Genomic DNA, 70,289 nt, shown 5'->3' with positions numbered 1-70,289 from the left:
CCTAGGTTGGTAAGGATCAGGCTCCCGAATCGCAAGACGGGGACCTCTCTTGCTTGAGGAACCACCATGAAAGTTTCTCCTGGACATCTTTTTTTCTGAAATTTTCAGTGACCCAAAGGAAAGGTGAACAAGGTTCAACTAAACTAGTAGCAACTACTCCAACAAGTGCCTAGAGACCATATTACGCATCAAAACTACTTGGGACCAGCTAGAATTAGCATGCAAAGCTCAAGAACATGGTCACCAAGGTAGCAAAAATACCCGGAGTATAAGGCACTAGAGCAAGAACTAATTGGACCAATGGAGGAGTCACTTACCAAGGAGTAATTTCCCCAAAACGGTTCGGAGAACGGTGGTTTGAGCAAAGATATCAAAAATCCCAGCAAGAGGAGCAAGAACACGGGTTTGAGCTGCGAAACGATTTTTTCTAGAGGCAGGAGAAGCGGATGAGAGCAAGAATGAGTGGAGGGGGTGCCTGTGGGCCCCACAAGCCTGGGTGGCGCGGCCAGGGGGTGCCCGCGCCCCTAGGGCTTGTGGCCCACTGGTGTGGCCCCCAGACAGACTCTTTGTCCCAGAATTTTTCAAAAAATCCAGAAAAAATCATACTTGATTTTCACAACGTTCGGAGAACTTTTGATTTTCGGGGTACTTTTCTACCGGACGCTAAAACAGAAAACAGGGAAAATTAAACTAAACCTATCATTTTTCTTCTAAGCAACCTAAAGTTAAAGCTTGTAATAGAGGTTTGTGACTCCTTGATTCATCCATCTAATGGTCATCGAAAGAAATCCGTCAATGGGGTTGATCAAGTCCCCTCGACAAAACTTTTCTTGAGTCGCAAAAGAAGACGGAGAATTTTCGAATAGTCACTAGGTCACCTCAATGGGGATGTGTATTTCCCCAACAAGCAAATCATACTTCATCTTGACACGAGGAATAGGGCATTCAAATCTCCCAATAAGAATCGATGAAGTCTTTTCGATAGCATTGATGCAATGTACTCGATATTGTTTCTTCGGAAAGTGCATTGTATGCTCATTACCGTTGACATGGAAAGTGACATTGCCTTTGTTGCAATCTATAACAGCCCCTGCAGTGTTTAAAAAGGGTCTTCCGAGGATGACAGCCATGGCATCATCCTCAGGAATATCCAAGATAACAAAGTTTGTTAAGATAGTGGTGTTAGCAACCACCACAGGCACATCCTCGCAAATGCCGATAGGGAAAGCAGTTGATTTGTCGGCCATTTGCAGCGAGATTTCAGTGGGTGTCAACTTATCCAGTTCAAGTCTACGATAAAGAGAGAGAGGCATAACACTAACACCAGCTCCAAGGTCGCATAACGTAGTTCTAACGTAGTTGCCTTTAATGGAGCAAGGTATAGTGGGCACACCAGGATCACCTAGTTTCTTTGGATTTCCACCCTTGAAAGTGTAATTAGCGAGCATGGCGGAGATCTCAAGATCAGGTATCCTCCTCTTATTAGTCACAATATCTTTCATGTACGTAGCATACGGAGACATCTTGAGCATATCAGTCAAACGCATCTGTAGAAAGACAGGTGTGATCATTTCAACGAATCACTCAAAATCCTAATCATTCTTTTTCTTGGACGGTTTGGGAGGAAAGGGCATAGGTTTGTGAACCCATGGCTCCCTTTCTTTATTGTGCTTCCTAGCAGCAAAGTCATTCTTATCGTATCTCTGATTCTTAGGTTGTGGGTTATCAAGATCAACACTAGGTTCAATCTCCACATCCTTTTCATTGCTAGGTTGAGCATCTTCATGAACATCACTATTGATATTATCATTAGGCTCATGTTCATCACCAGATTGTGTTTCAGCATCAGAAACAGAGGCATCGTTTGGACTCTCAGGTGTAGCAGCAACAGGGTTGCTAGCGTGCAAGTTCCTATCATCTTTCTTCTTCTTCCTCGGATGACTAGGTGCATCAGTGCTAACTCCTTGAGAATCTTGTTCAACTCTCTTCGGATGACCCTCAGGATACAAAGGTTCCTGGGTCATTCTACCGCCTCTAGTGACGACTCTGACAGAATTGTCATTCAACTCATTGAGCAAGTCATTTTGAGCTTTAAGTACTTGTTCTACCTGAGTATTAACCATAGAGGCATGTTTGCTCAGAAGCTTAAGATCGTTGACTTTTCAGTTCCAATTGTGTGCTAACATAGTCATTGAAACCTTGTTGCTTGACAACGAAGTTATCAAATTCATCCAAGCATAGGCTAGCAGGTTTATCAAAAGGAATATCACTCTCATCAAACCTACGTAGAGAATTTACTTCTACTACCTGTATCGGGTTATGGAGACCATGGATCTCTTCGATAGGTGGTAGATTTTTGACATCTTGAGATTTAATGCCTTTCTCTCGCATAGATTTCTTGGCTTCTTGCATATCTTCAGGACTGAGGAATAGAATACCTCTTTTCTTCGGAGTTGGCTTAGGAGGTGGTTCGGGAATAGTCCAAGCATTCTCGTTGCACAAGATGTTATTCAGTAGAATCTCAGCTTGTTCTACGGTTCGTTCCCTAAAAACACTACCGGCACAACTATCTAGATGGTCTTTGGAAGCATCGGTAAGTCCATTATAGAAGATAACAAGTATTTCATTCTTCTCAAGAGGGCGATCAGGCAAAGCATTCAGTAGCTGGATAAGCCTCCCCCAAGCTTGTGGGAGACTCTCTTCTTCAGCTTGAGCAAAGTTGTATATTTCCTACAAGGTAGCTTGCTTCTTATTGGCAGGGAAATATTTTTCAGAGAAGTAGTAGACCATATCTTGGGGGCTACGCACACAACCAGGAGCAAGAGAAGTGAACCAGGTCTTAGCATCATCCTTTAGCGAGAAAGGAAACAACTTGAGCCTGTAGTAGTGGCGGATCTTTTCCTCACTAGTGAATAGGGTGGCTATATCATGCAGTTTCGTAAGATGGGCTACAACTGTTTCAGACTCATAACTGTGAAAAGGATCAGATTTGACCAGAGTGATTAAGTCAGGGTCGACAGAGAATTCATAATCCTTATCGGTCACAAAGATAGGTGAAGTGGCAAACTTCGGGTCGTATTTCATCCTAGTGTTCAGAGATTTTTCTTTCCACTTGCGCAGAAGTTTCTCAACATCATAGCTATCCTTACACGCAAGAAAATCCTCAGCTATCTCTCCCTCCATAACATAGCGTGTATCACGCATAACAGGCAGTTCAGGCATAGTAGCAGGCTCTACTTCAATAGTATCAGCAGTCTCAGAAGTATCTTCGCATCTAGCAGGAAGTCTAGCAATATGTGCATCAAGGGCACCTAGTGGCAAAGCAGTATCAGGCATAGCATCATCAGGCATAGTATCAAGCATAGCATCATCAGGCATAGTATCAAGCATAGCATCAGGCATAGTATCTAGCATAGCATCATCAGGCATCGTATCAAGCATAGCATCATCAGGCATAGTATCAAGCATAGCATCATCATAAGCATCATGGACAACAGAAGTAGCATCATCAAGCACAGGCGACATATCAAGATTTCTAGCAGGAGGCGAAGTCGCAAACTTACTCAAAACTGAAGGTGAATCAAGTGCAGAGCTAGATGGCAGTTCCTTACCTCTCCTCGTAGTGGAAGGCAAGATTTTAGTTCTTGGATCTTTCGGATTCCTCATAGTGATCAGCAGACGAAAATCCCAAGTGACTCAGAGAATATAGCTGTGCCTCCTCGGCAACGGCGCCAGAAAAAGCCTTGATGTCCCACAAGCGTATGTGATCGCAGCAGTTTTCGAGGGTAGAGTATTCAACCCAAATTTGTTGGTTCGCACGACGGGAAGCGAAAGAATATTCTCAAGTATTAGCAGCTGAATGTGTCAGATTCAACCACACCTGAAAGATTAGTGTCTGCAAGCAATGTATTAGTAGCAAAGTAGTATGATAGCAACGGTGCCAGAAACGATCTGGTGACAAGGCAGACTATTCCTAACTGTTGTATCAATGGCGCCAGCACGTTGACGGGGATTATTCTTAAGAAGAATGCTTCCCCGGCTACGGCTCCAGAAAATTCTTGCAACAAGTAGCAGAGAAGTAGCAAGTAACAGCAGTACTAGCAGCAGCAAAGTAACAAGTAACAGCAGCAGCGAAGTGGCCTAATCCCTTTTGTAGCAAGGGACAAGCCTAGTCAAAGTAACGTAGTCTGGACCAGTAGTAAAAGACTCGTAGGCAGTGGATCGGTGATGGATGAGTATGACGGATGTGATTCATCATGTAACAGCTATAACACGGAGAGATATGTAACTAGCTCCCGTTCATCAATCTAATGTAGGCATGTATTCCTTATGTAGTCATACATGCTTAGGGAAAAGAACTTGCATGACATCTATTGTCCATCCCTCCCGTGGCAGCGGGGTCCTAATGGAAACTACAGGATATTAAGGTTCTCCTTTTAATAAAGAACCGGACCAACGCATTAACACGCAGTGAATACATGAACTCCTCATACTACAGTCATGTCCCGGAGTGGTTCCGGCTATTGTCACTCCGGGGTTGCTGGGTCATAACACATAGTAGGTGACTACAACTTGCAAGATAGGATCTAAAACACACATATATTGGCGACAACATAATAGGTTCAGATCTGAAATCATGGCACTCGGGCCCTAGTGACAAGCATTAAGCATAGCCAAGTAGTAGCAACATCAATCTAGAACATAGTGGATACTAGGGATCAATCCCCGTCAAAAACTAACTCGGTTACATGATAGATCTCATCCAACTCATCACCGTCCAGCAAGCCTACGATGAGATTACTCACGAACGATGAAGAGCATCATGGAATTGTCGATGGAGAAAGGTTGATGATGACGATGGCGACGATTTCCCCTCTCCGGAGCCGAAACGGACTCCAGATCTGCCCTCCAGATGAAAAACAGGATGTGGCGGCACCTCCGTATCGCAAAACGCGATGAAACCTTCTCTCTAATTTTTTTCTAGGCGAAACGAAAGATGTAGAGCTGAGTTTGGGGGCGGTGGTGCCACGTGGGCCCCACAAGCTTACACGGCGCGGCCATAGGGGGTGGTCGTGGCCTCTGGGCTTGTGGCCCACTCGCACGCCCCCTCAGGTGGATCTTTGCGCAGGTATTTTTCTTTTATTCCAGAAAAAAATCTCCGTAAATTTTCAGGACATTCCGAGAACTTTTATTTCTACACAAAAACAACACCATGGCAATTCTGCTGAAAACAGCGTTAGTCCGGGTTAGTTCCATTCAAATCATGCAAATTAGAGTCCAAAACAAGGGCAGTGGGCCACAAGCCGAGCAGTTTTGGACTCTAATTTGCATGATTTGAATGGAACTAACTCGGACTGACGCTGTTTTCAGCAGAATTGCCATGGTGTTGTTTTTGTGCAGAAATAAAAGTTCTCGGAATGACGTGAAAATTTATGAGAAATTTTATGGAATATATGAAAAATACATGCGCAAAGATCCACCGGAGGAGGTGAGCCAGTGGGCCACAAGCCCGGGAGGCGCGGCCACCCCCCTGGCCACGCCTACCAGGCTTGTGGGGCCCACGTTGCTCCACCGCCTCCAATTCCAGCTCTATTTAGTCCGTCTTGCCCGAAAAAAAAATCAAGGAGAATGGTTCATCACGTTTTACGATACGGAGGCGCCACCACCTCCTGTTCTTCATCTGGAGGGCAGATCCGGAGTCCGTTTTGGGCTCCGGAGAGGGGAGATCGTCGCCATCATCATCATCAACCTTCCTTCATCGCCAATTCCATGATGCTCTTCACCGTTCGTGAGTAATCTCATCGTAGGCTTGTTGGACGGTGATGGGTTGGATGAGATCTATCATGTAATTGAGTTAGTTTTGACGGGGATTGATCCCTAGTATCCACTATGTTCTGAGATTGATGTTGCTACTACTTGGCTATGCGTAATGCTTGTCACTAGGGCCCGAGTGCCATGATTTCAGATCTGAACCTATTATGTTCTCGCCAATATATGTGTTTTCTTGATCCTATAATGCAAGTTATAGTCACCTACTATGTGTTATGACCCGGCAACGCCGGAGTGACAATAGATGGAACCACTCCTGGAGATGACCATAGTATGAGGAGTTCATGTATTCACTAAGTGTTAATGTGTTGGTCCGGTTCTTTATTAAAAGGAGAACCTTAATATCCCGTAGTTTCCATTAGGACCCCGCTGCCACGGGAGGGATGAACAATAGATGTCATGCAAGTTCTTTTCCCTAAGCACGTATGACTACATACGGAATACATGCCTACATTACATTGACGAACTGGAGCTAGTTACTTATCTCTCCGTGTTATAACCGTTGCATGATGAATAGCATCCGGCATAATCATCCATCACCGATCCAATGCCTACGAGTCTTTTACTACTGGTCCTTTCTCCGTTACTTTGCCGCTACTGTTGTCATTGTTGCTACTGTTACTCTATTGCTACTGCTATTACTTTGCTGCTACTGGTTACTGTTGCTACTGCTGCTATCACACTACTCTGCTACTGATACTTTGCTGCAAATACTAAATCTTTCAGGTGTGGTTGAATTGACAACTCAACTCCTAATACTTGGGAATATTCTTTGGCTTCTCCTTGAGTGGAATCAATAAATTTGGGTTGAATACTCTACACTCGAAAACTGTTGTGATCCCCTATACTTGTGGGTTATCAAGACCTCCTCTTCCTTCCCACCTCCCTCTTTTTTTTCTTTTTTTTGGTTTTCTTTTCCTAGCGCCATAGCCCACTTGGGTTGGCTTCACCAGCCCACTAAGGGCTGGTGCGCCACCCTTGGACTATTGGGCTCACTCCCGGGTGGGTGGGCCCCTCCCGGTGAAAATCCGAAACCCATTCGTCACTCCCGGTACACTGCCGGTAATGCCCAAAATCTTTCCGGAGACCAAATGAAACCATCCTATATATCAACCTTCGTTTCCGGACCATTCGGGAAACCCTCGCGACGTTCATGATCTCATCCGGGACTCCGAACAACCTTCGATCACCAACACCTATAACTCAACTATACTGAAACGTCACTGAACCTTAAGTGTGCACACCCTGCGGGTTCGAGAACTATGCAGACATGACCTGAGACACTCCTCGGTCAATATCCAATAGCGAGACCTGGATGTCCAGATTAGATCCTACATATTCTACGAAGATCTTATCGGTTGAACCTATGTGCCAAGGATTCATATAATCTTGTATAACATTCCCTTTGTCCTTCGGTATATTACTTGCCTGAGATTTGATCGTCGGTATCCTTATACCTATTTCAATCTCGTTGCCGACAAGTCTATTTACTCGTTTCGTAATACAAGATCCCGTGACTAACACTTGAGTCACATTGCTTGCAAGGCTTGTATGTGATGTTGTATTACCGAGTGGTCCCCGAGATACCTCTCCGTCACACGGAGTGACAAATCCTAGTCTTGATCCATGCTAACTCAACGGACACCTTCGGAGATACCTGTAGAGCACCTTTATAGTCACCCAGTAACGTTGTGAAGTTTGATATACACAAGGTATTCCTCTGGTGTCAGTGAGTTACATGATCTCATGGTCATAGGAATGAATACTTGACACGCAAAAAACAATAGCAAAAAATTGACACGACCACATCCTACGTTTATAATTTGGGTCTTGTCCATCACATCATTCTCTTAATGATGTGATCCAGTCATCAAGTGACAACACTTGCATATGGTCAGAAAACCTTAACCATCCTTGATCAACTGGCTAGTCAACTAGAGGCTTACTAGGGACATTGTTTTGTCTATCTATCCGCACATGTATCTATGCTTTCATTCAATACAATTATAGCATGGATAATAAACGATTATCTTGAAACATGAAATGTAATAATAACTATTTTATCATTGCTTCTAGGGCATATTTCCAACATAACCTGCACTACGACTACAAGAAGTATCTTTGGGGTAAGAAAGCGCACACGAATCCACATATTCACAACATCAATACACCATTATGGATCCACTCCCATCTCCCTGCGAGAAGGCCATCCGTAGCACTCACACTTCTCTTGCGCATTTTACATTATCCATTGTAAGTTGTTTATGAACCATATAAGCTTTCCAAGTAGTCCATATTCAAGGACACGACTATTCTAATAGATGGGTTAAACCTGACCCAGAGGAACCGGCGTCGTCGTCCCATCAGCAATTTTCATCTTGGAACACTTATCTGCGTCCAGTCCGACCCATATGGCATGTCGTGTGCCACCACTACTACATGATGGTCCAAACGCAACACTACAATGACAGACCCTTCGATGAAACTGTGTACGATGCATTAATCGCAAACGATGCAGTAAAGAACCCCATAAAAAGATGCAAAACAATTGCAATGACAGAGACATCAAACACGATTCAGATTAGAGTTGTGTATGTGATGCATGGCATACTGTTCAATCCAATGAATTGTTTCCGATGAGGTAGAAAAACAGAAATGGGCACTGAGATGAAGGTGTGTGCGAGATACGGCATATAGTTCACTCATATGAACTGTTTGCAATTAGGCAACACAATAGAAACGGTCAGCCAGATCAACGCGTGTTCTCTATACAACATATGGTTCACTAGGACGAACTGTTTTTATTAGGAAACACAACAAAAATGGTTCAGTTTAGCAAGATGTGTGTGATATGTGTCATACAGTTCACATAGATGAACTGTATGCGATGAGCCAAAAGAACACAAATGATTTGCGATGAGAAAATATAAAACATAAGGTTACTACCGTTAATTCGTGTGCGATTCTGTGTGTGGATTTTTTTGCAAAATGCAAACTAGTTAAGCATGAAAATAACAACATGATTGCATAACCTAATTAAGCATTCAAATACATAAGTGACTACACGCATAACATCGACGCATACCTCAATACACTATTACATGCATAATAAACTTAGCCTACTAAAAGTATAAATATTTTGGCACAAAGTGAGTATGGGAAACGATCAACACATCATCTACTTTGTGTGACGCTTGCCGTCACCGCTCTTCTTGTGGCTCGATCCCTCGACGTATTCAGGTAGGAGGCAGTTCATCATGTCAACGATACGTCTGAACATCTCGTAGCATGTCTACGCTTCCTTGGCCACGGTTTGGAGGTGATGTTCATCCATTCTCTTCACCTAGGCCATGTGCCAGACAACCTTGTTCTTCTCGGACTCAGCCTTCATGCCTCCATAGTAGGGGTCGATGATGGCCTCGGCCAGGTCAACATGGGATTCCATGTCCTTCTTGTTGCCCCAGATCTTGTAGTGGCCGCGGATGTCGACAAGCGTCTAGCAGGCCAAGCCCGAAGTCTTGAGCACCTTTCGACCTGTGGTGGTCTCCACCATAGCAAACGTGTAGTCGGGGCTGTTGACAAACATGGTGAAACGCTCGCAAGGCACTGTGGCCAGACAGTAGTGGTAGAGGAGATCACATGGTGCACGCACAACTCTGCGACGTCAACCTTCTGATCACCCCCGGCATGACCGTTGGTGTAACCGAGGTCGAAGCCGACCACTTTGTACTTGTCTTCCTCAGCAAGCAGCCACTCCATAATCTTTATGGAGTCCTCCACTATGACGGAGTCATTGGTGTACACCACCGTGAGGTCCATCTTCCTCATGTGGGTCTCCACAAGATGCACGTCGAACTCCATTGCAGCACCGTTGTATATCCTCTTTCTATTCGTTGTTGAGAGTGTGCTTATTGTGTTGTGGGGCACGATCGAAAGCGTGAAGAGATTATGGTTAATGGTCGTGGGTATAAATAATGGGCGACCGTCCTGGAAAACCGACATAGAGGGACGCTCGTACCTCGTACCTCGGCTGGCCGGAAAGTTGCACATCGACGTCTTGTTTGTTTGGCATTTTCGGCCACCGGCGGCTGCGCCAAGCCATGGATTAGTTGGGGAGCACCCCGCAAAGCCCCGACAAAGCGCCAGCGCCGCATGCAGGTACTTCTTCGGCCTCTAGTCGTCGTTGTCGGTTTACCGACAAGGACTCTTCCGGCGATCGCCCGGGCTCGGTGCTCGTGCAGCGGCTCGCCGGCTTGCCGATGCCGCTCATAGAGTGCGACGACTGCACAGAGACAGTGCTGCAGCTCACATCTAGCACGAGACAAAACCTCAGATGGGTATTCTTTAAATGCAATAACGACGGGGTATGTTCTTCTTTGTGTTTGGCTTTGTCAACTTATTTGGTTAAATTTCGGTAGCTTATTGAGGTTTCATGTGTGTAGAAAGGTGGATGCTCATTTTGGTATTGGGAAAAAGAATACATCGATTTATTGATAGAAAGAAACTTAATAGATGTTCGTGCACTCCTTAGTATAACTGAGGCTAATGATGCGGCTGCATGTGCAATTAGAAAAGGAATTAGATGGGAAGCAACGTCTAATTCTTTAGAATCAAAGCCAAAGAATGAAGAATGTAAGATCAAGAATCCGCAGATCAACAACGAATGCATGGAGAAGATGTTGCTCCAACTAGTGGGAGCAGTTATTGAAGTTGGATATCTTCTAAAATGCCTAATTGTGATTCTTGTTTTCTTTGGTCTTGCTATTTTAACAAAGATTTGATGAATTATTATGTATACAATGCCTTTAAAGAAAATAAATAAACAAATAAATGTGTTTCCATACTCAAAATTGAAATGCAAATAACTGACTTGCAGGCTCAGGCTAGTGTGGACGGCTACCGAGCACACCCCATAAAAATGGACCCATATAAAAGGATATTCATGGAGTATCCTTTTATACGGGTCCATTTTGCGGGATCTGCTCGGCCGTCGTCCAGGTTTTTTCACAAACTGTAAACAAATTTTACGGATCGACAATATACGGGATGAGCTAGAGATGCTCAGTGATGCGGTTTTTCGGGCGCGACATCAAACATGCTCAAGGCGCGTCGTCATTGTGTGCGGAACAAACATGTAGTTGGGTTCTCTAAGGGCAACTCCAACGGGTCGATTCAAACGGACGACAATTTTGTCTGTTTTATTATCCGTTTGGATCGACCTAGTGGACACAAACGTCCGCCTTCGTAAATGGGTCGGCTCGTACGCCCAACGCTGGCCGGACCTATTTTTTGCCGGCGTGAAAAAAAAACATAATGCATAATTAAAATTAAAAGTCGGCTACGAAGGCCGGCGATAGTCCACCCATCTGCATTACATTAAATAAAAATAAGCAAACCCTAAAACTACGTCCACGCAACCCTAGGCGTCGTCGTCGACGTCCTCTGGGCCGGTGAGGTCGACCAGCGTAGGCGCAGGGCCGGCTCAGGGGAACGCCGAGTTCCAGAGCGCAGCTGCGTGCGCCTCCGTCGTCTGCCCCGCCGGTGCAGGCTGTGCTGGTGGCGGTGGCAGCGCAGCAGCACGGGCACACTCCTCCTCCTCCGCCTCCCGTCTCTCCTCCTCCTCCTCCTTGTCCACCTCCATGAGCCGCAGGCCTTCGACGCACTCCAGTCGCAGGTGCTCCGACCTCTAGTGCTCGAGGTAGGCTTGCTCCTGCTGCGGTGTCGCGCCTAGCCAGATGGGCGGCGCCGTCACGAACTCCTGGACGACGACGGTCCACTGGTAGACCTCCCGTGGCTCCGCGGGCTTGGGCTGCGGCGGAGGTGGCACGACTCAGTCGCCGGCGGCCGACAGTGCGATGGCCTCCGCGAGCTGCTACTGGTACGCCGCCTCCTCGTCGGTCATGCGTCGCGCTTCTTTCTCGCTGTCGCGGAGAACACCAGCGAACGCCGCCTGGTAGGCGGCCTCAACCTCCTGGTCCTCGTCGCTGACGACAGGCGGGGGCGGCGGAGGGCCTCCTGGCTACACTTCACGCACGCCACGACGGCGCTGCTCCTCGTGCTCCACCGTGAACCACAATTCCCAGTTAGGGGAGTCGGCCGCGTACGTGGGGTCTCGCCGCTGCTCCGTCGTCAGAAGACGCCGACGGCGGCTCACCTCCTCCGCATGCACCCGCGCCGACCGCGGCACGGTCGGCACCGGAATCCTCTCCGGATCCAGATGCCAGTCATGCGGCAGCGTGACATCGGGGTAAGGGAGTGGCACGCGGTACTCCCAGTGCCACCGCTCTTGGTGCACCGGGACGCTCACGTGCTGGCGAGACCGGTGGGAAGACGATGACGGGGAGATGACGCGGGGGAAGAGTGGGGCCTTGCCCTTGTTTCGGAAGCCGCCGGCCATGGTGTGCTAGGGTTTCTGTCGCTTCGTCGCCGAGAAGGTGGCTGGATGTGGACGGGCAAGCTTCTGGAAGGAGATGGCGGAACCCACCGCACGCCCAGATTAAAAAGGCCGGCCGCGGTCGCCGACGCGTGGGCCCGAGGATGACGACCGTCAAAAATTAGGTTGACCGCGGTGGTTGGGGGCAGACACCGAGGAGGCGCACGCGCGTCCGCACCGACGCATTTCAGTCCCAAATTTGGGCCGGAAATGGGTCGACGCGGACACGTTTTGGCAATGGGTCGATGCCGTTAGGCCATCATTTTTATCCGCGCCGACCCAAACGGACGGCAACGGACGAAATGGGTCGTCCCATTAAAGTTTCTCTAAAAACCTAATTGAAATTTATATTTTCTTTTCGAGTTGCCTTATGTTGATTGGATTATTTGAATACAGTTAAGGTGGTTGGAATATGTATGAGGATGTTACTAGAATGAGTATGGTGAAGTCATTAGTGACATAAGCAAGCAGACAAGTCAATGTACCCCCCCCCCCCCCCCCCCATGTGTTCTTGACCGGGACCAAGGGAGGAAGAAGCTAAAATAAATATTTTCACATGTAAACGCAACATCTATGGTGTTGGCATAGATAACTTTTTGGGCATGTGGACCCTCAATATAGGATTTTGTTTTTGATGGAATTTCGAATGGGCCGATAGAAAACCAAGATAGTTAAGACTATTTGTGAACACATTTGCGTTACAAATCTTTATTTGGTTTGTTGTTTGAAGTGTGCTAAAAATGTGGAAACACCCCAAATCTACAAAATGCAGTACTTTTTATGAGCAAGTATTTCATCTAAAAGATTCCTAACATGTGGCGTTTTCCGGCCTCACAAAAAAAAGGTGCTTACGTCTGTAGTTACGTTGAGATGGTTTGTCTACATATATTTGTCCAAGCTTACTGAATGATGCGTATAATCAATTACAATTCCATTCGATGACGATCTCTGAAGACAATGACAGCGAACACTTTTTAAGCCAAAAATACAGTGAACATTGCTATACATGTTTTGCGGTCTAAAAATGAATTATCTCGATGGATATTTTTTCCACATCAGTTATCTTTGCTTGGGAAATATTGTCACGACAGTGAGTAGATTTTTCCTTCGTTGAGTCCAACCTACAGTGCCGCCGAAAAAGAAAGAGTCCATGACAGTGACTAAGGCTGATCCTAAAGGTAGTATCATAACTAGTATCATGCATGCTAATTAGGCATATTTGATGAGGTGACATATAATTAAATAAGAAAGAGATGATTGAGTGTCATATTATGATACCGTATCATATTAAGACTGACCATAGCGGGGGTATGATAGCTAGTAACATAGTCTTGGAACTAGCAAATATGATGATGTGGCAACTAATTAAAGAAGAGAGAGAGGGTTATAGTAACATAGGTAGATACCGTGTCATGTTAAATGCTATGCTACTATGTGTCATGCATGTCAATAAATGAGAACACCTAGTACTAGTTTATGATACTACTCCATCTGTCACAGTTTAGAAGGCACAGTTAAACTTGCGTGTGTTTCCAAAATAGACAAGCTTTAATGCGCGAAAGCAATTATTCTTATTTATTAGTACTAGTACTAATCATGCATGCGCCGTCCCAATTTGCTGCTCACGCATTAGTACTAGTATTTTCCCAGTTGATTAGGCGCATTAGCATCTACATCTGCTACATCTCACAATCAATCCATGACTACCTTGGTCCCAGAGATTTTCAAGCGTGCCTTCTAAACCGTGACGAAGGGAGTGTGCACTATGAATGTAGTATCATACAATAGTAACATATGCATGATTCTACTATATGTTACTCCCCACTATGAGCAGCCTAAATATTGTGCTACTATGTGTGATGTATAACAATAAATGAACTGTTCTATAATATTAGTATATGATACCATGTATTACGGATGTGATACCATACACTAGTAGCATATGCATATAACACTCTCCATTACAACCAGCCTAATTAATTTATAAAAGATAATACTCTAATCATCATGATACATCCGACCCATTCAGATTGAGTGCATTTGTCAACGTTGTACTACTAGTATATTCTAACAAGATCCATCGAACAAGTGATGCAGCTTCTGTTCAAACACTTGGATGCCAAGGTACCAAAATCGTGAACGTCACTCCAAAAGCTTCTGTTCTGGAAGACGGCGATCACCAAGTCGGAAGCCACTTCTTCCTGGGTGGTTCGATCAGACAACGAGAGCCCGAACTTCTGAGATTTTATAAATAGTCCTGCCCACGGCCCTCTTTTTAATCCCACCGAAGCACTTGTACTCGATCTCCTCCCTCGTCCACGCCGGCCGTAGTATTCTCAGCTGGCCACGGGACGCGGCTAGCTCGCCAGCCATGGCTGTCCACGACGAGCCGCTGCACATCCTCTTCTTCCCGTTCCTGGCCTCCGGCCACCTCATCCCGATCGCCGACATGGCCGCGCTCTTCGCCGGCCGCGGCGTCCGGTGCACCATCCTCACCACGCCCGTCAACGCCGCCATCATCCGCTCCGCAGTCCACCGCGCCAACGACTCCTTCGCCGGCACCGGCTCCCCGGCCATCGACATCGCCGTCGTGCCCTTCCCCGACGTCGGGCTCCCTCCAGGCGTGGAGAACGGCACGGCCCTCGCGTCCCAGGACGACCGCGACAAGTTCTTCCGCGCGGCCCAGCTGCTCCGGGAGCCCTTCGACCGGTTCCTGGCTGACCACCGCATCGACGCCGTCGTGTCCGACAGCTTCTTCGACTGGTCTGCCGACGCCGCCGCGGAGCGCGGCGTCCCGCGCATCGCGTTTCTGGGCAGCAGCATGTTCGCGCGCTCCTGCAGCGACAGCATGCTGCGCCACAACCCGCTGGAGAACGCCCCCGACGACCCCGACGCCCTCGTTTTGCTGCCGGGGCTGCCGCACCGCGTCGAGCTGAGGCGGAGCCAGATGATGGACCCTGCAAAGATGGCGTGGCAGTGGGAGTATTTCAAGGGCGTGAACGCCGCGGACCAGAGGAGCTTCGGCGAGGTGTTCAACAGCTTCCACGACCTCGAGCCGGACTACGTCGAGCACTTCCAAAAGACCCTCGGCCGGCGCGTGTGGCTCGTCGGACCGGTGGCGCTCGCCAGCAAGGACATGGCCGTGAGAGGTACCGACGCCCCCTCGCCGGACGCGGACAGCTGCCTCCGGTGGCTGGACGCGAAGCCGGCCGGCTCAGTGGTGTACGTGTCCTTCGGCACGCTGACAAAGTTCGCTCCGGCAGAGCTGCACCAGCTCGCTCGCGCCCTTGACCTCTCGGGCGTGAACTTCGTGTGGGTGATCGGCGCCGCCGCAGGCCAAGACTCTGCTGAATGGATGCCCGAAGGCTTCGCAGAGCTCATCGCGCGCGGCGACCGCGGCTTCATGGTACGAGGCTGGGCACCGCAGATGCTGATCCTGAGCCACGCCGCCCTCGGCGGGTTCGTGACGCACTGCGGCTGGAACTCGGTGCTGGAGGCCGTGAGCGCCGGCGTGCCGATGGTCACGTGGCCGCGGTACGCGGACCAGTTCAACAACGAGAAGCTCGTGGTGGAGCTTCTCAAGGTCGGCGTCAGCATCGGCGCCAAGGACTACGCGTCGGGCGTCGAGGCCCACGAGGTTATCGCCGGCGAGGTAATCGCCGAGTCCATCCAGAGGTTGATGGAGAGCGACGGCATCCAGAAGAAGGCCAAGGACCTCGGCGTGAAGGCAAGGAGGGCGGTGGAGAAGGTTGGGTCTTCGTACGATGACGTTGGGCGGCTGATGGACGTGTTGACGGCTCGCCGGAGCTCCGTCGAGGTTGGAGAAGACATCCAGGCCAGCTGATCGGTGTGTTTGGGCAGCTTTGAACTTTCTTTTTGGATGATCTTTGCTACGACGACAGCCATGACGCCATGGAATCTAGTTGTACTACGTCGCTGTTCTTTGAAAAAAAGTGAAAAAATGAGCAAGAAAAGTTTCTCTTTGCGTCTCGGGGACAGAAAGGACTCATTGGTTGGCAAGCCACGCTCGTGCTCTGGAGCGGTGCAGTACCCAAACATGGTACGCACCCATCTCGCCGGCCTGCGGCCATGTTAATTTACTGCATGGAGTTTGTGTTGTCTCGGAGACACATGACAGCTCTTTTTCTTTTTGTCTTTTTGCTTTTGTGAAAGTAGTGGAAGACAATGCTTGTGGTTTTCTAAAATTTGAGAAAATTGTACTACTTTTGATCATGTGGAGCCTAGCTAATTTGCCACGTTCATGCTTCATACTCCCTTCGTTTTTAAATATAAGTCTTTCTAGAGTTTTCACTAATGAACTATATACGGATGTATATAGACATATTTTAAAGTGTACATTCAATTATTTTGTTTCGTATGTAGACATCTAATGAAATCGCTTAAAAGACTTATATTTACGAGAGGGAGTACATTATTTGTCGAAAATGTTTTCTCAAATCTTTTGAAAGATGACTAAAATTGGGACTCTAAAATGCACTTCTCGAAACAGCCTTCGGTCAGCTTTTCATATAAAATCCAAATGGCCGAACCTATACAAGCTGGTGAACAAACCGCAACAAGCATGTCAAGGGTAAAACCGACATCCAAAATGACATGAGTATATGCTGGACCGTGACATCGGCAGTGACTTATGTTAGCACTGGTTGCTTAATCAACAAAGTAATCATAAAAGTATGGTCCTGATATTGCCCACACATGTGAGTTTTAAGTAAGTCTTGCCACACGTTCCGTATGGTGTATAAGAGAAATAAACCGCATGTCTACGTGTGGGTAAAACAATTAATGTTCACACGGCCGGCCTCCTTCCTCGCGGCCCGCACGTCCGACCTGTCACGTCGCGCGCGGTCCCGTGTGCCCCTGCTTGACAGTTGTCATCGTTCCGCGACAACTGTTTATTTAACTGCAGTTGTCATGTCTGAACAATTACAGTTGTCATGGTTGCTTAACTGTAGTCATCATATCTGGACAACAACATTGTCGTGTAACACTAGAAAGATATGGCAACTGACAAACGTGTGGGCGCGCGACGACAGTTCTATTCAGTTGCCATGTAATACTGAAAAAGACATGACAACTGTTACGTGTTTGGGCGCGCGACGACAGATCCACTCAGTTGTCATGTAACACTGAAAAGACATGACAAGTGATAGGCGTGCGGGCATGTGGGTGCGACGCCAGTTCCACCACACGTCGGGTTGGCAGCTGCGAGGTCTGTGTACGTGATACATGAGTGTGGACGAACTGATAAATACACACACATCAACCCCTTTTATGTGGCACAAAAAAACTAACAAAAATTACTAAGATTTATGCAAACATGCATGGACAAAGATCCACGCATGTGGACAAGCTACAAAACGCCCACATGTATAGACGTTATCTTTTCCCTAAAAGTAAGTATATGTTGGACCGTGACATAAACAAATCAAACATATTAAACATGGCCAAAATGGTGGCCAACCAGCTACACCAAGTGGAGCATGCTGGTTGGCCGCGATGAGGAAGGTTTTGAATTTTTTTAGGTTTCTTTTCAAAAGCCAACCAGCGATGCCGCGTGGCGCATGTTGGTTGGTCGCAGTTTTTTTACTGTTTTTTTCAAAATAAAAGTGAGATTCTTTCCTTTAAAAGAATTTTTTTTTAGGATTTTTTTTCTTTTTAAGATGAACATGATGTTCACATGATATGACATCTTCAAATTTTAAAATAAAGGTATGGTGCGTACCTCATGCGTCCCGCAACGACGGACCCCAACCACTAGAATCATAACAAATGTTTCTTTCCTAGGCCACGGTATTAGTGTTTTTATTATCTTGCTAGGTTTAAAGTAAGATTACAAAGATCAAGGGCGGAATAGTTAAATTTCAATGCAGGAATATAATTTCATATGAGGTAATTGTCTTCAGAAGTAAATACAAAAGCACTGTGAATGTGTGGCTCAAGGTATTGCATTGTTATTTTAATTTCTCGAGTCCGACTTTCTTGGTGCAACCATTATGAAATCTTACAGCAAAACGATCTGTTATTTATGAGCGCATGATGGTGAAGGCATGTTAAATGATCTACTGTGCTAGGTTAGCAAGGAGGGGTTTAACCGGTATTGCCGTCGAGGCCACCAATGAAATTAAATCTGTGATAGGCTCTTTGTCCTACTAAGATTTACATGTAGTTCATAAAAACGATTGTGTATGGCTATTGGTATATTTGATACATCCATCATGTTGTAAAAGTATGCTTTGTGTCAAACTTTCATGAATGCTTGCGAGTATTAGCCAGCTGCACTCAAATAGCCAACTCCAAATATTTACAAATACTTGTTCCCAGCAAGTGTGTTACCAACGAATCATAATAGTTAATGTGTAAAAACAATTAAATTATCACCCATACAGGAGGGGGGATTTCTTAATAAGGAGAATGTTACAAGACCATGCTCATGAGCTGCCCTCTTTTTAGAAAATTATTGGCCATGATACATATATTGGGATATTTACCATGCAAACATAAAAATGTTAGAACAAGGAGTAAGGTTGGACACTTTCGTCATCATAGGGCAAATATCAATCGATGCCATACCTGGAACACCGAACTCACCACAATACGTCGACAACCACAATCGGATGGAGTCAAGAATGCACAACACCACAAAACTCAACATGGAAGGCACCATGGGGCACAACAAGATGAGAGGGTAGCAGAACCACATGCCCAACTATGTGCCCTCACAGCTTCATATGAGTCCCCTAATTGGATTTCCCAAGAGAGAAGTCAAAGATATGGAGTACCAGTTCAACACGTAGCATGTTAGGATGACCCATCATGTCACTGAAGTACTTCCTAATAGCTATGTTTTTTTAAATAGGACGCTTTATTAACTTATAATGTAGTATTAAGAGGATACAAAACATTATGAGTAAACACCCGCTCAGGGTTGGCCCTCACATATCAGATGCCCTAGTGCGAATAACCTACAATGCATGGGCCCGACGACCATGTCGTATGTCTCGTTAGTTGCGGATACACCCTGCAACCACACAAGTTCATTGAAATTGTCCATATGACTTGTTCTTCATGACAAGGTGGTAATTTCAAACAAATCATGCATACTTTACCTACAAATAGCAGTTCGAACAAAAAACAATCACCTTCCATGCAAGAACATAAGAGGGATCCTACAAGGTAAACCCAAGCAATATATGATCATCATGTGATAGTGATTCTCGATCATCGTTAGCATGAAACAATCACTTTTACGAAAAAAATCATGCAAAAGGATCATCACAAAAAAATCAATCAACAGAAAAAGATGGGCCCAGTGTGGATTGGTGTTGATGTCAACATCATAACGAGCAACCCAATTTTGTGCATCGTAAGGACGTCGTGACTGCCAAGGAGATCCCTGCCAGCTACAACATTGCAGCCTCGGGGATACTTCAAACAGAAGAAATTCATCGTGTAATGAAGAGATTAAGGGGGTGATACAACTAAAAAGTCATTCATTAGCATCTCTTTAGACCTTTTCTCCTCGAACTTGGTTCAGTTAACTAGATGATACCCCGCATATTGTTGCTGCAATGTTTTGCAATATATTTTATTGGTATTTGGCTGTATGAAACATACATAATAATATAGGAACTAAAAATTAAAATACATATGCTTTATTGTGTTTGATTAGTTTTAGTTGTAAAATATTTTTAAATATGAATATCATAATAGAATGGAGATTCTCATTTATGTTTTCATGTTGAGGTGAACTTTTTGAAATGTATGGTTGTACGTTGCAGTGAGCCTTTTTCTCACGTATGTTAAATGCTTAGTTAACATGCATGCATGTTAAGAGAAATACATTAGTGTGTCAAGCTATTTAGATATATAAGATTGGACGGGGAGAAAAATGAATCGGCGGCACTATCTCGCAGATAATGAAGTGATTGTGAGTTCATATTGCGTGTTACTAGCTCCTCCATATGTAATGGGCTCGGGCGTGCTACCCTTCCTCACTTTTTTTTCCTTTCTATGTCATATATATGTGCAAAGTATGTGCCCTTGATCGGGGTGGACCCTAGTCAACCTCATTCCTATCCATGGCTTAGGCCCGACCCTGACCTTGCATGATTATGGTGGACATATGCAACACAAACTCATACACATAATAATAAAATTAAAACAAACACTAGCAATAACAAAGTTGCTATAGACTGAAACCATGTTCAAGACGAGGAGGATGGATGGCCTATTCATAAATTATACCACCACCGAAGTAACTATGGCTATTTTGACATTCGAAGAAACCCAATACTAAGGTTGCTGAGATGTGGGTGGACAACCGTTTGGCATGATGCTTTAGGAGGACTCTTGGTGCAGTGGAACATGAGGAGCGACAGTGGCTGTGTAGTGAACTCAGTTAGGTCAATATCACGTCTAACATGGACCCGGTCACGTGATGTGCAAAGTATGTCCCCTTGCTCGGGGTGGCCCCTAGGCAACCTCATTCCTAGCCATGGCTTAGGCCCGACCCTGACCAGTCCTTTGCATGATTATGGTAGACATATGCAACACAAACACACACACACACACACACAAAATAATAAAATAAAAAACAAACGCTAGCAACAATAAAGTTGCAACAGACTGAAACCATGTTCAAGACGAGGAGGATGGATGGCCAATCCATAAATTATACCGCCATTGAATTAACAATGGCTATTTTGCCATTTTGGAGAAATCCAATACTATGGTTACTGACATGTGGGTGGATAACCGTTGGGCATGATGCTTTAGGAGGAAGTGGTTGTGTAGTGAGCTCAATCAGGTCAATATCATGTCTAACATGGACCCGGTCACGTGAAAGTTAGAACCATATGTGGAGTTCTCCAACCACTGAGGGCTCGCAACTTCCATTTCCTAGACTCTTCTCCTTTCTCTCGACCCTTCTCCTCTCTTCTCCTTGAGAATCTATCACTTGAGCTCGGGCATGGCCTGATCCCGGATCCGCACCACCGGCGTTGCTGGCTGGAGTGGAGATGGCGGAGGAGTCTGGTGCTCTTATGTGTATAGTAGTTTTAGGATTAGCTCGACTTTGGTGGTGTTTAGCCCTGTGCTAGTCTGGCGTCATGCCGTAAGGGTATCTCCATTGGAGCTCAGGAGCGGCCTTCAATGGATGTCGTCATCATTTCCTGTTGGTCCTCCATGTTGGAGGAATGGAGGAGGAGACAGATGTGGCAAAGCCCTTCTAAATAAGCTCGCTAAGGCGCCGAGACGAGACATGCGAAGGGCCTCCCGTTTCCTTTGTGCCGTTAAGGTGGCGGATGAAGAAGTGGAGGATCCTTGTTTCGTTTGTACCGTGGCGGGTTTGCCTCGTCGGATCCTAGCTTCCGATGAGGTTGGTGTCGTTCCCTCACTTGCGGGAGGTTCTCTGGCTCGTCAGAGCTGTGGAGAGACAAAGATGTTGTTGGGCTACATGCGTATCATCACCGATGGTTATGGGGAGGCTACGGCTCCGGTCCTCGCCGACGAGCCACTGATTCCTATGCCCGTCGGGCGGACTCCTTTCTTCCTCCCGACCATGTTGCCAAAGGGGAGGCAGCGTAGCTTCGGTTTGGTGTCCATGGCGTCCAATATGGAGGGCTCAACGGACCAAGTGGTCTCGTCCCCGGTGTTGGTGAGTTCAGTGCCGTTCTGAAGTTGTTTTGGACCCGATCGGGTTTCATGTTCTCTGTGTGGGGTCCTCTTTGCAAAAGTCGGGGTCCATGTGACTTCTTGGGGTTTTTGGAAGCGTGGATCCCATTAAAAGTTAAAGTTTCTCTTTGAGATGTGGTAAGAGATAGGATTCAGAATGGTGACCAGGTACTTAAACCCATGGGCTCGTGATGACAAATGTATGGTGCGAACATATTAAGGATTCTCACCACATCTTCTTTAGATGCATCGCAGCACACTTTACTTGGAGCATGATCCGTGATGCTATGGGGTGCTCCTGCAACCCCGTGCGAATAGTAGGTTCGCACGTACGTAATATCATCAGTGGTGCTTAAACTTGTCATTAATATTTACTTTAATGCCTAATAAACTGAAAAATAGTCGAACTACTTCTAAAACTTGACACGAGCGTACAAATATGATGCTAATTCAATCCGCATACATATAATGCGCTGACAAGCCTAGGCTGGCTAACGCAACGAATCATCGTAACGATAAAAATTGTCCCTGCAACGAATCGAACATACAAGCTTAGGCTAGCTAACGCCGACGACAACCAATACATCAACCATATTTTAATGTCAACATAGGATAATGATTTTCTATATTTTAAAGGAAGGAACACGCTTGTTTTTTTATTTGAGGTAATCATGTTGTTTAAATAGGCTGCTGTGTTTGTGGCCCATGTTGCAATTCTTAGCTTTTCGTAGTATTTGTAAAAAGTAGGTAGTAAATTTTAATAATGACAGTAACAAAAATAAAGTTCAAACATTCGTGTCTTATAACTATTATAAATTCAAAAATTAATTATTTAGTAAAATGTTCAAGTAATTTTAAACAGTATTGATGCCTTATTTTTTTAAATCATATAAATAAAATATTGTTTTTGATTAAAAAATGTTTGTATAATTTAGAATCATACAAATTTTTTCAAATTAAAATTAATAATTATTATTATTTTAATTACATAAAAATTTGAATAATTATATTCGAATTTTTTACAATTAATAAATGTGTCATTGAGGATTTTGTGTAATTTATAAATACTCAAAAATACTTTATATTTATTGGTTTTAAAAATATATACATGTAATATTTAAGTTATATAGAAGCTAATAATATGCCATGTCTTAAAGTTATCACAAGTGAATATCAATAAACATGTCGGTATCCATAATTTTATGCAATTTAAATATAAGCCACAAGGTATAATTTGTGTACATTTGTTAAACTATTAATATATTTCTATTTATTAAATGTTTTATATATAATCCACATGCAAATAGGTGAATCTTTTTTAAAATTACATGAACATATTTTTAAAAGTTAGTTTATTAGGACGTACAATATTTATAACGCGTAGAAACTCAAAATCTATTTGATGTGATATTAGTACAAATGTCTAAGTAAAATATAACACGTGCCAAATAGGCTGCACTTACGACAGCCCATTTAGATACCACGAATGTGTTGCTACAGAAGACATTAGGTGTGTTATCATAATTGATTATGAAAAATTGTATAGTGAAGTGGCTCGGACAGGCCTTTGCTAGGTACACGTCGCAAGTTCAAGTCCTAGAGCTTTACGGTTGTTTTCACTTTGTTCTGATATGTGAGGCCCACTAGTTAACAACCCCATTATACATATTCAGATTGGATTAGCACCGTATTCGCATGCTCCTGCCAAGTTCTAAAACCATTTCGACGTTTTTTTAAATTTAGGCACTAAAGTAAATACTAATGTCAAGTTTAAACTCCATAAGTGATATTACCTTTCGCAGGGTTTGTTTTGCGGCCTTAGCTTGAATCGTTATAGAATGTTCCTAATAAAACACTAATTGAGAGGAAAAGTTCAAATACCCGGTTAACTTGATTACAAAATGATGGTGTTCTTACACATATGGAACCTTGTGACGAGAGTGCAGGACCGAACGCAACTGGATCGGCTCATCGCCAACACTCGATCTCGTTGCGGTGATCTTCAGAGGGCTTTGCAACATGACATCATCGGCTTGAAAGGCGTCAGCTAACCATCGCAGGCGATAGTATCTACGCCTTACATAAAGAAATATAAGAGCTTATATTTCTTTACGGAGGGATCATCTATCTACCTTGTGCACTAGCATTGCGTTGCTATGCTTGACCACTGTTGGTCTCTGGTAGTCGGCCTGCCTGGCGTATCCGATATGCTCTCCTGTGATTGCTTGGTTGCCGTGGAGTCATATCTACGATGGTTTGCGTCTAGGTGGTGACGATGACCGGTACTCGGTGGTTGTTTGCGGAGGACTCGGTCGGCGCAAGCCCTTCATATTTCCCTCACGTAGATTGTCGTCAAAGTCAAAGCTTTCGTTCGTTGGCGCGTGTGGCCTGCTGTTGGCATATGACCAGGTTGGCCGGTGGTGCTCATTTTTGGGCTGGGTTGTATAAGTTTTAGCCTGGTTTCGTTAATTAATCAGGCAATTTTTTTTAATCAACGAAATGGCAAGTCATTTGCCTCGTTTCAAGAAAAAATGATCCCTATTGGTCTTGTTTCAAACTTTTTTTTTACCTCTTTCTTGAAACTGAACCAACATATTTGTAATCTGTAAAAGGGTCTCAATGTACGGCCGGGCAAGTGCCTCTGCTCTAGAAAAAATACTTGTCTATCTCTAAGAGAGAGAGAGAGAGAGCGCACTACCAAAAACATAGAGGTGGTTAATGTGAAGTACACTTTGGTCCCTGGTTGTATATGCATCCTATATGAGATTTTTTTTAATAATTAATTAAAAAGTCAAAATAGTTCCAAAGTATTTTAGATTAAACTTGACTTTGTTGTGCACTAGAATATAAATTTTGACGAATTTTTTTTAGCATTGACTTCTGGACAAAAAAGTAAAAGTTTGTTTGATATTATAGGTCACTATTCACACTATTTTGACCAAAAATTTGTCTTTCTTGTAAAGAAGTCGAAGTATAATTTTCTTTTTGTGATTTTTTTCTTAGAAGTATAATGGAAGGTCAAATCCATTTCAAAAATGTTTTCAAAATTTTTAGAATTTTTATTAAATTGCTAATTTTTTTCCTGCATATAGGGTGTATATATACCCAGGTTCTAAAAGTTCCCCTCCTTGGTCAATGACGTTATTAGACTCATCGGCATGTGAGTATGTGACACACCTGTAGTCTGCTGGTTCCTGGTTCAACGCTCAACACCAACCTCTTTAGCAACCACACCCATATATTTTCAGAAGTAGAAAGTCCATGACAACTCCAGGAATTGAGAGATAGAAATCATTTTGTTGCAAGAATAAGAAGTAGGAAAATGCAGCTCACCAACATACCCAACTAATACCACCTTCCCAACAAAACCCACTTGTATAATAACACACACTCGAATTCCAAAAGCACACACACAAGGCAAGCAAGCACCATCGAGCTAGCTCCAAGCCTCCATACGACCCAAGAAATCTCTTTCACTAGGAAACCAAGGGGGAAAACGTCCATCAATGGCGGCGAGAGCGAGAGCGGTGGCTGCCATGTCCAGCAGCAGTAGCGTCCTCCTGGCCGTGGCGGTGGCGGCGCTGCTGGTGGCGTCGGCGTCGGCGCAGTCCGGGTGCACGGCTGCGCTGGTCGGCCTGTACCCGTGCATGAACTACATCAGCGGCAGCGACACGGCGCCGACCAAGTCCTGCTGCTCGCAGCTCGCCTCCGTCGTGCAGTCCCAGCCGCAGTGCCTCTGCACCGCTCTCGGCGGTGACTCCTCGTCGCTCGGCGGCGTCACCATCAACAAGACCCGCGCGCTCGAGCTGCCCGACGCCTGCAACGTGCAGACCCCGCCGGCGAGCAAGTGCAACGGTGGTAAGTGTTCGACTGTATTTTACGAGTTACAAGAGTCAAGAACTGCACTGCAGATATAATAATGTTGTTATCGCTTCTTGGGTTGCTGACACCACTCGTCTTTTTTTGCTTGCAGCTGGTGCCGCCAGTGCCAACACGCCGACCACCCCGGCAGGGCAGACACCGGCCGGCTTGGGATCGAAGACGACGCCATCGACGTACCTGCAGGGGAGCGGCGGCTCGTCGCTCCATGGCCCGGCGGGACTGGTGTTCGCGCTCGCGGTCGCCGCGGTCTACACCATGTCGACCATGTGAGCGTCTCGGCTACTGGACTGAACCGCTAGCTGCTCGGTGATTCAGAAATATGTTTGTTGTGTGGTACTGTTTGGGTTTCCTATCGATTTAGCATCTCGGGCATATTGGTGATGAATATTGCAAGGTGCCGTGTTCCACATATGTAATTATTTGTTGTTTTGCTGCACTTGTGTCACATTTTATTCTTCTTATTAATCTTTAAGAACGTTTAAGAAAAAATACTATGTGCTTCATTAGCACCAAATACAGGAGTACAAGACCCACACGTAGAAACATAGGCAGAACACGAGAGAGGACAGAAGTGCCTAAGTGCAAAGAAGACTCCCACAAAAGAAACAAGAATACACCAAGTCCATGAAAGTTCGTGAGCACATGAAGCCAAACACCTGAATCCGCCCACCACCGACGTCGCGACGGACGCCGGGGAGAGATACAGGAAGCCACCATCACATGAGCTAAGGTCGCACCATCGCCTAATCAGCTTTCCAAGTCAAAGAAGAAGCCCGCCATAAACAGCGAGGCAATTGTCGATGTAGAGCGTCGACCGGAGGTCTATCCCAGTATTCCCATGCAACTCAGCCTGAGAAACGGTTCCTCCATCCGACGGAGTTGGGGGAGGAGAGTCGCCGGATCCGCCGCCACAAGTCATAAACCCTGCACGGGATCACATCTTCACGCGCACACCGCCATGTCCGCCATCATGACGAACAACGTCGGACACACATCTCCGGCACAAGTGCCCATGCCAAAGGATGATGCCGAAGACAGCACCACCCAGGCGGAGGTAGGTCTGGGGCACACAACCGCCAACACCTGGTCGCCACCGCCGTCATGCAGACCAAGCGGCGAAACGGTGACATCCAGATCCGCCATTGACCATGCGAACTGCCTTGTCAAGGAAAGATTTGGAGCCTTATTCGACTCCGCCATCATAACCACCGGCAACACAAAAGCTAGATTGTTAGGTCCTATACCTACAACTTGTTGGGATACCCTCCTCATGTGGGCTCTAAGGAGATGACCATTTGAAGCCTTTTAGGCAGCCAAAGAGGTGCAGAAGCCCACTACCCATTAGGGTTCTGACCTAGGGTCATTTTGGTCTTTGCATGTGAGTAGATGGGGATGCTTTACTCTCCAACCAGCAGCCACCAACAAGTGTGAGGAAAATCAGTTTAGTCTCCATTGGAGAAGAAGAGAGAAAACCAAGTGAGAAAGGGAAAAAGAGAAAGATTGAAGGAAGAAGCAAAGGGATTTCCTCCCAAAGGTTGTGATGCTCCAGATCCACTGCATTGCCTCCTTCAAACCGTGGTTCCATCATCTTTGACGAGATTGTTCCAATCCATAACTCTTGAGTCCCAAATCCTGTTGTGTTCATCCAAGGTTCAAAAATCTTGATGTATGAGGTTCTCTAGTGCTATCTGGAGAAGAACTTGTTGTATCCCACATTTGATAATAATGGAAGAGGATTTGGATGGCTTCGGCCCGTGGGTTTTCCACGTAAAAATTCGTGTCTCTTTGTTGATGCTTGCTACTGTCCAGAAAGTTAGTCCTGCCACAAAAAACTTGTGTGAGAAGTGTCTTGTCTGCCGAGTAACATTTTTCCTGCATATATGTTGCTCCATATGTTTCCTTCTGTGCTAAGCAATAATCCTTGAGTTACTACATGATGTGTGGTCCTGAGATTACGTTGTTTCAGCTGCAGTTTTCAGTTACCACAAGTAGCATCACAGCCTTGGTTGCTTAGAAGGTTACTAATCCTAGTTGCTTGATTGTTGATGGAAGTGTTGCTCACAATGGCTTTGGAAGAAAGCGCTACCACAAGTGGCATGATAAAACTTGATTCTTCCAATTACTCATTATGGAAGCTGTTAGAGCATATATCTCCATATGTGGTTTTGGTAATTGATGACAATTCCTATGGACTAATGGTTGCCTTAAGTTACATTTATAGGATTTGTCCATATGCACTTCTTGAAGTCCATCTGTTGGGTTCAAGGAGTTTATATGATGACCAAGATGGTATTCAAGGTATTATCCAAAGAATGTTCATAGAGACACATGGTTGATCAAGATCTCAGACAAAGAGTAAATCAAGATGATCAACACACAAAGCGTACAAGATGTACCGAGAGGGATCAAGTGATCCCTTGGTATGGTAAGCATTGTCCATTACGTGTTTGTGTACTAACCCATGGTCTTCGTGAGAGTTCTATGTGGGGGTTAGGTGTGTTTCCATGGGCTTAAGTCAAAGGGAAGATCTCATACAACCCATGAAGTATGACGTCAAGTTGTGATCGTCATCAAGATTGCGATGTGCAAGTTCAAGTGGATCAGCACGAAGATATCATGCTTGAAGCTTGCCGTACATTGTGGTGGCAATGGACTTGTGAAGATATGCTGAAGAGTGGCTCACCCATAGTGAGTATGGGGGAGCAATCAAGTAGTCTTCATCAAGCCAACGCAATCAAGAAAGGTGGTCCATCTTGAGGAAGCCAAGATCATCATCATCTAGCTCAAGAGGACGAGGTGCAAGGTATAGGTTTGCCCTTGATAGGTTTTCTGTTTAGGATAGATTTCTGTACTATCAAGGGGGGCTCTCAAGTGAGTAGCTTGATCGTATCGTTCGTTGAGAGCTCAAACCATTTGCATCCTTGCATCATACTTCTTGGTTCTTGTTTGGTGTTTCTCTTTGTGAGTTTTAGAGCTTATGGTCATCTTCGTGACAATCTCGAGTTCATCGAAAACGGAGTCCATATGCATCTACTATGATGTTTTCGATGTTGGAGTTTTTGCCGGTTCTTCATTCATAGAGGACTCACATCTCTATATCGCTGTTTGGATATCTCTTGTCGTCCTGAATCCAACAAGCTTGGGTTTGCTCGATTTGGAGCTCGTATGCGAAAGTTATGGCTGTTTCAGTGGCGAGCGGTAGTACCGCTAGAGGTGGCGGTAGTTCCACTGGCCCTAGCGGTAGTACCGCTAGAGCTGGCGGTAGTACCGCTGTCCCAGTGGTAGTACCGCCCCTGGCCAGCGGTAGTACCGCTCCAAGTTTTTAGTACCGTGATCTTTGCGGTTGTACTGCGTCGGACATTTTTGCGAAGACTTTCTTGGCGGTGGTTGGCCCGGTAGTATCTTTGCGCTACCATGGGCTCAGCAGTAGTACCGCTGGAGGGTCAGCGGTAGTACCGCTGCAGCCAGCGGTATTACCGCCGAAGGGTCAGCGGTAGTACCGCTGCAGCCAGCGGTAGTACCGCTGCAGCCAGCGGTAGTACCGCTGGGCTCGGGCCGTAAGTGGGGGTAACTGTCTGATTCCTTCCCCCACTATATAAGGGGGGTCTTCTTCCCCCTTGGCCTAATCCATCCGTTGAGCTCTTGTTCTAACTCCATTGTTGACATTCTTAGAGCTTGCTTACTCTCAATCCCTCCAATGATTATTGCTTGTTCTTGAGGGAAAAGAGAGAGGAGATCTAGATCCACATCTCCACCAATCACTTTCTCCTCTATGTGAGGGGAACCCCTTGGATCTAGATCTTGGAGTTCTTTGTGAGCTCCTTGTTCTTCCTCTCATATTTTTCCATAGCTTTCGTTGTTGTGGAGGGATTTGAGTGTGGGGGACTTGACCACTTCGTGTGTTCTTGCCATTGCATGAGTTGCATCGGTTTGAGTTCTCCACGGTGATTCGTGGAAGTGACAAGTTGAGAAGCTTATTACCTTTGGTACTTAGTGCCCTAGATATTGTTCTTCGTGGATGCTTTGGCATCCTAGAAGCTTGGTGGTGTCTCGGAGCTCCATCATTGTGGTGTGAAGCTCCGGGCAAGCGTCGGGGTCTCCAATTAGGTTGTGGAGATTGCCCCGAGCAATTTGTACGGGTACCGGTAACCGCCCCCAAGGGTTGCCACGTGTACGGGTTCGGTGACCGCCCCCAAGGTTTGCCATTTGTACGAGTTCGGTGACCGCCCTCAAGGGTCCCTTAGTGGAATCACGGCATCTTGCATTGTGCGAGGGCGTGAGGAGATTACGGTGGCCTTAGTGGCATCTTGGGGAGCATTGTGCCTCCACACCGCTCCAACGGAGATTAGCATCCGCAAGGGTGTGAACTTCAAGATACATCATCGTCTCCCCGTGCCTCGGTTATCTCTTACCCGAACCCTTTACTTATGCACTTTACTTTGTGATAGACATATTGTTTATTGTGATATATCTTGCTATCACTTAGTTGTTTATCTTGCTTAGCATAAGTTGTTGGTGCACATAGGTGAGCCTAGTTGTTTGTAGGTTTTGTGCTTGACATATTAAACGTTAGTTTTATTCCGCATTTGTTCAAGCCTAAACCTTAATTATTTTAATGCGCCTATTCACCCCCCCCCCTCTAGGCGACATCCACGTCCTTTCAGAAGCCCATGATGGAAGACATCCTTTACTACAAGGATTTGTATGAGCCAATTGTGAAAGAGAAGATACTCACAAGTGTCACGGAAGAAGAATGGAGAGTGTTGCATAGAAAGGCAGTAGGTATGATTCAGTTGTATATCATCCGCAATATATTCCACCATGGTGCAATTGGAACAAATGCGTATGATAGTGACAGAAGTTGGAGTCTATGTATGAGAGGAAGACATCCATGAACAAGGCCACGGTGATAAAAAAAACTTGCAAAGCTTGAGTACCGAGATGTCACAAGTATGACTGAGCACTTGAATGTCTTCCAGTGCCATATAAATCAACTTTTAACCATGAAGATTAACTTTGAGGATGAGGTGCAAGCATTGTTGTTGTTGAGCTCCATGCCTGATAGTTGGAACACGCTTGTTGTGTCACTTAGCAATTCAGCTCCGGATGGGAAGCTGACTTTGGAGATGGTGAAGAACAACATTCTGAATGAACAAGCCGGGAAGAAGGAAAAGGGTGATGGCTCTTCTTCTGATGCGTATGTGGCTTAAACCCATGGGAAGAATGAGAACCATGGACGTGGTTGATACGTCCATTTTGCATCATGCTTTCATGTCGATATTTATCGCTTTATGGACTGTTATTACACTTTGTGGAACCTTACTTATGCCTTTTCTCTCTTATTTTGCAAGGTTTATTTGAAGAGGGAGAATACCGGCAGCTGGAATTCTGGATTGGAAAAGGTGCAAGTTTGAGTTCTCTATTCTGCGCAACTCCAAATGCCCTGAAAATCAACTTGAATTTTCTTTTGGATTTTATAAAAATACTGGGCGAAAGAAGTGTCAGAGGGGAGCAACGAGGGGCCCACAAGCCTGGTTGACGTGGCCTACCCCCCTCGCCGCGGCAACATGGCTTGTGGGCACCCTGGAGGCCCACTGGCCCCCCTCTTTTGCTATATGAAGGGTTTCGTCCGGAAAAAAATCAGGGTGGAGCTTTTTCGTGGTTTCTCCGCTGCCACGAGGCGGAACTTGAGCAGATCCAATCTAGAGCTCCGGCAGGACGATCCTGCCGGGGAAACTTCCCTCCCGGAGGGGGAAATCGTCGCCATCGTCATCACCAACACTCCTCTCGTCGGAGGGGAGGCATCTTCATCAGCACCATCTCCTCTCCAATCCCTAGTTCATCTCTTGTAACCAATCTCCGTCTCGCGACTCCGATTGGTACTTGTAAGGTTGCTAGTAGTGTTGATTACTCTTTGTAGTTGATGCTAGTTGGATTACTTGGTGGAAGAGTTTATGTTCAGATCCTTGATGCTATTCATTACACTTATGATCATGATTATGATTATGCTTTGTGAGTAGTTACTTTTGTTCCTGAGGACATGGGATAAGTCATTCTAATAATAGTCATGTGAATTTGGTATTCGTTCGGTATTTTGATATGATGTATGTTGTTTTTCCTCTAGTGGTGTTATGTGAACGTCGACTACATAACACTTCACCATATTTGGGCCTAGAGGAAGGCATTGGGGAGTAGTAAGTAGATGATGGGTTGCTGGAGTGACAGAAGCTTAAACCCGAGTCTATGTGTTGCTTCGTAAGGGGCTGATTTGGATCCACTAGTTTAATGCTATGGTTAGACGTTGTCTTAATTCTTCTTTCGTAGTTGCGGATGCTTGCGAGAGGGGTTAATAATAAGTGGGATGCTTGTCTAAGTAAGGGTAGTACCCAAGCGTCGGTCCACCCACATATCAAACTATCAAAGTAACGAACGCGAATCATATGAACATGATGAAACTAGCATGACAGAAATTCCCTTGTGTCCTCGGGAGCGTTTTTCCTCTTATAAGACTTTGTTCAGGCTTGTCCCTTGCTACAAAAGGGATTGGGCCACTTGCTGCACCGTTGCTACTACTTGTTACTTGTTACTTTTCGCTTGCTATGTTTCACCTCACTACACCATCACTTGTTACCGCTACTTTCAGTGCTTGCAGTTATTACCTTGCTGAAAACCGTTTATCAGAGCCTTCTCCTCCTCGTTGGGTTCGACACTCTTACTTATCGAAAGGACTATGATTGATCCCCTATACTTGTGGGTCATCAACGGTCAAACCATATTTCAGCAAGCCATAAGCAAATCCAGGGGGAGATCAAAGTCAAAACAGAGAAAAGCTATTACTTGCTTTCATTGTGGCAATCCGGGACACATATAGGGTGTGCGCACGAAGTACAAGACGGAGCTTGCAGAGGGGAAACTTGCAAAGAAACCGAGCAAAAGGCTGAGAGCAGCTTAGCCATGACTGTTATAGATGAGGACTATCTAGTCATTGAAGATGATGAATGCTATAGTGATGTTCGCGATGATGCCATGAGTTGGGTTGTGGATTCAGGTGCGTCCTTCCACATTACATCATACAAGGAATATTTCACATCTTACGCTAGTGGTGTTACTGGCGAAGTGAGGATGGGAAATAGTGGTTCATCAACAATTATTGGCAAGGGCTCTATATGCATTGAAACAAATATGTGTTGTAGAATGGTGCTCGATGATGTGAGGCATGTTCCCGACATAAGGGTGAGTTTATTATCAGTAGGCAACCTTGATGACATCAAACATCCTAGTTACTTTGGTGAAGGGGAGTGGAAGCTCACCAAAGGCTCTTTGATTGTGGCTCGAGGAAGTAGGCAAGGTAATCTCTATGTGACCACAACCAAGTTGTGAAACGAGGTGTTGAACATTGCTTAAAAAGACACTTCAGTGGAATCATGGCACAAGAGGCTTGGGAATATGAGTGAGAAGGACATTCAAGCTCTTGCTCGCATGGAGTACCTCCCTGAGTTGAAAGGTATATCCTTGAAACCCTGTGCACATTGTTTTGCTGGCAAACAACATAGGGTTGCATTTCGTACGTTCCCTCCACGCCGTGTAGAAAATGTTCTTGATATTGTGCACATTGATGTTTGCTCCATCACTGAGAAATCTCATGGTGGAGCATTTTACTTTGTGACTTTTATTTATGACCATTCCAAAAAGTTTTTTTTGTATGTGTTGAAACACAAATGCAAGACGGTTGAAGCCTTCAAGGAGTTCCATGCAAAAGTTGAAAGAGAAACTGACAGTAAATTGAAGTGCGTGAGATGGCACAATGATGGTGACTACCGAGGTCCTTTTGAAAGGTATTGCGGAAATTTTGGCATCAAGCTTGAGAAAAGTCCACCAAATAAACCTCAACTCAATGGTCTAGCAGAGACAATGAACATGAGACTCAAAGAGAGTTTTACAACTATGCTCTCTCATGCTCATTTACCTAATTATTTTTGGGCTGAAGCATTGATGAATGCTATGTATGTGGTTAACCTATCTCCCTTAGTTCCTCTTGCAGGTGATATTCCTCAGAGAGTTTGGTCACGGAAGGAGGTATCTTACAAGAAGTTGGAGGTCTTTGGTTGCAGGGCATTTGTACATGTTCCAAGGGTCGAGAGATCCAAGCTTGATAGCAAGACAAAGCAGTGCATCTACTATTGGAAATATGCCCTAGAGGCAATAATAAATTGGTTATTATTATATTTCCTTATTCATAATAATCGTTTATTATCCATGCTAGAATTGTATTGATTGGAAACTCAAATACATGTGTGGATACATAGACAACACAATGTCCCTAGTGAGCCTCTAGTTGACTAGCTCGTTGATCAAATATGGTCAAGGTTTCCTGGCCATAGACAAGTGTTGTCACTTCATAACGGGATCATATCATTAGGAGAATGATGTGATGGACAAGACCCAAACAATAAACGTAGCATATGATCGTGTCAGTTTATTGCTATTGTTTTCAGCATGTCAATGTATCTGTTCCTATGACCATGAGATCATGCAACTCCTGGACACCCGAGGAATACCTTGTGTGTATCAATCATCGCAACGTTACTGGGTGACTATAAAGGTGCTCTACAGGTATCTCCAAAGGTGTCTGTTGGGTTGGCATGGATCAAGACTGGGATTTGTCACTCCGTTTGACGGAGAGGTATCTCGGGGCCCACTCCGTAATACAATATCACAAGAAGCCTTGCAAGCAATGTGACTAAGGAGTTAGTCACGGTATCTTGTATTACGGAACGAGTAAAGAGACTTGCTGGTAACGAGATTGAGCTAGGTATGGAGATACCCACGATCGAATCTCGGGGAAGTAACATACCGAAGGACAAAGGGAACACATACGAGATTAACTGAATCCTTGACATAGAGGTTCAACCGATAGAGATCTTCATAGAATATGTAGGATCCAATATGGACATCCAGGTCCTGCTATTGGTTATTGACCGAGGAGTGTCTCAAGTCATGTCTGCATAGTTCTCGAACCCGCAGGGTCTGCACACTTAAGGTTCGGTGACGTTTCAGTATAGTTGACTTATAGGTGTTGGTGACCGAAGGTAGTTCGGAGTCCCGGATGAGATCCAGGACACCACGAGGAGCTCCGGAATGGTCCGGAGGTAAAGATTGATCTATGGGAAGTCCTATTTTGGTCACCAGGAAGGTTTCGGGCTCATCGGTAGTGTACCGGGAGTGCGGGGAGGGTGCCGGGGGGCCACCGGGAGGGGTGTGACGACCCAAGAAGCTCATGGGCTATGAGAGGAGGTGGACCAGCCCATGGTGGGCTGGCCTAAGTCTCCCTCAAGGGCCCATGGGAAAAGGAAAACGGAAAAGGGTAAAAGGGCCAAATTAGGAAGGAGTCCTAATAGGATTCCACCTCCCTTGTGGGAGGTGGATTCCTCCCTTGTTGGCTCGGCCGAAACCTCCTTGGAGTGGAGGCCAAGGCTGCCTCCTCTCCTCCTCCTATAAATACCAGAGGTTTTTGAGGGTTTTGGACACAACAATTGCCACGTGCTCCCTCTACTTCTCTCTAGATCTGTTTCTCCTCTAGTCTAGTTCAGCGGTGCTTAGGCGAAGCACGGCTGGATTAGTTCACCACCACCACGTCGCCGTGCTGGAGTACTCATCTACCTCTCCGCCCCTCTTGCTGGATCAAGAAGGTGGGGATCGTCATCGAGCTATCCGTGTGCTGAACGCGGAGGTGTCGTCCGTTCGGCACTAGATCGGGATGGACCGTGATGGGATCGCGGGACGGATCGGGATGAGATCACGGGACGGGCTGCAATTTGGATCGCGAAGATGTTCCACTACATCAACCGCATTATATACGCTTCCGCTTAGTGATCTACAAGGGTATGTAGATTCACTCTCCCATCTCGTAGATGATCATCACCATGGATAGGTATTGCGTGTGCGTAGGAACTTTTTTGTTTCCCATGCAATGTTCCCCAACATCTACCTGAGCCAACCAAGCGAAGAGTTTGGCTACAAGTTGTGGGATATATCAAATAAGAAGATTGTGAGAAGACGAGGTGTGGTGTTCCTTGAAGATGAGAAAATAAAAGATTTTGGGAAATTAGAGAAACCAATGAGCAACACACCTAAGGTCGACATGGATCCAATCCGTCCTCGTCTCGTGCATGACAATCATGGGGAGATGACGACACTGAAGACCGTGCAGATGCAACTTACCAAGGCAGTACAAGTCAAAGCGATGAGCAACCATCAAGTGATGATGATGATGAAGTTGGTAATGATGACACCAACAAAAATCTACCTGATTGACCACCAATGCAGCAACAAAGAAGAAGTGAAAGAGGTCGCATTCCTTCTTCTACGTCTCCAGCACATCAATATGTGTTGATGACTCATGCAGGTGAGTCCTCATGCTATGAGGAGGAAATGTCTGATGAGAATAAGGAAGCATGGTCAGAAGCCATGCAGGATGAGATGAAATACCTGTATGAGAATGATGCTTTTGAGTTGGTAAATATGCCAAAGGGAAATAAAGCATCAAGAACAAGTGGGTGTACACAGTGAAGACTGAAGAAAACACCTCAGATCCAAGGTACAAGGCCAGATTGGTTATGAAAGGTTTTAGTCAGAAAAAGGACATCGATTATGATGAGATATTCTCTTCGGTGTTCAAGATGTCTTCGATCTGAGTTGTGCTTGGCATGGCTGCCACCATGGACTTGGAAATTGAACAACTTGATGTGAAGACTGCATTCTTGCATGGTGACCTAGATGAGTTGATATACATGGAGAAACCAAAGGGATTCATGGTTGCACGCAAGGAGCACTTATTTTGCAAATTGAAGAAGATCTTGTATGGCTTGAAGCAAGCTCCTCTGCAATGGTACAAGAAGTTTGAGTCTTTTATGATCGGCCTTGGTGACTCCCCGCTGATTTGCGTTGGTTTCCCTCCAAGCTTAAAGGGTGATGTAGCACAGCGACGGAAAGTATTTCCCTTAGTTATGAAACCAAGGTCTCAATCCAGTAGGAAGATCCGCAAGACTACGTAAGCGATACCTGCACACAAATAAGAAATCCTCGCAACCCAATGCGTGTAGGGGTTGTCAATCCCTCGTGGGTAAAGTAAATGATAGGTTGATAGATGCAAATAAAGTAATAGCAAATAAAATGCAACAAGGTATTTTTGGGTTTTTGATAATATAGATCTGGAAATAAAAGAGCAAAAAAAATGGAAATGTGAATAGCAAAGTAGAGATTGCAAATCGATGATGTGAAATAGACTCGGGGGCCATAGGTTTCACTACTGGCTTCTCTCGGGAAAATAGAAAATAGTGGGTAGACAAATTACTGTTGGGCAATTGATAGAGTAGAGAACAATTATGACGATATCCAAGACAATGATCATGTATATAGGCATCACGTCCAAGACAAGTAGACCGACTTCTGCCTGCATCTACTTCTATTACTCCACACATCGACCGCTATCTAACATGCATCTAGTGTATTGAGTTCATGGAGAAACTAAGTAATGCTTTAAGAACAATGACATGATGTAGACAAGATCTATTCATGTAGGAATAGACCCCATCATTTTGTCCTTGATAGCAACGATACATGTGTGTCATGTCTCTTTCTGTCACTGAGATTGAGCACCGCAAGATCGAACCCATCACAAAGCACATCTTCCCATTGCAAGATAAAAGATCAAGTTGGCTAGACAAAAACCTAATATCGGAGAAGAAATACGAGGCTATAATAATCAAGCATGAATATAATTTCATAGATCTGATCATAAACTCACAATTCATCGGATCCCAACAAACACACCGCAAAAGAAAGAATTACATCAAATAGATCTCCAAGAGACCATTGTATTGAGAAGCAAAACGAGAGACAAAGCCATCTAGCTACTATCTACGGACCCGTAGGTATGACATGAACTACTCATGCATCATCGGAGGAGCACAAATGAGGATGATGAACCCCTTCGTGATCGTGTTGTTGGGGAACATCGCATGGGAAACAAAAAAATTCCTACGCTCACCAAGATCAATCTAGGAGATGCACATCTACGAGAGGAGAGATTAAATCCACATACCTCTGCCACTGAGGTCGGCAGCCAGTGCTCCGTCTCCTTCTTCACGAACAGCTCAAGGAGCAACCTTTGTACTGTGATTACCTTATAGTCACCCAAGCAGGACTAGGGGTTTTACCTCATCGGAGGGCCCTGAACCTGGGTAAACCGGCGTCATGTGTTTTGCGCCTACACCCGTTCACAGATACCGTCGGCGCCCATGGGCCCCAATCCACGAGTTAAGCCACCCCATGGCATTTGTCCCGAAAATTCCACGACAGCTATAAAGTTGAATGATGCATAACTAAAACTCAGCTAGATGAGTTCTAGCGAAATTGAATTTTTAAGACTAAGAGTATCTACAGTCGGAACTTGCAAATTCGGTCCATCAAACGCCCGCGGACGCGCCCGGTCAGTGATTGAGCATGTCCCCTATTTATCCGTCCGTGTAGCCACACTCCTCATTTTCTTCCTCATATGTCCGGTCACTTACACGTGATTGGTGAAGAGGAAGACAGAAAAAGAAAAGAATGAATAAAGAAAAAAAAAAGTGGTTCGGGATGAGGTCGCGTCCTATGTGACCGATTGACCGGGCGTGGCCGGGCGTTTCCGCGAGCCCCCATATCCTCCCCATATTTGAGACGGATATGAGGGTTCGCAGACAACCCGAGCATATAGGAAATGATATGAGCGGTGTTGTTGCGTCATTTTTTTTCTTTCTCTCTCCTATCTAGTCACTAACCGGTCACTTCCGTGGACATATGAAGGATAATCTAAAGGGTATGGCTGTAGATGTTCTAAGGGTTGGACAAATAGTTCCCTGCTGACGCTCTAAGGAGCATCCATTTTTGGATCTATTCAAGGCAGCTCTATGTTGATTACTCCTTACATCCCCCAATATAAGTTGTCCCTTTAAACCATGTTTTCTTTTGCGGTTTTATTTATTTATTTGAACCATGTTAGTTTGTAAAAACGTTTTATATTATGGCATGGAGGGAGTCAGAAACTGATAAATATCACAACTTCAGTAAGAAGACAGTTCCATGATATCATCAAGTTCTAAAACGAAAACAGGCTTAAAAGAATAACTTTCATTCTACCGAAGTGAGATACTCTGCATTTGGATAGAAGCGATTCGTGTTCGCGAGCTCAAAAATCTTTCTCCTCACACCACTGTGTAGCTTACCAACCATCAGATCCATTGATTGCATGTCAGGATAACAAAGCAAGTTACTCGAGCACTTCCTTTTTTTCGAAGTAGCGCACGACAGCTGCAAGAAAATACTGGAGCACTTCCAAACAGGAAGGAAAATACAAGAGAGGTAAGCAACAAAAACCACACCGTGACACTCAATACCTTTGTTAGCTTCATGTAAGATGTAACACGGCATGGAGCAGCACTGGCCTGGTCTAACTATCTGTCTGAACACAACTATTTTAGCAGCCACATATCAAATAGTTCTCCGAAGTAGTGCACGACAACTGCAGGAATTTGGAGAAAGAAATCATTTCGTTGCAAGAGTAGGAAGTCGCTCAACAACAAACCCAACTAAATCCACCTTCCCCAACAACAACCACTCCTATAAGAACACACCAACTCGAATACCAAAAACATAGTCAGCATCTAGCTCCAAAGCCTCCAGCCAGCCCGAGGAAAAGGCATCCATCTTTCACTAGCAACCCAAGGAGGGGATTCATCGAACGTTAGCGAGAACCATGTCAAGCAGCAGCAGTATCCTCCTGGCCGCGGCGGTAGCGGCAGCCCTGCTGGTGGCGACGGCGTCGGCGCAGTCCGGGTGCACGGCGGCGCTCGTCGGGCTGTACCCGTGCATGAACTACATCAGCGGCAGCGACGCGGCGCCCACCAAGTCCTGCTGCTCGCAGCTGAGCTCCGTGGTGCAGTCCCAGCCGCAGTGCCTCTGCAGCGCGCTCGGCGGCGACTCCTCGTCACTGGGCGGCATGACCATCAACAAGACGCGCGCGCTCGAGCTCCCCAAGGCGTGCAACGTGCAGACCCCGCCGGCGAGCAAGTGCAACGGTGGCGGCAGTGCTCCTGGCGCCGCCACACCGACCACGCCCGAGGTGCAGACACCGGCCGGCTCTGGATCCAAGACGACCCCGTCGGCCTACCTGCAGGAGAACGGCGGCGCGTCACTCCAGGGCCCGGCTTGCCTGGTGTTCGCGCTAGCTGCTGCTGCTGCGCTCTATGCCGTGTCCGCCGTGTAGTGGACTGGCGACTCAGAAATTCGTTTGCTATGTGTCATGATTTGATTTTGGTATTGGTTTATCAGCATTGAGCATTGGCGAGGAGATTTGGTTAGTGTTGTGCTACACATCTGTACTAGTAGGATTATTATTGGGTTTCCTGCTGCAGTCCAAATAAAGAGATACTGGTAGTTTTTGTTTCCTTCCCATTTGATGGTTCAGTTTGATGTTTTGAACGATGTGCTTCAACCTATCACGTCATCGCAGGTCGGTGTACAAACACATGGATTCTTACTTATTGATATACGGCTTTGCAAAGAAATCTTAGTTCCTCGATGAAACTATACATCCAAGAAAGAAAAGGACCGCAGAGCAATTCATGTATGGAAACAGAGCAGAAAACAGAGTATCCCCGTACCTGGTTAAGGCCAGAGGTGGGGCAACCAAATTTTTGCATTGACACAACACAAGCTAAAGTGCATCATTTTAATGCTTGGTCTGCTAATAACCACAAGTACATGACATGTAAATATAAGCACTAATATTGGGTCATTCAGGCCCTTATCCATGTAAATTTTGTTTTTTCATTTTGTGACGACGGGGCGTCATTTTTTCTTGTTTCTTGTCGGTTGTACTTCCCTTATAGGTTTGACCAGTGTGGTGTTTTCTGTATCGTTCTATGACATGTTGACTCTTGTAAACGCAGCAATGATTAATTGATGGTTATGTGCATCAATCAACGTTGAAGCTTGTGGTATGATCGATTAATTGATGGTTATGTGCATCCATCAATGTTGAAGTTGGAGATACCATTGTCCTTCTAACCTTCCAGCAATATGTCCTCCTAACCTTCCAACAATATGTTGGTTCGCAAAATCTAACTTTGTTGATAACATATTCAACAAGACATCCGTATGCATACCCCATCGAGAATCTCTAATAACAAAAATATTATAGGAAAAAACATTCACTTTGATTGAAATATACACAGGTTGGAGGCAATGAAGCACACTCTAAAGTACATGAGCCATGCATGCAACAACTTTACTATTTTTAAAGGCTTTGGGGCTCATCTAAAAAGACATTTGGTCCTGCGGTCCGCTAGAACGTTGCTAAGGACTATACCACTTCTAATGCATTGGTACTTAAATGAGGTGTTAAACACATTAAAAATTTTAGCAACTAAAGGTTTCAATACACAGATGCTTAATTTGTTGTTGTTGTTGAGCTCCCTTCATTTAATGATTTAGCAACTAAGCTCTTGCATGCATTGGTGAGTTTGCTTTATTTATGTGGTTTGCCTATGTTCACATGCTTGGCATTGTTTTTTTCTGGGATCACCGTATCCATCTCTCTCCTCTTAATTACGTTGACACATCAGATTTTTTATCTACATGACAACCTTAGCATCGGTACGACGTGGAGCATCGGGAGGGCCTAAGACCCAAATGGCTAGAGAGCAGCTTCCTGGCCCAACTATATAACCAAGTCAACGATTTCAGGGCAGGTCGCCATTTCACGCCGCTGCAACAGTTCTGTCAACACTCGTCGACGATTAGGTGGACAACGGCGATGTGTCCGGGTTTACTCTCGATAGAGTGAATAATGACCTATAATAGCAAATATTTTTTGTTCTATTGTCCTATCAACACTGATTTTCTATTCGTGAAAATTTATATGCTAATGCAAAAAAATCTAGTTTATGGTAAACAATCTAAATAATTATTTTGCCATATGAGGTGTATATAGTTTATACACACAGGAACTATTTTGTTTTACGAGATTTTTGCTAAAGTTTCATTTACGCCTAATTAACATCGAGTAGACCCTGTTATTGTGAGAATTCTTAATTCAAGAGTTGTAGGTAGGTAGGGTATTTCTATCCAGGATACCATATCACTTAATACTGTTGTTTCCCCATAGAAAAAAACTCAATACAGTTGTTGGCTTCATCCAACACGGCATTGACAAATGACAGCGACACTGGTTCTACTATGAATGCAAATTATTATAGCAGCCACGTATCCAATATTTTTCAGAACTATTAGTAATACAATGGCCGCAGCAATTCAGATAAAGAAATCATTTCGTGGCATGAGTAGGAAGTAGGGATATGTAGCTCACCAACACGCCCAACTAATTCCAACTTCCCCAACAAAACAAGTCCTATAAAACCACGCAAATTTGAACGCCAAAAGCACGAACACACAAGCCTGATCCACGCGAGCAAGCAGCATCGACTCAAGAAAATCCTCTTGCTTTCGCTAGCAATCCTCGGGGAAGAAAAAATAAATCCATCAATGGCAGCGGGAGCATTGTCTGGCAGCAGCATCCTCCTGGCCGCGGCGCTGGCAGCGGCCCTGCTGGTGGCGTCGGCCTCGGCGCAGTCCGGATGCACGACCGCGCTCGTCGGGCTGTACCCGTGCATGAACTACATCAGCGGCAGCGACACGGCGCCCACAAAGTCCTGCTGCTCGCAGCTCGGCTCCGTGGTGCAGTCCCAGCCGCAGTGCCTCTGCAGCGCCCTCGGCGGCGACTCGTCGTCGCTGGGCGGCGTGACCATCAACAAGACGCGCGCGCTCGAGCTCCCCATGGCGTGCAACGTGCAGACCCCGCCGGCGAGCAGGTGCAACGGTGGAGGCAGTGCTCCTGGCGCCGCCACGCCGGAGGTGCAGACACCGGCCGGCTCGGGGTCGAAGGCGACGCCGTCGGCGTACCTGCAGGAGAACGGCGGTTCGTCTCTCCGGGGCACGGTGGGCTTGGTGTTCGTGCTGGCGGTTGCTGCGGTCTGCGCCGCGTAGTGAGTGGCCATCATGGCCACTGGCTGGCGACCCAGAAATTAGCTTCTTGTGTGGCATGATTTGATTTCCATATTGGTTTAGCATTGAGCATTGGCGAGGAGGGTTGGTCAGTGTTTGTGTTCCACATCTGTATTGGTACTGCTAGTGTTACATCGGGCCCTTTTTATTTCTCACCACAAAATGGAATATTATGTTCCTACTTCCTCGTTTATCAACTGGTACTACTGGTACTAGTAATCTATGCGTGCTTTGCACCTGATCTTCTTATCTATAAGCTTGTTACTAAATTAGTTTCTTTTAAGTAAAGCACGAATGTAATGGTAAACTTCTTAGAAGTTTCGAATGGGAGATTTTCAGTAGGCATTTGTAGAATCATTTTGGGCTAGACACCAAATGCAATACAACTATTCCAGCAAAAAAATTGTGTACCTATTTTCTTTATGAGAAATTAGGCAAAGTCTTTACTTACCCTTTCAAAAAATATCGTTCATGAAGCTCATCGGTTTATAAAACTCAAATTCATTTTTCGGGGGAAATATGAAAAGAAAAGAAGAAGTTAGATTAGTAATAAATGTTCACCTTCACAAACTCATATCGGCTAAGAAAATGATAAGCCATGCTTCACGTGTCACATCATCACCGGTTGGGGTACAAACACATACGAAGCTTACTCAGAAACTTGAAGGATTGAGCGCCCTTTGCTGCATTGTTGGGTTGTTAGACCAACTCTAGCAGACCCCGCATACCGCCGGTCCGCAAAACGCATTTGTAGTTCGCGTAAAACCGTTTTTACGGGCCGGCGCGCGCTGGCACAGATGCAGACCCCGCATAATGGACCCGTAAAAAAATATATTCGTGAAATATGCTTTTTTATGGGTCGGCTTCTGCGGGTTCTGATCTGGCGCAGCTCCTCCCGGTCCGTAAAACTTAGATTTGCAACTTAAATTGATCTAGCACAATGCTTTTCTTCGCTTTTGCAACAACATTATAGATACAAAAGATATCACCAATTCTTGGCTAGAATAGCAAAACCAAAGAAAACAAGAACCGCAAGTATGCATTTCAGAAGATTTCCAACTTTCATAACTGCTCCCACTAGTTGAAGCAATATCTTCTCCATGCACTCATTGTTGATCTGCGGATTCTTGATCTTGCTTTCTTCATTCTTCATCTTTGGTTCCAAAGAAGTAGACGTTGCTTCCCTTCTAGTTGCACATGCAGCCGCATCATTGCCTTCGATTGTACATGCATCCAAGCTCGATGGACGGCCGGACGAGTCCATGCCCGCAAACCTTCGGCGACGGCGCGCGGACGAACCCGTGCCTGCATGCGGCGATGCGCCCTTGCCTGGGCTGCGGGAGAGGCTCCCCGACCACTCCATCGCCTCGGGCAGCAACCGGCGGCCGGAAAAAGATAAATTCGGCGGCCCGCGATGATGTGCCGCATATCTGCAAATCCGGCGGCCCGCCGACGCAGGGGGGAAGGGAGGGGAGGCCTCGTGCGCGTGGCAGCCTTCCGGCGTTCTCCTGCCGGCTGCTGTCGCCGGAATCTTGGGCGGCGGCCGGCGGCGGCGCGAGGGGGGAGAGGAGAGGTGGTTGGTGGGAGAAAGCGCGGGATGAAATGTCCCCCACCAACCGCTTCCGCATATATGCAGGGCACCGCAGCCGCGAGGAGGAAACCCGCGTTTTCCCGGGTTGGGGTCGGGATTTTGCCGCGTCCCCTAAATTTTTTTGCGGGCCAGGGCGGGATGCGGTGTCTGATCGGGCAGGTTTTTTCGCCCCGACCCGCATTTTGGCGGTTATTTTACGGGTCGGGATGGGATGCGAGGTCTGCTAGAGTTGCTCTTAGTTTCTTAAAAACAATACTCACTCGTTTCAAAATATATAATGTATTATTTGTTTTGCAAAGTTAAACTTTTTAAGTTTGATAAATTTTGTAAAGAAATATATTTCTGTGTAGGATGAATCCTCATCGCCGCCGTCTCCAGCCACCCCAAGGCAAGCGCTGCCGCCTCCCCGTTGTAGGATGAATCATCTAGTGGCACTGCTTGCACGGGTTATTTCTGTGTAGTGCGATAATTAGTAGGTATTGCTCCTGGAAATGTTTGTTCTTAATAGGGCAATTTGGTTGAATTGTCGTTGCCTGACTGATTTATCCTGGATGACCGATGGTTCCATGATCTTGTTTGGATATGCTCAACTTCCTGTGCAGCTGATAAAGGCTAATTTCACAGGGTCGTCAATTTTGGAACTGTTTATTTCACCGTGTTCCATACAGTATTTGGATGCAAAGTAACTTGAACAGCTAGAATGATTGCAGCAGGGTGTTAAACATACTCGAAGAAATATTGGGTCTTGGGTAGTGATAAGGACTCATTATTTCTGCTGTGCTTTTTTCTCTCAGGCAAACTTTACCATGAATATCACTAGAGATCCTGATGTCCTATTTTTAGTACTTATTCAGTACTTCTCCTATTGTATGACACTCTAGTTTATATATGTGGCAAGATAAAATAAGGCTGATATGCTTGACATGAATAGAACTGATGTGAAGTAGAATGATATACATCTTCATTTCTGAATATGTTTCCTATCAGAGTTTAATCCTTCTGAAAAACTTGACTCTATCTGATATTTGGCCTTACTAGATACCAGATGTTGTTTGAAAATCCTTTGTGTAAGACAATCATACGTGTTTGCCCCTTTTTATTATGTGTTTGAAAGTACTATTCGATGTTATTAAGATGATGAAAATTGTGTTATGTCAAATGACAGTTTTAAGGGTTGGGGCTGGAGCAAAGACTAGAACCCTCAAACCCAACCCTTATAACGGAATATTCCGTTATAAGGGTTGGGTTTGAGGGTTCTAGTCTTTGCTTCAATTTTTCAACCCTTAAAAGTGTTAAAAATAGTCAATTCTCAACCCTTAAAACTGGTTTTAGATTTAAGGGTTTGAGGGCTCTACTAGACATGCTCTAACGTCGCATGCTTAGGCCTTCAGGATAGGACATGAACTTTTGGTCTATTGATGTATATACATTCAATATTTAAAACTAAATTAGTAAATAAATAAAAAGTCATCGAATTCTAACAATATTTTTAAAATAAACTTGACCTTCCATTATACTGGTAAAAAAATCCACAAAAAGAAAAAAATCACGTTGACTTCTTTTCAAAAAAGGCAAAATTGTTGGTCCAAATAGAGTGAATAATGACCTATGATAGCAAATATTTTTTGTTTTATTGCCCTAAAGTCAACTCTGGTTTTCTATTCGTGAAAATTTATATACCAGTGCCAAAGAAAATCTAGTTGTTAATTATTAATTATTTTGCCATATCAGGTGTATATAGTATATACACACAGGAATTATAAGGTATTTCTCTCTAGGATACCACTGATTTTCTGGGGAAATCAGTCGGGTTGCCAGTCATTCGCTGCACTCCTCAAGAGTCGTTGGATCAAGTCAACACAAGCAACAGTCGTATCACCGTAGGGACACATGGCCTCATGTTCACACCAGGAGTCGCACACACCTTGTCGACAATGCAACGAAAGTCTGTCGATAGCGTCGATGATGCTGCACTGCAGCGCTTACCCAACAACATCGCGGCTCAAGGGAATTGGTGAAGCTCCAATTCAGCGACCGGTGAAGCTCCAATGCAGCACCACCCCGCTGCAGTGCAGCTCTGGGCTCGTCGGTGCAGCTTCACTGCAGCGCCAGTGAAGCTTCATTGCAGCTTTGGGCGCTGCATCGCAACTCTGGGTACTGCCGGTGAAGCTCCATTGCAGCCACTCATGACGCATCGTTGCAACATCGGGCACTGTGATCCGCCGACGACCGCTAGCTCCACTGTAACACTACAGCGCATCCGGCTGCAACGGTGACAGGGTGCCCTGGCCGCCGCCGATGAAGCTCCATTGTAGCTGCCAGTGAAACTCCCTTGTCGTACCGAGCTCTGGGCCGTCGCCCGAGCACTGCATCGCAGCACCGTGAGCCGGCGACAAACGCTCCACTACAACACCGCCACACGCACGCGACGGTGCGGTCTAGCTGCGAAGGCGATGAAACACACGGCAGGCAACGCGACACAACTGCTGCGACGGAGATGCTAACTGTGATGGTTGCCGCCGTTTCCTTCCCCCGTGTGTAGCAGCGGTGGTGTGGGTGGGGCGGCGACGACCGGAGATGGCAAAATCTCATGGTGAATCTTGACGAACGACTCCAGCGAAAGAAGAAGATGTGTGGACGAGAGCTGCGCGTGGAGGTAACGCTACGAGGGAGAAGCGACGGTGGGCCCCAAATGACACACATCAACAAGGAGAGGCCGCTTACACAGCGACGAAATCAACCGGTTGATTTAAAACGTTTTTATGAGTAATGCTACATCTATGTAAATGTTTACGTACGTTTACAGGATAGTCTGATTTGGCAATCATGGATTGGATTAAAAGGGGGGTGAGACCCACGCACCCCTGAAAATCAGGGAGGGCATGATTAGATTAGTTGGAAGGCTTAGTAAACTTAAGTAGGATTTAGTAGATCTAGCATTTTCACGTTTTTATATCACTTAATACTATTGTTTCCCCTTAGGAAAAACTCATGTAGTTGTTGGCTTCATCCAACATGGCATTGACAAAGGACAACGACACTGGTTCTACTGTGAACGCAAATTATTATAGCATCCACGTATCCAATATTTTTCTGAATATTTAGTATACGACGGCCGCAGCAATTCAGAGAAACAAATCATTTCGTGGCATGAGTAGGAAGTAGGGATATGTAGCTCACCAACACGCCCAACTAATTCCAACTTCCCCAACAAAACAAGTCCTATAAAACCACGCAAATTTGAACGCCAAAAGCACGAACACACAAGCCTGATCCACGCGAGCAAGCAGCATCGACTCAAGAAAATCCTCTTGCTTTCGCTAGCAATCCTCGGGGAAGAAAAAATAAATCCATCAATGGCAGCGGGAGCATTGTCTGGCAGCAGCATCCTCCTGGCCGCGGCGCTGGCAGCGGCCCTGCTGGTGGCGTCGGCCTCGGCGCAGTCCGGATGCACGACCGCGCTCGTCGGGCTGTACCCGTGCATGAACTACATCAGCGGCAGCGACACGGCGCCCACAAAGTCCTGCTGCTCGCAGCTCGGCTCCGTGGTGCAGTCCCAGCCGCAGTGCCTCTGCAGCGCCCTCGGCGGCGACTCGTCGTCGCTGGGCGGCGTGACCATCAACAAGACGCGCGCGCTCGAGCTCCCCATGGCGTGCAACGTGCAGACCCCGCCGGCGAGCAGGTGCAACGGTGGTGGCAGTGCTCCGAGCGGCGCCACGCCGGATGTGCAGACACCGGCCGGCTCAGGATCAAAGGCCACGCCGTCGGCGTACCTGCAAGAGAACGGCGGCTCGTCACTCCGGGGCACGGTGGGCTTGGTGTTCGTGCTGGCGGTTGCTGCAGTCTACGCCGTGGCCGCCGTGTGGTGACTGATGCTACAGTCGACGACTCTACACCGTGTTCAGCGTTCACTCCGGTCTCCATGGCCACTGGACTGAGCGGTTGGACTCAGAAATTCGGTTGTTGTGTGGCATGATTTGATTTTCATATTGGTTTATTTGCATTGAGCATTGCCGATTGGTTAGAGTTCTGTTCCACATATGCTTCACCTATCACGTCATCACGAACAGATCCAATAGATTATTACTTATGGATGTATGCCTTTGCAGAGAAAGCTCAGTTCATCAATGAAACTACACATCCAAAAAGAAAGAGAAGGCCGTAGAGCAATTCACGTTTGAAATTGAAAACAGAGCAAAAAACAGAGTAGTGATACCCAGAAAACAGAGCACATTAATAAGTTGCCAAGTAGCGGCAAATCTAAATGGATAAGAATGTTTGTGGTGAGATGTAAAGATATTGATGTCGGCTTATGGCTTCAGCTTATTAAAGTGAAGTATTTGCATAGCTGCCCACTTGGTGATCATAGCGAGGGATCTCAGTTCATGAAGTCGATTCAGTCGATCAAGAATGATATTCATGCAGGATTCCCTATGTCCATAGGAAATAAAGATGGGGCCCTCTTCTCGCTTGACCCTACGATGGGTGGATCCACGTTCTGCATTAATTTTTCAGACTTGTTTGCTATCTGTACGAACCCATGTTGTTGGTTTCTTGTTCGTCCGGAATGTTGTACTACGTAAGAGCATTACATCCGTACCCGTCAAATGACCCCTCATACGTTTATGAACGCGCCCTGTCATAATCGGACAGGAGAGAAAGAAAAAAAATTACCCAACCGGACCCTTCATATCATCCTTATATGCGCGGGATGTCCGTAAACCTTTATGTTCATCTCAAAAATAAAAAGGATATGAGGGCTCACGGACGCGACCGGACGCGCGTGTCACATAGGACGCGACCCCACCCCGGACAACCTTTTTTTTTCTTTATTCATTCTTTTCTTTCTCTCTTTTCTCTTCATCAATCACGTGCAATTGACTCGACATATAAGGAAGAAAATGAGGAATATGACTGTGCGGACGAAGAAATAGGAGACACGTCCGGTCGCTGACGAGGCGCGTTTACGGACGTTTAAGGGTCCAAATTTAAAAGTCGTGGCTGAAGATGCTCTAATGTCTCATTCAGACGTACATTTGGACCCGAGAAAACCGTTGCATGGGCTGGCCTTTGAGCGGCCATTCTAACGTTGCGAATGGATTACCCGGACGCCATATCTTGTCGCTTGACCTCTTTGTGTTTCTTCTCTGTTGGCTCGGCATATCTTGTCTATTGTTGATGGTCGTTGCTTGCATGGACCACTCATTTGTGAAAAGCACCTTGTTTTTTGAAGTTAACATCTTCGTGTGTCAGTTTTTGAGTGATTGCCTCCCGTTAGTGACGGAGGTGATCAAGCGTCATAATCCTGACCATGGGTTATGCCTTCTTTGTGATGTTCCAGTGGAGGACCCACATCTTGTATTTGCCATGTGGCTTGTTTCTTTGGCGTTTTTTCCGTGGAGCTCTGGGGCTGTGTGGGAGGCCTTGGATCTGGTTGGGGCTCATCAAAACTTGGGCAAACTAGACCGAAAGGAGGAGATGCTTCTTCTGGTTAATGTTCGCGCTAATAACCCGTACCGTCTAGATTATGTGTAACAAGATGATTATTGAGTGACTCTTCTTACGACAACACAGGCCACTAACGTTGTCTTTAAATTCCTGGCATTTTGCAGCCCTCACACCCGCTTTCTAGGCAGCAGGATCGAGATTGGTTCAGATAAAAAGGCTTCCACCCTTCTTTTATATATAAAGCCACACCACCAAACCGATACAAGATGATGACGTGAACTTCTTACAAAGCAGATTAAAGAAAAGGAACAGAAAAACAAGAGACTCTGCATCCTATGTTTACACCACAGACCTATCTGCCTCTTGGTGTCTTTTTTTGGTCTTTCTTTGTTACTTTACTTGGGCATGTTTATGTTGTTGTCCTAGCGGATTAATTTTCCTTTCCTTCAACTTGAACTTTGTATAAACATGGTGGCTCTTTTATCTACAAAATGGGCCAAAGAATATTACGAAATGTAAAGAAATCGCATACATTCTGAAACATACATACAACTTAGGTCGTATTTTCTCCAATGAAGAAAGCGTTTATTAACTTATAAAAATATAACAAGCGGATACAAAACATGTTGAGCAACACCGTATTTTACTTCTCACTGCCGCGAGACTGTCACTTGGGACTTGCAATGACGAGCATCCAGATTTTCTGCTGTACTATGTTCCTAATTTATGAAGAGGTATTGTTGCTACATACTCAAATGACTAGCTTCGTCTGCCATGATCACTGGAAGTCCTTGGCCATGAGCGAGATGACCTTCTTGACGGCAGGCCTAGCAAACAGCTCCTTCAGCCAGGCCCTAACACGAGGGTACGCGTCCAACACCGCCGCGTAGGGCATCCCCATGAAGTAATGCGTCTCCGGGAAGTGACTAAGATCCGCCAGGCTCAGGAAATCCCCGGCCAGGTACCTGTGCTTGGTCAGCCGGGCCTCGTACACGTCCAGCACCTTCTTCAGCTTCTCGATGTTGTCGCCGATGATCTTCTCGTCGGCGGTCCGGCCCAGCGCCGGGGCCACGCGGTGCTGGTAGAACACCGCGTGCATGGCGGTGTCGAAGTTGAGCGCCTCCACGTCCATCCAGACGTCGACGAGGGCCGACTCCTCGGGGTCGCCTTCCCTCAACAGGTTGACCTCGTCGGTCTTGTGCTTGCGGAGCACGTAGCGTGAGATCGCACGGGACTCTGAGCAGACGTACGGAGATGCATACATAATATACTGTAATTATTAGGTGCTTAAAAGATGAACAAGTAGTTGAGAATTTGAAGACTCACGGAAGAGCACGAGATCGCCGTCCTGGAACGCCGGGACCTGTCCGAACGGCTGGCCGGAGGAAAGCGGAGTGAACTGGGATGATCCGAGCGGTAGTTCTATCTATGATGATGATCCGAACTCAGATGTGGGTAGAGGATTGGGTGTGCTTACGTTTCTGGCGAGGTGGCCGGAGCCCTTGTGCTCCCTGGCATGGAAGTCGACCTGGACGATCTCGTACTCGGCGCCGACCTCCTCCAGGCACACCAGCACCCGCGTCACGTTCGTGAACGCCGCCGACCCGAACACCTTCACCGCCGCCATGCTCTCTGCTCTGCTCTGCTGGTGGATGATGATATCCCCGTGGTTTATGCGAAATTCTCATGACCGCGCACCTCTATTTTATGCTGCACGCGAGAGGGAAAAGAAAGAAGAAAAGGTCCAAGACGTACACCATGAATGAAACTTAGTGCTTTGACAAGTTGAAGTGAGGTGACATGATATCCAGTGTGGACAGCTAGTCGTCGTCTGAGTTGTCTACTACACTACTAGCCCTGATTAATACAGTAAGCAGCTTCTACGAAAAACAGGGCTCACTCGGCAGGGATGTGTGGATGAATACGTCACACCACAAGACGAGGAAAGATATCCCAATGCGAACGAACCTTTCCAGCTGGTCAGAGAGAAGGAGCCAACGGTTTTATCCGCTGTGAAAAAAGTTTCCAGTCGGTAATAATCAAAACGGCACGTGCAAATACGAAAAAATATGGACCGGAAAAGGCCTCGGTCGGTCTGAAGACCATAAAAGTATAAGCATTAAATTTCTATATTGCCACAATGCATATAACACTATTTGTTTCACCAAAAAACACAAAAAAAGAGTAGAAAGGAAATAGCACACACATTGCAAAATGGCTATATAAAAAACGTCGTACAATAAATATACATGTATCATGGTTGTGATTGAAGGATTTTTTTTTCTTCAAATTTTCCATTTAAGGGCATGTTTGGAACCACAATAGTTTATAATAATCTGAATTATGAAGATAGATTATATAATCTGGTGTATAAAAATAATTTAGGTGGGCATGTTTGGAGATCAGATTATATAAACTGTAATCCAGGTTTTATATTGTACAATGACATGTCTGCCCTCTGTTTTTTAGTTGTAAAGGTAGTAATCTAGGTGGACATGTTTGGAGGACGGTGGCGGTGGCAGTAGGTAATTATCTCCAAGTTTTCAAGGGTAATGGGTCATTAGTAATCCATAATCCGATTTTAGCTGGGTAGAGTAGATTATGAGTTTTTAATAATCTAGCCATCTAATTTTTATAAACTATAATATAATCTGTCCTGTTTGAAGACATAATAGATTATAAAAACCAAATTATATAATTTGAATGGTTCCAAACAGAGCCTAAGTAAGTACACAGTTTTTTATTGCTCCGTTGGAACTTTTAATAAACAAAATCCAAAGCCTTAGCAAACTATTAAAAAATGGTTATGCCAATCACATGAAATATAACTTTCTGTTTTTATAGAAGCATGCAGATATAGAATATATGCAATGATAGCATGGCAAATTTAGTGATTTTGTTATCTGGAAAACATGTTAAATACTGAAAAAATTAGTTTTTTTTAAAAAGAATGAAAATAAATAAAAATATTGTAATTATAGCAATGAAAATATGTCACGACCCCATGATAGAAGATAAAATAGTGAATCCTAAGGCTCGGATGGTCAAATGTCATACACACGTAAGACTCGTGCACCATGGCCTCGACCGTTCCGGTGTTTCGCTAACATTTTAATTTCTTTTTATATGTATTTTTCGTTGGGGGTTTTTCTTTCTGGTTTCTCACTGCCTTTTTTTCTTTTCTTTTCTTTCCTAGTTTTCTTTTGGCAATTTATGACTTCAATTTTCTTGTCGCATTCGTTCTTTTCTCTCTCTCTTCTTTTCGTATTTCCATGTTATGATTTTATTTTATTCTTCATTATTTTAAGTTTTATTTAAAAACTCATGATCATTTTTGAATTCATATTGTATTATTACCTTCATTTTAAAATTTGGGACCCTGATAACTCCCAAGCGTTTGGATTTTGTCCATGGCAATTCAAACCTTTTTTATGTTAATTTTAGTTGACGTAAGGATGACAAGTTTAGTTGGTAAGCATGGCAACTTCGTCCACAGTTTGGGTTTCTTCGGCAAAGGTCATGCTTGATAACTAAACTTTCCATCGTTGTGTCAACTATAGTTGTATGTTTTCTTTTTCATTTAGATTGTGCCATGTAGGAAAAAAGAGTATTACCTCCGTCACAGTTTAGAAGGCACGCACATATACCTAGGTCGTCAATTTAACTTATATAAAATCTATTATTTAATATAAAAATTATATCATTAGAAAATAGAACATCTAAATTTTTTAATAATATATTTTTTGTAATATATGCTTATCATTAGGTTGGTTAAATTGATAACCTAGGCACACATGTCGGACTTATAAACTGAGATGGAGGGAGTAGTGAAATACTTAAGACATATACACAAAAGTTGGGCAAAGTCTATCGGTTACTTCAGTCGTAATACTGATCAGTGGATGGACCCTTGGCCCAGTGGTTGGAGCACAGTATGTATCTTTGCCCACTGACGCTCGAACCCTATGGACATGATTTATCCAACTTGCTTTATTTTCGTGGGTTTAAAATATTCCGTTTCCTACCTTCCAAACAATGGTTGCCTTAAGGAAAACTTTGTACAAAATGGATCTACCGACTAATACTCACCATGATTTGCCATAAGGAAAACTTTGTACAAAATGGCGAGCATCAACAATTGAACCCAGATGAAACGAAGATACCACTGTCCCTCTAACCATCCAACCAGAGGTTGGTTCATAAAAATATCTTATTGTTATAAATGGTAGTCTTTTAGTACATGAATAGAACAATTATTAGATGCGTTACTGGCTTACCAACAAGTGATTATTTATTTATTGATCTAAAATGTATTAGCCATGTTTTATATACTCATAAATTTAAAATGGAAGACGAGACAAACCCCCCCCCCCCCCCGCCCCTACATCGCTCCGGCGAGCGACGAGGGGAAACCCTAGCCACCGCACTCTCCTAGCATTGCTCAAGTGAGATTGTCAATCACACTAGCATTGCTAGTTCTAACAAGCAATGATTAGGAAATGATAGATAATGAATTTTTTTATCATAATTACTAAAAATAAAAGTTCAAGCGAATGGCATTTCTGAAGTTTTCCGATGAAGTAAATGAGAACTTGTTCATAGGTTCAGCAGTGCCATGTCGTTCATAGGTTCACCAGCGGCATATCTCGTAAACACGATGGCACATACTAGTAAGCATAGACATGGGAATTAAAAAATTCAAACGATTATTACCTAAAGAACATTAATTAGGATCATGTTATATAAGAGGTACGCCCGTAAATCCAGAAATCCAATATGTATTTATTTTATTGCTAATACTCAACTCAAATTGAGTAGAACCTTGTATACACACATGTATTAATTAATAAATTAAATCATTACTTGGAGTATGATGGCATCATACAATTGAAATATATGCCCCAAGTGGGACAATGGGTCACTTCTAACCCTCAGTGAGCTAGATCTATCAATGTGTTTCACCTATCTTTTAATACTTTGCAAATCAAGAGCTACTCCATCTAATACACGCAACTCCCATTATCCTTTTTCAACTACAAATATAATTTGATTTTTCATAGAGACCACTTATCCCTTTCACTAAGGCCACTAGAAATGATGTGCCCGCAATGCTCCAGAGTATTTCCTGTCCACCTCCTCGTTTGTTGGCCATGTAGACTATTTTCACCTGGGTCGGCCCACATGGCCACTATCATGTCGCTCGTTCCTAACCAAACCAGTCCGCCGACTTGAAGAAGTTCGCCAGCAACAACTCACCTTGGGAAGTAACTAGTTAGCAAGTGCTATTTTCACATGGCCGTGCCTCTTGAAAAAAGAAAAAAACGCGTTTTTTATTCTCTATTTTTCCGCGAGAGGCACGGTTTTGTTATCGCAGGCCGTGCCTCTCGGAAAGGAAAAAAATATGTTTTCTGTTGTTTTTTTTCTATGAGAGTTACGGTTTTGTCACCGCGAGAGGCACGACCGTGCCTTTCGAAAAAGGAAAAAAAATGAGTTTTCTGCTCTCTTTTTTTCCGCGAGAGCACGGTTTTGCTACTACAAGTGTGCCTCTCCGAAAAGGAAAAAAACCCGCATTTTCTGGTCTCTTTTTTCTGCGAGAGACACGGTTTTGCTATCGTCAGAGATACGGCCGTGCTTCTCGGAAAGGAAAAAAAAACGCATTTGCTACTCTTTTTTTTCGCGAGAGGAACGGGTGTGCTTCTGTGAGAGGCACGGTTTTGCTGCCGCGAGAGGGACGACCATGCATCTCGGAAAGGAAAAAAACGCCGGTTTTTTTTAAAAAAAATGTTTGTCAAAACCTATGAACATGTGATCTAGTTTCGAAGATCTCAACGCGAGAAACCCAACAGTGAAAACAGTTCGAGATTTTAACGCACGTTTTAGGAGATAAAATGTTTTAAAAATACGGATCTATAAAAAAAAGAAAAACTCTCATGTTGCGATAAATGACACGCATGTAGTACGTCACTTGTTGCAATCTGTAGAGATGGGAGTAATCATAAAAATCTGTACTCGCTAACTAATGATTTCGCTCACCTTGGCATAAGAACGCCTTGTTCTTATTTCAAAAAAAAAAAGAACACCCTGTTTTCAACGCGTGGAGAGGTGTACTTGCCTGATGCGGCCTATGCGGGGGTTTGAGGCGTGTTTTTTTTCTTTCCTTTTTTGATTTTCCTATTTCCTTTTCTGTTTGAGTTTTTCCATTATGTTTGTCTTTTCTTTTCTGTTTTTAATATAGTGTTGGATGGTGGCGTCCCGAATCCTTGTTCGTGGGCTAATCCTTTCCTGTGTGTGCAAGAGATAACTTACGAGTCGTCGATGAAGGTTTCCTAAGGTGGTGTTTTTTTTACAGGGACTTGTTGCTCTAGGGACTAAAAAAAAGTCGTGAAAGAAACATAAGAGACTTTTAGGGACTAAAAGTGGGTGTTTGGGACTAAAGGAAGAAGTCCCTATGGGAGAGTCTTTTTGGGACTTTTTTGACACTTTTTCCAACAGTGACCCTACTTTTAACATGTCATTTAATAACTACTAGTACATTACTAGGGGTAACATGATCTTTTTACATGTCATTTAATGACTTATAGTCCCTGTTTAGTTCCTGGAAAAAAACGAATAGGTACTAGGGACTTTTTAGTTGGGACTAAAAAAAAGTCCTAGAACCTTCTAAAGAAACAGGGCCTAAGTCTGGCCATAGCGGGAGTAACTTAGGTAGTATCATATATTTGGGACTAACAAACATGTTGATGTGGCAGACAATTAAAGAAGAGAGAGAGTATTAGAGTAATATATGTAGATACCGTAACATGCTAAATGCTATGCTATTATGTGTCATGTATGTTAATAAATGAGATCATTTATGATACTAATTTATGATAGTATGCATTATGAAGATAATATCATACTAGTATCATATGCACGATATATACTACTATGGCGAATTAATGGTTGAATAGTGTGTAGTACTGACTTCAAACAGTCGAACACAGGTGACTTCCCGTCACACGTTTAAGAGAAATATGTAACTTACATAACACCAAAATAGGGTAAATACATAAACTTGGGAAAACAGCAAATACATTTGAGCGAGCGGCGACTTATTTAAATAACAGCAACTCCACGCCATGAAGAGTAGCATTGCACGCACCCATACGATACGATAGCTGCATATAACAAGCGAGAAGCACACTGTCCCGTACATATATATATATGTGTGTGTGCTCACACATCAGACCAAGTGACCTTGAACTCACCAATGTTGCCGTTGAGGCCCAGCGCCTTCCACACGGCCGGCGACGCGTCCACGTCGTTGTTCGGGCACGGCGGCTCGAAGTTGTGCTCCTTGTCGCAGCCGTACACCGAGTCGCACTCGTCCACCACCTTGGCCGTCACGGACCGCCCGTTCCCGTTGATGCGGATCATCTTGTTGCACCTCTGCGTGCCGTCCAGGCGCAGCCACCCCGTGGACAGCGCCACCACCAGCTCGCTGTCCGGGTGGTAGCGGTTGTCGCAGAACGATTTGCCGCCGCCGTCTCCACCTTTCGCGAAGCTGTTTATAGTCAGAATCGCCGGCGTCTCCGCCGACACCGGGGGCGAGCACTTGTACTGCGGGTACCGGCGGCCGTCGACGCAGCAGACCGAGCCGTGCGCCGGGTTGCAGTCGCCGGATTGCCCCGGCAGGAAGCCGCTGATGTGGCAGCTGCCGCCGCCGCCGCCGCCGCTTGTGTCCGTCAGCATGTCCACGGACGCGGACACGCCATGGACGTGGAGGCGTGACAGGAGCTGCACGAGAGCCAGCACGGCTAGTAGCTTCTTCATGTTAGCCATGTCTGTCAGGCTGCTTGCAGATCAGCTGCAATTGTTATTGTATTTGTGGTTGTGAGGATATTGGTGGATCTATCGTGTTTATATAGAGCACGAGGAACAGGAATTGCTGGCTATGCATGGTGGTTTAACTGGGGGCGTGTTAACTCGGCCTCGTTTCTTCGGTTTTGTAACCCAGAGACGGATGGTTGGGCGGTTAAACCGTAGTGCATCCATCACAGTTTCTGTTTGCGTGTGCGGTAAATATTTTTAAACAGCCGCTTCTTCCTTGGTTTAGGGAATGAAACTTTGTCATGGAGCTTCCATTCCATTGATAGTCGAGGCGCAGACATTTCTGAACACCCGAGCGAATGAGACTCCAAGGTAGGTTTCCTACTTTCTTGGGCACGGCAGCTAACTAGTTGAGACTGTTCATATCAGGTGTGTCGTTTCCTAATTTTCTTATCGTAACTGTGGATGGAACAGCGAGGAAATTAAGGCCGCGGGCAAAGCTAAAAAAAAACTACTCCCTCCATCTCAAAATGAGAGACGCTTCTTGACACCATGGTATCCCCTCGGTCACGGTTTACAAGACACAATTAAACTTACGTGCGTTTCTAAAATAGACAAAGTTTAAGCTGCGAAATCAATTACTCCTATTAATTAATACTAGTCAACTGCCCGTGCGTTGCCACGGGATATATAATAAACTTAGACAAAGAGATATTTATCGAATCATCACTACTTATGAGTGTGTTCAAACAAAAAAATTATCTTATGCAAAGCCAACCTTTTTGCTCTTGGGAACTCCTGGTGCAGTCTACAAAAAATCATCCAAAGAATGATGTATGCATATTTTAATCTTCTTTACCATCTCAAAAGGTTAAAAACAACAATAATGAGATATGCATTATGTTCAAAAATAACAAGAACCAATGCAAATAGAAATATGTAGAAACACGACCAACTTCTTATTTTTTGCACAAGCTGCATTAACTTCAATTTATTTTATGAAGGTTTATAGGCTCAACAAATATGTAGATTACTACACGTGTGAAATTTGTGATGTTTTTCTACAAGAAGAAATTTTGAAAATTGGAAGCAAGACGATAGGTGCCCGAGGGCCAAAGTGAATTTTCAGACTTACACTTACTAATTTAACAAAATAGTAAGGTGCATCGGTACGACAGAGTTATGTACATGTTCTCTTGACTCGGCAACACCAATATCGTCTTGCTCTCCATCGCAATCTAGTTGTCATGCTACCTTCAGCTCCATTCCTTATTGTTGTACTCCATCCAACTCGTTCCTCCATTAGTCATGTTGTGCCTCTTGACTCTACCTTCCTTCGGCTTTCTTCATGCACCTAATCCTCTTTATTTCCTCTACACTTTTCAATGTCTTTTGAAACCTGCAACACCTTCCCTCAATCTGACCGGCGGTCTGGTTCGTCTGTTTCATTCTTCATTAATTCTAGCATCCTTTCCCTTTGTTTTATCAACATCAAGGAAAATAGAATGTGCAACCACTTGTGTAGGAGCGACGAAGCATTGTGCATCTCAATGGCTGCAACAACACCAGCAGCCATGCTAGTTTGCGTAGAGGAACCAACATTGAAGCCAGAGACAAGTAATGGATCAGTTGCTATACGCTTTAGTTCTGATCCCAACATACTTAATAAGCATAAGTTAGATCTATAACACAGGAAACTATGGCAGGCATAAGTTGACATAGTGATTATAAAGTCAAATCTGCTCACACGACATCAAATCAAATGAATAAGAATTAACCCTTCCTATGTCCAATGTACCAAGTTTGTACTACATAGTCAGACCAATTCTTATAAAGATTTCTCAAACTCTAGGAGAACTTCTTAATAAAAATGTTAATACAAATAGGTCTTCATATCTAACCAGGTCATTCTAATGTGCATTTAAAACCACAAAGTTAAGTGATACATCTACATGGTCATGCACTCATCGAGGCATGCATCTAAACAATTTGTGGACCCATGCTTGCTACTGAACTTGTTACAAAAAAAATCAAAAATCGGAGCCACAAACATGAAACCTTCAGTACAATCTACATTTTTGGCAAAAACTTGATAATTGAAAATAATCCCTGCTTCCTGCAAAAAGAACAATCAACTACAATACATGATGTGAATATTTCACGAAATATATGTCACATTTGTAGCTCCAAGCATCCGTTGGCGGTAGCGTCAGACGACGACCCAGGTAATCTCTCTTACACTTTCACCCCATCTTATCTTTGTATCATGCACTCCCGCACCGGCACACCCCATGGTTGTCCTCTCCCATGGCACCTCCCCTCCCTCTCCATCCCACCAAATTACCCCCCTGAGAAACCATGCCGAAGCTGCAGAAATTTGAAGTTAACTTTCATGTAAATGTGTAAAGAAAAAAATGATTAGGCATCTAGGTCTTCAGTTCTAACACGGTCAAAAAATCTGGAGGCTGACCACCGCGTCGTCATGATTTGGATTGAAGGCCCCCCACATCAGTGGGATGCGCACCCGGACCCGGAGTCTGTACCTCTGCTTTGAAGCTGTTAACTGAGATAACAGTGGGGTGAACTGAACCTCAGCTGCATCCAGTTTGGCCTTGGTGGCCTGAATCTTAAGCTCTGCAGACATATGGACACAAAATCAAAATAAATAAAGTTTGTTCAATCTTTTTGTAACGTTTCTATATATGCCAAGCCCAACAATTGTACAGAAAAACTTAGGAATGTGCAGGAATATATTTCACCATGAAGCTGAAAGAAACCTGAATGAGATGCGAGGTGGAGCTGCTGCCGCGGTCGAGCCCGCCCGACCCCACCCACTACCATCCATCTCTGCCCGCCTCCATCGCCAATAGGCGCGCCCGCTCGTCGAACCCACTGGCTTTGGCACCAACCGCCAGTTCCGGCCATCCGCGGCCGGTGTTGGCAGCGCCGCCATCCCTCCAAACACCCCGCACCACCGCATCTTCTCCGACGCTAGCGAGCCCCCCGCACCCCCAACCGTAACCTACTCAGGTCGTCTCCGTCTCCGGCGTCTCGTCGACCGCCTGGTCTTTGCCGAAGAGGCGGAGACATCCGCGTCGTGCTCCGGGTAGGCGCCTAGGCCAATTAGCACCCGCTCCGGGAGGAGAGCGGCGGCGGCAATGCAACCGCTCCAATCTTTTGGGCTGCACTATGAGTCGCCGTTCGCGGGAGGAGGGCGGCGGCGGCGATATGCAGAGAGACAGGAGATCCAGAGCGATGGATTATGGGGAAGGGGAGTGGGAGGTGGGGCGTGGGGTGTGTGTACGTGGGTTGTTTTCTTTTCTTATCCAGTTTAATGAACCAGATGTTTTCTGTATTTAATCGCCAAGTCGGTTACTGCAAACTTTGTTATCCTTGTTTATCATAACTGTTGACAACATGTGTCATACAGTTTAAATAAAAGGGCATACCATCAGGGTTTAGAAGACAAACGACTTACTTGTCAACAAAAATATGTTTCACTACACCAAATTTTGAACATTCGTCTTGCACATCATCTCTAATATCCAAATCAAAATCAGGATCCCTCTGCAATGGAAAAGAAAATTTTCAATTAGGTTAGTCAGAAACTCAAATGTAAACAGGAAATAATAATGCAGGTGAAAGAACGTAACAATTGGCACAAAGAATAATAATAACAATTTTAAACAGCTGAACAAAGACGGGCAAGCACCTAAAATAGACATAGAGATGAACAAAAAAAAGATGAAAAGATGAGATACCTCCACTACTGGGTCAAACATGTTCTTCAGTAATAGGAATTCAGTAGGTGTACCAATATCAGCAGATTGAGAGATGATAGGAAGAGGTGCCCCTGGAACTGCTCCAACAGGCTGTACAAGAAGAGAAGCAGCTGTCACAGGAGCTCCAAGCCCTGATACAGTGGGCAATCCAACAGATGAGTTCAGTCCACGAGCACCAATGCCACCAGTTAAGTTGTACACACAAAAGTAAGATTAAAGGACATGAACTGCAAGGACTACACTACCGCAGTTTTCGCCATGGACAACTCAATACAAGGCAAGCGATAGTCCTGGCAGTAAAATAGAAAACAAACAATACATAAGACACATAATTGCTTACCTGTACAAACAAGGTTCCTGCATGCCCCATTACGGAAATCATGGAAAACTCTGTTACGGTGGTCCTGCCATCTTTGCATGGATGTAGAAGCAAGAGTAACCAAGATCCGTGATCTTTTTCGCTAAAAGCTCAACACGATTTACAGAGTTGCAGAATATTATTGACTGGTTTATTTGAAGTTGTACCAATATAAACATAAGTTAGATTATTTATATGTATGCAGGTGATCAAAATGTCGAACTAAATTAAGAGGCAATTATTAAACCTTGGAAAAGAGGGTGTTAAGACAATGAACTTTCTGCCTTTCTTCCACAAAAGCATAGAATTGTGTAATTCCCTTCAGTGTAAGTTAATCCATGAGGTTAATAACATAAGGTTTAGGAAGATATTTGTCCTTGAACTCCTTGATAGTCACAGGAAATGTGTCACAGGGAATGTTGCTGAAAACATTAAAATCTGTCGACTTGCTGGAAGGTAACGGATCAACTGCTCTATAGAAGGTTGAAATTCAGGAGAGAGAAGCTTGTCTGCCTGCGAAAAGCCAACACTTCTCATAAGAAAGCACAAACATGCGTATGTAGATATATTTATTTACTGACAAGCCTAAGACTGCAGAAGCAAATTCATTCAGCACAAATTCTACAAACAAAAATAGCTTTAATACATTTACTACAGTGTCCCAAGCAAGTTGGGGTAGGCTACACAAGTAACCCAAGAGAAAATAGATTCAATACATTTCATTATAGTATATTACAAGATGAAGACATGGGCACCGCCACCTTGTCTCTCAGCTTCAGGTACTATTTATCCTTTAGGAACCATAACTCAATTCATTTACAGACTATCTTTGCCTTCGTACATACTCTTTACCAGTGTTTCATCTTTCTATCATTCTTATTCACAAGTAACTTAAGAAATGATCTTAATGTTAGTGCTTCTCACTACCAACTACTCCCTCCGTAACTTAATATAAGATGTTTTTGGACACTGTCATAGTGTCCAAAAACATCTTATATTAAGTTACAGAGGAAGTACTATTTAGCCAAAATCAGGAACTCATTTTTTCACAGGGTTATTATTGCTTGCAAGTATACTTGCTTTCTCATGAGTTTTATCGCATTCTTGTTGTTTTTAGAGTTCGTTGTTACAATTTGATTTAAAAAACTTTATTTGTTCGACAGGAATAGAAAGGGCAGTTACTTGATGTAGCGGTTGAGGGGTCAATCATATACTTGCATGTTTGAGTCATATACTTGCATGTTTGAGTCAGGAAAAACAGAATCGGCATAAGCATAGTCCAATAGCTACAAATTCTTCTTCTGACATGATCTTCTTAAGGCACTTCAAAAATGACAACTCAAGGCATAGTGTGAGATGTAAGAACTATTTGGTTTGCTGATGAACTATAGTATGTTTGCAACTAAAGTCATGGTGCGGGCGTGCGACAAAATTGCTCAGCATCTGAATGGAACTGCACATTAAAATAAAATGAGTATCTGATAACCTGATGGTTATTTAGTGATAGTCCTGGCAGGCAGATATGATGAAATTTACTGCTCCAATTATTTGCAATCCGCTAAAGTTTGCTAAGACATGATGTAAGTTCGAATAACAAAAAAGTCATTTGGGATAACAACATCCATAAAGCATGCACTTGAAAGTATGGCAGGCCATCAGGAACATCATAAATATCAGACTATTTAACAAATATCTGAATGGGGGTGATATTTTACATATAACTGCAAACTAACTAATATGTGTAAGCTATCATATACTCCTCTGCTCTACTCTGCATCAACGGGATGCCAAGGATGAAGCTTCAGAAAACCTATACAACTCTGCATATCCTGCTCTGCTCCAATCTGCAATGATGAGTTGGGAGTTCATGGTAGCTACTTACCGCCGAATACTTTGGCCGCACAAGCATTGAGGATCTCGTAGGTGTGGTCGTCATCAGAGGAGCCCAAGATCCTGAAACAGTCAGCAGGAATTATGACACAGCTCGGTTGTCGCAGCTCGGCATCGGCGGTGTCGGTTGAGACCGGCGGCAGCAACACGTCGCTCACACGGGGCAATGTAGCTAGATCTCTGGCAAACCATCCTGTGTAAGCAGAGACACAATGACATGGTTTCATGGAACTGAATAAACACTTGAGCAGATGAATAATGTTGTGTGTTGAACATCTGAATGAATGACAGTAGCACGGCTAGACTGGAATTACCGACAGTGTCGAACATCTGTGCCATGGGGACGATGTTCTCGGCGGAGACCACTCCATGGGAGGGGCGGAGGCCGAAGATGCCGCAGTATGCGGCGGGCACCCTGACGCTGCCGCCGGTGTTGGTGCCGAGGGCGAAGTCGGCGAGGCTAGCGGCGACGGCAACGGCGCAGCCGCCGGGGACGCGGCCGGGGGCGCAGGGGTTGTTGGGGGTGCCGTAGTGCGCGTTCTCGCCGTTGATGCTGTAGGCCATCTTGTCCATCACCGGCAGGGGGCGCAGGGGTTGGCGAGCGGAGGTTGTAGGCATCAGCGGTGCTGGAGGTGAGCACGACGAGATGGCCCTCCGGCTTCAAGATCCGCGCGGCCTCACCGACAAGGTCGGCCAGACGCTTTAACGAATCGAGGGCGAGGCCGACGAAGACCAGGTCGATGACGGCCGGTGAAGACGACTTCGACGGAGGAGTCGGAGATCGGCAGTCGGCGTTCGTCGCAGGCGATAGCGAGCGAGCGGGAGCGCCTCTTTGCGATGGCGACGGGCCCGGTCAGTCTGAGATCCCGCAGCACGAGCGCCTCCTAGGGAGGTTACTCACCAGCGACCTCGAGTGATGCAGCTGGCCGAGAGGGCGGGGCGTGCTGGCGCAGAGGCGGATCTCGGCGGCGCCCGCGCGACATGGGTGGAGAGATTTTTCTTCGTGCGAATGCGGGGCTGCGGTTGGTTTTCGGAGGGTAAATAAAAAAAGGGACGACGTGGGTGGGAGGTAGCGATAGGAGAGGTGGAACCATAAGCTAGAGGTTGAACCATCACGACGGCACATCCTGCTTTAATAGTAGAGACTAGTACTACTTATGCACGCGCCCTTTCAATTTGCTGCTCATGCCGGGTGAAGTTGATGCATGCATGCATGCATGCGCTGGTTATTAACTCGGCTGTGGGAACATCAAACGCTTATTTTCTCAGTTGATTATGCGCATTAGCATCTACACTTGCTATATCTCATAACCAATCGATGACTACCTTGGTCCCAAAAAATTTCAAGCATGCCTTCTAAACCGTGACGGAGGGAGTAGGTTTCCGACTTTCTTGGGAACGGCAGCTAACTAGTTGAGACATTCATATCAGGTGCGTCTTTTCCTGGATTGAGCCGACAAAGAGACGAGATCAAGGCCTCGCTTGGCAAGCTTAAAAAAAATACTCCATCCGTCCTAAAATGTAAAATGCTTTTTTACACTATAATAATGTCAAAAAACATTGTTGATGTTGGCGTAACCCGTCAATGAGAATGTACGTATTCTAATTGGTATCTTGTAAACTCTATTCTGTCTTTTATAAAAATATGATACGCCATTGACGTTCTATTAAAAAAAGTTAAAAAACATCGACGGAGGGAATAATATACAGCCGCCTTAAAACTGTGTACGACACTTATCCTTCGTATAGTTTCGATCGTAATTTGTTTCGAGGTACCCCGAAGTGAGAGCCCTTTGAACTTTCACCATCGTTGTCATGAAGAATATGGCTGCCGCCACGTGCAGCGCCACCGGCCGGTTACCGTCAGATCCACAAACAATGGTCATCTCTGGATGCAACACTAGTCTGCCGCTATCAATCCGGTAGAGCTTGGCTTTCATGGCGGGAACGCCTCATATGGTTGCGGGTGAGGTGGGATATATGGGATGGGGCCAATGAAGAAGCCTGATAGACGACAGATAGGCATGATGGTGAAGCAGCCACGGCGGCGGATACGTAGAGGATGGAGGCCGTCTCAAGCTTTATGTTGTCCTTTTTTAATATTATAGAGATGGAATCACTTATATACAGCTGATATTTGTGATCTGCCTAGAGTTTTTCATGAAGAGGAATAAATGATGCAACACAACATAGATAAGTATTTTTGTTAAGCGAGAACCACGGTTTATCGAACCAATAGTAATAACAACCAACCCCGTCTTCAGTGACTGCACACAAAGAAGCAAATATTTGCATCCAACGGGGCAAAAGGGTTGTCAATCCTTTTGGACTCGTTATTTGTAAGCAAATAAAGTGTAGGTGATAATTGATAATTGCAAAGTAAATACAGACAACGAGACAATTATAGTGTTTGCAAACTTATAAATGAATAGACCGAGGGCCGTAGTTTTTGTATAATGGCATCTTTCATATAGTAGGCATATGATGGGTATTTTTTTTACTGTTGGGCAATTGAAGACTCAATTTTTTATCATAAATAATCCGAACATAAATTCACAATTCATCGGATCCCGACAAACGCACGCGTAAAAGAATTACATCGGATAGACCAAAGTGACGATGCGATGATCATTATATTGAAGATCAAGAGATAGAGATAGCCATCTAGGTACTAGCTACGGATCCATAGGTCTGTGGTAAATTACTCACACATCACCATGGAAGCAGCAAGGTTGATATAAAAGCCTTCTGTGATCGATCCTCCCTCCGACAGGGCACCGCCGTAACAGGGCTCCAAATAGGCACACGACGGAACAGAGACATGCGGCGATGGAAAAAGTATTTTTCTGGTTGTTCCCGTGGAGTTTTGGGATAATTTAGAATTTATAGGCCAGAGAGGGACGTCGGGGGCCACGCGCGCGGGGGGGGGGGGGGGGGGGGGGGCACACACATCAGGGCATGCCCCCTAGGCGCGCCCTGTTGTGTGCTCCTTCCCTCGTGCAACTTCTAGTCTCTTCCCAAAACTTCTAGGTCTTCTTTTGGCAATTGGACTCCATTTGGTACTGTAAACCTAAAAAGCTAAAAACATGCAGAAAATAACAACTGGCACTTGACACTCAGTTAATAGATTGGTGCTCAAAAATAATATTAATTGATATATAAACACCCTAAAAGCATTCTAGAATGATAATATTATAGCATGAAACAATAAAAATTATAGAAGCGTTGGAGACGTATTAGCATCCCCAAGCTTAAATCCTGCTCGTCCTCGAATAGGTAAATGATAAAAGACAGATTTTTTGATATGACATGCTACCCAATATCAATAGGTTTTATCATTGAGAAACGATGAATTAATAAACATCAATATAATAATATTCACAAACATAAGCAACATAATCATGAAGTTTCAAAATATACGATCCTTAAAAAATGTTCACCGTCTATTCATTTTATCATATAAGCATAGCACGGCTCCGTCTTCAGCACATAAATACAGATGTTAAGCACCACGATATTTACTCAGGTAATTGGATCATACTCTTTAACACGCTTCATATGTTTATGAATCACTCAACATATAAGCGTTAACCATGAATATAGCATAAAGGTGGAAAAGAATATGGTGATAGGTTGCAAAGGGGTGAAAATGAAGAAGAAAGTCAAGCATCAACTAGGTGTATCAACGGGCTATGAAGATGCCCATCAATAGATATCAATACGAGGAGTATGAAAGCACAAGTGAAGCTAACTGGGTGTGCATCCAGTTTGCTTGCTCATGAAGACCTTGGTCATTTGAGCAAGCCCGTCATCAAAATATAAACCAAATTCTATAACGAAAAATTCGCATTAGCATATGGAAGTGACAAAACAAGAGACTCTCTATATGAAGAACATGGTGCCACTTTGAGGCACAAGTGTGGACAAAGAGGTAGTAGCAATATCCCTTCTCTCTTTTCTCTCTTTAATTTCTTTATTTTTCTTTTTCCCCTTTTTTCCTTTTTTTATTTTTCTTTTATTTTTTGTCCAGAGTCTCATCCGGACTTGTGGGGGAATCATTGTCTTCATCATCCTTTCCACACTCAGACAATGTCCTAATAATGATGATCATCGCACTTTCATTTACTTACAACTCAATATGAAAAATTGTAGTATGACACTATATAAATGCCTCTCATAGTGTATCAGGATGTGCAATGATCAAGCGTAACATGTATAAAAATAATGAAAGGTGGCTTTGCCATATATACTATGGTAGCTTGTATGATCATGCAAAGCAATATGACAATGGAAGTACAAGTCATATGATGTGACGATGGAAGTTCCATGGAAATATATTTTGGAATAGCTATGAAAATAAATGCCATGATATGTAGGTATGGTGGTTGTTTTGATGAAGATATAATGAGGTTTATGTGCAAGAGAACGTATCATGTCATGGGTTTTTGGATGCACCGGGAAGGTTGCACCAATCCTCGAGGTGAGAATGGGCAATGCACGGTAGAGAAGAGGCTAGCAAACATGTGAAGGTGAGAGTGCTTATATACATGGATTCACATCACTCATAGAGAAGTCACATACTTATTGCAAGATTTTATTAGCTCTCCCAAAGCAAAAAACTATTAGCATGCCCCTAGAGAGGAGGTTGGTAGGAGTTAACCATCGTGCACGCCCGAGTTAAACAACACTAAAATTTTAACGATGAATAAGTATGCTCACACATCATCATCATGCCATAAAAAATGAACATCAAGTTAACAACCTTTAATTCATGATGCCTATATTAACCAATGATCATGCACTCATGATTTTTCACATTACCATATTAATATCATTAACAATGATTTTCTCTTTTATGTGTTACATGCGATTTGATATGCACTAATTGAATACCTATTATTTTTAACTAGTCTTATAACCCATGCAAAATTACCATCGCTATTTATTAACTCTCAAACAAGTATAAGCAAAGAACGAGAGTGCAATTATTTCTTTAAAATCTATATGCCGTTGTGCTCCAAAAGATATAATTAAAGCACTAAAGCAACTGTTAAGCTCAAAAATTATAAATGAAGCACATAGAGTATTTTAAAAATCATGGTGATCTTGTGTCTCTCTCTGGTGGGTGTATTCAGAGAAAAATGATTGTGAAAAACTAAAACAAAAGCAAACTAAAGCAAAAATTATATCATGTGATGAATAAAAATATAACTCCAAATGACATACCGATGGACTGAGACGAAAAGAGGGGATGCCTTCAAGTTTAGACGCTTGACTCTTTCTAGAATATTATCTTGGAGTGCCTTGGGCATTCCTAAGCTTAGCCTCTTATCGTTCATTATTCCTTCATTCATCGTGATAACATCCAAAACTTAAAAACTTCAGCACACAAAGCTCAATAGAAATTTCATGAGATCCGTTAGTATAATAAATATATCAAATACTTTATGTACTGTAATAAATTGATTTATATTTTATTGTTGCATAATGTACTATATTCTAAATTCTCCGTGAGTTATAGCCCCCGATATAATTCATGACATCATCAAAACAAACAAATTATGCAAGTAAAAACTAAAATCTGTCTAAAATAAAACAGTCCGTTATGATATAATTAAGTGTCATACTTCTGTAACTCTAAAAATTATAAAACATTAGGATGACCTGATGAATTTGTATAACGATACTGTGTAAAAAATCAGATTAAAAAGACGTTTCACTAAAGGACCTTTATAACTGCCAAACGCTCGGATTTTAGCAATACGCAAGAACGATCCTTATTTCACTTTAATTATTATACATGCATGCATTAGAATGACTAATTTTCATTTTACATACACTTCTCTCTCTAATTATATGCATATAAGCACTAGAGGACAAAAATATGATCTCATCCTAAATTATTTCTTTTTTCAAGTTTAAAAATGCTTTGTAGTTCAAACCGTCGCTTCGGTTGAAAAAACATTTTCACATAAAAGATTCGTCGCGACGAGACCTTCGAAACTACATCCCATATTGACATGTTTCGACGACTTTTCTTAGGTCAGAAGTTACCATGCACGTAGTACTAACTTATCCTGGTGTTTACACTGAAGTTACCGGAGGTGTTTCAACTATCTTTTTTTGCCTGGGTCGAAAATTTACCATGATGTTTATAAGTAAATTATAGTATCGCCTACCATCAGTGACGTGCCTCGACCGTAGGGTGAGGTCCACATGCCGACATGGCATGGCTTACTTTATTAACATAACTTTGGGGTCGTGTTAGTCTAGATCTATTTAGTTGTGTGTCGGGTTGTGCCGTACCCTGGTCGGCCTGTTGGCCACCTATAATCAGGTCCGTGGCGCGTAAAATACCATGCTATTTACGCAAAAATTATCGGGTGTATGTGGAGATATTTCATCACCCCCCTCACCCCCGTCGCCAAAGTTATCAGTATTGTTATACATAAGTTATTGGATCTATGATGT

At 44.5% G+C, this 70,289-nt stretch overlaps 9 protein-coding genes across 10 annotated transcripts; 5 read left to right on the top strand and 4 right to left on the bottom strand.

Annotated features, from left to right (window-relative positions):
* Positions 1-14,485: 14,485 nt before the first annotated feature.
* On the top strand, positions 14,486-16,247 carry LOC123452652 (anthocyanin 3'-O-beta-glucosyltransferase-like). Its single transcript, XM_045129353.1, has one exon. It carries the CDS (start codon positions 14,634-14,636, stop codon positions 16,104-16,106), a length of 1,473 nt encoding a protein of 490 aa, XP_044985288.1. The 5' UTR covers positions 14,486-14,633; the 3' UTR covers positions 16,107-16,247.
* Positions 16,248-25,358: 9,111 nt separating this feature from the next.
* Positions 25,359-26,275, top strand: LOC123398793 (non-specific lipid transfer protein GPI-anchored 5-like). Its single transcript, XM_045093250.1, has 2 exons — positions 25,359-25,813; positions 25,929-26,275. The coding sequence occupies exons 1-2, from the start codon at positions 25,462-25,464 to the stop codon at positions 26,105-26,107; spliced, it is 531 nt and encodes a 176-aa protein (XP_044949185.1). The 5' UTR covers positions 25,359-25,461; the 3' UTR covers positions 26,108-26,275.
* A 13,260-nt stretch (positions 26,276-39,535) lies between these two features.
* Positions 39,536-40,323, top strand: LOC123398792 (non-specific lipid transfer protein GPI-anchored 5-like). The gene has a single exon (XM_045093249.1). The coding sequence runs from the start codon at positions 39,633-39,635 to the stop codon at positions 40,140-40,142; it is 510 nt and encodes a 169-aa protein (XP_044949184.1). The 5' UTR covers positions 39,536-39,632; the 3' UTR covers positions 40,143-40,323.
* Positions 40,324-42,335: 2,012 nt separating this feature from the next.
* Positions 42,336-43,133, top strand: LOC123398791 (non-specific lipid transfer protein GPI-anchored 5-like). The gene has a single exon (XM_045093248.1). The coding sequence runs from the start codon at positions 42,422-42,424 to the stop codon at positions 42,920-42,922; it is 501 nt and encodes a 166-aa protein (XP_044949183.1). The 5' UTR covers positions 42,336-42,421; the 3' UTR covers positions 42,923-43,133.
* Positions 43,134-47,791: 4,658 nt separating this feature from the next.
* Positions 47,792-48,679, top strand: LOC123398790 (non-specific lipid transfer protein GPI-anchored 5-like). The gene has a single exon (XM_045093247.1). It carries the CDS (start codon positions 47,888-47,890, stop codon positions 48,398-48,400), a length of 513 nt encoding a protein of 170 aa, XP_044949182.1. The 5' UTR covers positions 47,792-47,887; the 3' UTR covers positions 48,401-48,679.
* Positions 48,680-50,562: 1,883 nt separating this feature from the next.
* Positions 50,563-51,632, bottom strand: LOC123398789 (probable glutathione S-transferase GSTF1). The gene is made up of 3 exons (XM_045093246.1): positions 51,457-51,632; positions 51,306-51,354; positions 50,563-51,215 (listed from the first exon to the last, which is right to left on the bottom strand). Exons 1-3 carry the CDS (start codon positions 51,604-51,606, stop codon positions 50,758-50,760), a joined length of 657 nt encoding a protein of 218 aa, XP_044949181.1. The 5' UTR covers positions 51,607-51,632; the 3' UTR covers positions 50,563-50,757.
* Positions 51,633-56,970: 5,338 nt separating this feature from the next.
* Positions 56,971-57,837, bottom strand: LOC123398787 (putative ripening-related protein 4). The gene has a single exon (XM_045093245.1). The coding sequence runs from the start codon at positions 57,798-57,800 to the stop codon at positions 57,195-57,197; it is 606 nt and encodes a 201-aa protein (XP_044949180.1). The 5' UTR covers positions 57,801-57,837; the 3' UTR covers positions 56,971-57,194.
* Positions 57,838-59,541: 1,704 nt separating this feature from the next.
* Positions 59,542-61,707, bottom strand: LOC123398786. Of its 2 annotated transcripts, none has more exons than XM_045093244.1 (4): positions 61,550-61,707; positions 60,566-61,355; positions 60,259-60,422; positions 59,542-60,155 (listed from the first exon to the last, which is right to left on the bottom strand). In XM_045093244.1, the coding sequence occupies exons 2-4, from the start codon at positions 60,711-60,713 to the stop codon at positions 60,129-60,131; spliced, it is 339 nt and encodes a 112-aa protein (XP_044949179.1). In that variant the 5' UTR covers positions 60,714-61,355; positions 61,550-61,707; the 3' UTR covers positions 59,542-60,128. The 2 variants fall into 2 exon arrangements, 1 of the variants encoding a protein (XP_044949179.1); XR_006610257.1 differs by having other exon boundaries at positions 60,234-60,422.
* A 646-nt stretch (positions 61,708-62,353) lies between these two features.
* On the bottom strand, positions 62,354-64,391 carry LOC123398784 (amidase 1-like). The gene is made up of 3 exons (XM_045093243.1): positions 64,133-64,391; positions 63,811-64,011; positions 62,354-62,441 (listed from the first exon to the last, which is right to left on the bottom strand). Exons 1-3 carry the CDS (start codon positions 64,389-64,391, stop codon positions 62,419-62,421), a joined length of 483 nt encoding a protein of 160 aa, XP_044949178.1. The 3' UTR covers positions 62,354-62,418.
* Between the last annotated feature and the right edge of the window lie 5,898 nt (positions 64,392-70,289).

This window comes from Hordeum vulgare, chromosome 5H, assembly GCF_904849725.1.
Source record: "Hordeum vulgare subsp. vulgare chromosome 5H, MorexV3_pseudomolecules_assembly, whole genome shotgun sequence".
NCBI classification, from domain to species: Eukaryota; Viridiplantae; Streptophyta; class Magnoliopsida; order Poales; family Poaceae; genus Hordeum; species Hordeum vulgare.
This window is presented reverse-complemented; position numbering and strand designations above follow the sequence as displayed.

Bases quoted from the DNA above. Each gene is read 5' to 3' on its own strand.
- LOC123398787 (XM_045093245.1), bottom strand. From the start codon at position 57,800: ATGGCTAACATGAAGAAGCTACTAGCCGTGCTGGCTCTCGTGCAGCTC.
- LOC123398790 (XM_045093247.1), top strand. From the start codon at position 47,888: ATGGCAGCGGGAGCATTGTCTGGCAGCAGCATCCTCCTGGCCGCGGCG.
- LOC123398786 (XM_045093244.1), bottom strand. From the start codon at position 60,713: ATGGCCGGAACTGGCGGTTGGTGCCAAAGCCAGTGGGTTCGACGAGCG. The intron at 60,423-60,565 runs GTTTCTTTCAGC...ATATGTCTGCAG, and splicing joins CCACCTCGCATCTCATTCAG to AGCTTAAGATTCAGGCCACC. The intron at 60,156-60,258 runs GTCAGCCTCCAG...AAATTTCTGCAG, and splicing joins CAAATCATGACGACGCGGTG to CTTCGGCATGGTTTCTCAGG.
- LOC123398784 (XM_045093243.1), bottom strand. From the start codon at position 64,391: ATGGACAAGATGGCCTACAGCATCAACGGCGAGAACGCGCACTACGGC. The intron at 64,012-64,132 runs GTAATTCCAGTC...CTGCTTACACAG, and splicing joins ACAGATGTTCGACACTGTCG to GATGGTTTGCCAGAGATCTA. The intron at 62,442-63,810 runs GTAAGTAGCTAC...GGCTTTTCGCAG, and splicing joins TGCGGCCAAAGTATTCGGCG to GCAGACAAGCTTCTCTCTCC.
- LOC123398789 (XM_045093246.1), bottom strand. From the start codon at position 51,606: ATGGCGGCGGTGAAGGTGTTCGGGTCGGCGGCGTTCACGAACGTGACG. The intron at 51,355-51,456 runs GTAAGCACACCC...TCCTCCGGCCAG, and splicing joins CCGGCCACCTCGCCAGAAAC to CCGTTCGGACAGGTCCCGGC. The intron at 51,216-51,305 runs GTGAGTCTTCAA...ACGTCTGCTCAG, and splicing joins CGGCGATCTCGTGCTCTTCC to AGTCCCGTGCGATCTCACGC.
- LOC123398791 (XM_045093248.1), top strand. From the start codon at position 42,422: ATGGCAGCGGGAGCATTGTCTGGCAGCAGCATCCTCCTGGCCGCGGCG.
- LOC123398793 (XM_045093250.1), top strand. From the start codon at position 25,462: ATGGCGGCGAGAGCGAGAGCGGTGGCTGCCATGTCCAGCAGCAGTAGC. The intron at 25,814-25,928 runs GTAAGTGTTCGA...TTTTGCTTGCAG, and splicing joins GGCGAGCAAGTGCAACGGTG to CTGGTGCCGCCAGTGCCAAC.
- LOC123452652 (XM_045129353.1), top strand. From the start codon at position 14,634: ATGGCTGTCCACGACGAGCCGCTGCACATCCTCTTCTTCCCGTTCCTG.
- LOC123398792 (XM_045093249.1), top strand. From the start codon at position 39,633: ATGTCAAGCAGCAGCAGTATCCTCCTGGCCGCGGCGGTAGCGGCAGCC.